This window comes from Narcine bancroftii, chromosome 1 (genome assembly GCF_036971445.1).
Source record: "Narcine bancroftii isolate sNarBan1 chromosome 1, sNarBan1.hap1, whole genome shotgun sequence".
Taxonomy (NCBI): Eukaryota; Metazoa; Chordata; class Chondrichthyes; order Torpediniformes; family Narcinidae; genus Narcine; species Narcine bancroftii.
Window position 1 is genome coordinate 119,892,386 of NC_091469.1, and position 72,089 is coordinate 119,964,474.

The 72,089-nt window shown below is 40.7% G+C and overlaps 1 long non-coding RNA gene across 1 annotated transcript; it reads left to right on the forward strand.

Annotated features, from left to right (window-relative positions):
- Positions 1–22,627: 22,627 nt before the first annotated feature.
- On the forward strand, positions 22,628–37,811 carry LOC138743507 (uncharacterized). The gene is made up of 3 exons (XR_011344946.1): positions 22,628–22,686; positions 30,796–30,886; positions 37,629–37,811. It is a non-coding gene; the product is annotated as an uncharacterized lncRNA (long non-coding RNA).
- Positions 37,812–72,089: the final 34,278 nt, after the last annotated feature.

Sequence of the window (72,089 nt, forward strand, 5' to 3'; positions counted from 1 at the left end):
CATCATCAGCAAACAAATTAATTTTATATGCTTGTTCACCTATTTTAATGCCTTTAATATCTAAATTCTGCCATAGTTTGAGCAAGAGGTTCTATTACTAAAGCAAACAATGCAGGTGAAAGAAGACAACCTTGTCTAGTTGATCGAGATAATGTAAAAGCCAATGAAATCTGTCCATTTGTCATTATTCGTGCTGAAGGATTAATATATAAAGCTATAATCCAAGAAGTAAAATGTGGTCCAAACTGAAAAGTTTCTCAAACCTTAAATAAAAATTTCCATTCAACTCTATCAAAAGTCTTATCTGCATCTAATGCCACTATCATTGGTTGATTAAATTGTTGTCTCGCAGCATTAATTATAGAAATCAATTTAGTAACATTATCAACAGCATATCGACCTTTTATAAATCCAGCTTGATCAACATGTACTAATTTTGACAAATAATTAGCCAATCTATTAGCCAATACTTTTGCCACAATCTTATCATCTACATTTAGCAACGATATTGGTCGATAAGAGGACACTTTTAAAGGATCTCTGTCCTTCTTTGGAATAACAGTAATTAATGCCCTCAAAGATTATTCTGGAAATGAACCTAACTTGGTTGCCTGTTTCAAAACATCCATATAGACCGGAAACAACAAATCATTAAATTCTTTATAAAACCCTGCTGTAAACCCATCTTCTCCCGGAGACTTTCCTCCTGGCATCGATTGCAATGCTTCCTTTAATTTCAATTCCATAAAGGGACTACCTAAATCATTAATATCTTTCCCACTCAATAATGGTAAATTTAAATTGGCCAAAAACAAATCAATTTGCTCAGTACTTTGCCTACTTTCTGATGTATAAAGTTCCTTATAAAATCTAAAAAAACTCCTCATTAATTTCTTGTGGTTTGTAAGTAATCTCTGAATTTTTCCTAATTGCATTGATTGTTCTTGATGCTTGTTCCATTTTCAATTGCCAAGCTAAAACCTTATGTGCTCTCTCACCTAACTCATAATAAAGCTGTTTTGATCTCTGAATCAGTTTTTTCATATTTATATGATTGCAAAATATTATATCGCAACTTTAATATAGATAATTGTACCTTATTATCTTCAGTAGAATTCTTCTGAAATTCTTTTTCTAACCTTTTGAGTTATTTTTCCAAATTCTAACTCTCAATCAAATATTGTTTTTTAATTCTTGCTATATAACTAATAATCTTACCTCTCTAATATGCCTTTAAAGCATTCCATAAAACAAATTTACTCTGAACTTAATCTTGATTCATTTGTACATAAAAAGTAATTTATTCTCTAATATATTTAATAAACTCAGATTTTTTAAATAACATCTCATTAAATCTCCAGTGATAAGTATTTCCTACCTTATCAGTACCCAAACAAGAAGCCAACAATGACGAGTGATCAGACAATGTTCTACTTTTAGACTCTGCTTGAATAAATCTACCTTGCAATGGAGCTGAAACTAAAAATAAATGAATTCTAGAAAATGAATTATGTCGTGCAGAATAAAAAGAATAGTCTTTTTCCATAAGATTCAATTTTCTCCATATTTCCACTAAATTTGAATCTTTCATTACCTCAATTATTCTCTTTGCCATTTTAGTTCTCTTTACAATCTTTGGAGATTTATCCAATAAAGGATCCAAACAACAATTAAAGTCCCCTCCCACCAAAATATTTCCATTCGATTGGTTCAAATTTAAAAAGGCATCTGAAATAATTACTTCATCATCCTCATTTGGTGCATAAACATTCATCAAAGTCCAAACTTCCGAAAAAAATTTACAATTCACCACTAAAATTCTACCAGCATTAGCAGAAAGGGAATCCAAAGTAAATGGTACTTTCTTATTTACCAAAATAGCTACTCCACTAGCTTTGGAGTTAAAAGATGAAGCAATCACATGTCCAACCCAATCTCTTTTCAATATCTTATGTTCCTTCTCTGTTAAATGAGTTTCTTGCAAAAATGCAATATCCACCTTCAGTTTTTTAATATAAGACAATATACGTTTCTGTTTTATCGGATGATTTAACCCCTTAATATTAAACATCACAACATTCAAATTGTTCATTATCACCTATCTTTGGCTTGGCTTCGCGGACGAAGATTTATGGAGGGGGTAAAAAGTCCACGTCAGCTGCAGGCTCGTTTGTGGCTGACCAGTCCGATGCGGGACAGGCAGACACGATTGCAGCGGTTGCAAGGGAAAATTGGTTGGTTGGGGTTGGGTGTTGGGTTTTTCCTCCTTTGCCTTTTGTCAGTGAGGTGGGCTCTGCGGTCTTCTTCAAAGGAGGCTGCTGCCCGCCAAACTGTGAGGCGCCAAGATGCACGGTTTGAGGCGTTATCAGCCCACTGGCGGTGGTCAATGTGGCAGGCACCAAGAGATTTCTTTAGGCAGTCCTTGTACCTTTTCTTTGGTGCACCTCTGTCACGGTGGCCAGTGGAGAGCTCGCCATATAATACGATCTTGGGAAGGCGATGGTCCTCCATTCTGGAGACGTGACCCATCCAGCGCAGCTGGATCTTCAGCAGCGTGGACTCGATGCTGTCGACCTCTGCCATCTCGAGTACCTCGACGTTAGGGGTGTGAGCGCTCCAATGGATGTTGAGGATGGAGCGGAGACAACGCTGGTGGAAGCGTTCTAGGAGCCGTAGGAGCTATAGAGTGGCACTTAACACAATTTACTCTTACAATAAAAACTAGCTCCTCCTCTAAACCTGATTTTTTTAAAAAACCCACAAAAAAGAAGAAAAAAACTGCCTTTCTTACTAAACTAAAGTGAAAATTAGTATACCCCTAAAAAAACCCCAACAACAACCAAAAACACAAACACAAAAATCCCCTTCCTTCCCCTCAACTGCAAAGCAGTACCCCCCTTGTTGACTAAGTGTGGTCAATACCACTAGTGGTAGATGACTTCAAATTCAGCAGGGCCATTGACCTCTCCCTGGCCAGACTTCCAAAAGAAAACTCTTTTATTAAAAAAATCCCAAATTCCAGACTACTTTATTATATCTTCTGCCAGATCAATCAGCTGCAACATCTCCATCTTCTTCAATTCACCGCCATTTCCATTCTTGACTTTAGGAATGTCAATCGGAAAGATCAAATCTCAACTTTATATCTGGTAAAAATTAGCAAAGGTTAAAGCATCTTGAGCTTTCTCAAAGAATATATACTGAGATGGCCCATAAAACACTTTCAACACTGCTGAATATCTAAATGTCGACCTGTAACCCTTCTTCCACAACACCGTCTTAGCTTGATTAAACTCCTTACGCCGCTCTATAACTTCCTGACTTAAATCCGCATAAAAGGAAACTCTACTGCCTTGAACCATAATTGGATTTTGATTGATTCTAGCTTTCTGCACCGCAAGACGCAAAATTGTTTCCCGATCTTGATATCTTAAACATCTAAGTAAAACTGCTCTTGGGGGTTGTCCTGGAAAAGGTTTTCTTCTTAACGCTCGATGAGCCCTGTCCAGTTCCAATCCATCCAGAAATGCTTCCATCCCTAATATTTCTGGAATCCATTTACGAAACAAAATTGTAGGATCTTGACCTTCAAAGTCCTCTGGAAGTCCAATTATCTTTATATTTTTCCTTCGACTTTGATTTTCCAGAGTCAATTTTTAGCAAAAACATACTCTTCTGCACATCCCAACCAGATACTGATTCTTCCACTTGGTACATTCTATCTTCAATATTCTTACATCTTTCCTGTACTTCATCCACTGCAATCAAACATTTATTAAAATCTTCTTTCATAGCAGCAATTTCTCCACGCACATCTGATATTTTACATTTCACATCAACAAATTGTTCATCAACATTATGAAAACCAGTGGTTATATAAGTCATAATGTTTTCATTCTGTTTTGTTAACTCTTCAAACATTGTAACCACATCAGGTCCAGGTGATGGACTTGAAGTAGGTGAAACAACAGATTTAAAAGGAGAAGCCATTTTTGTAGTTCTGGGCCTACCTTCCATTGCTTCAGCTGCCATCAATAACAACTCTTGATCTTCATCCAAATATTCGATTTGTTCCTCCTCATCATCCTCAGCTATTAGAACATCCTCTTTTGCCGCCCTGCTGCGTGTCTAAACCCCAGTCCACGTCAGACCAACTTCTTCAGTCCAGCATGGAGCAGGTCCCCCCGCAGCATGGAATCAATCTAGGACCTCATGAAAACGCAACGTCGGGCGCATGTTCATTGGGCCCGTTGCATAGTAGTGGGTGCTTGCTGGCACATCAGCACTCATTGGAGCACTGCCTAGAGCGCTATCCCGCCTGCACCCCTGCACAGCCCTGCTCACCTCATCCCCTCCCGGCCACGCTGACGGTGCTGCGTTTTGTCCTGACCGACATCGGCACCATCTTTAGCCAGCTGAATCCCCGGAGACATCAACCTTCTTTCAAAGACATCCTCTGTGGCGTGGGTTCCATGCTTAATTGATCCTGGTGCTTCTTCTCTTCGGTAGGCCCAGATTTTTACTTTCCTACAACTTTAATAACTAACTTATTTTGCTTCTGACCTTTTCCTTTCTTAATTTCTTGCAGCCCCAACACTTAATAATACATCTAGTAAACTTTTTAACTTTTAAACAGTCTTTACAACTCAGGCATTAATTGGTCCTGCCAGGAAAAGATGGAATTCATGTCTTGGTTCTATACCATCTTTCCACGCCCCCCCCCCCCCCCACAGAATTGAACATTTATGAAGTTCACCAGGCTTTGGTGCTTGAAAGGTAAATTGTTACTGCTCAGGAAGTTTCTTGTCGGTTTTCAGAGAGAGATTTGCTGTTCGCTGGGCACTCACAACTGAGTCCTTGTAACCAGCCACTTCAGTGTCTTGCCAAAGAAACTTCCCCCATCAGTGTTTTCCAGACACTTTCTTTGAGGTCACCACAGAGTTCCATTTTGTTTCTCTTATTTCCAGTGAAATATTAGGCAGCCAGTCCTCACCTCTTGCATGAACACAAGGGTTTTGACCAGGCTGAACTAAGCACTCACAACCCGTCTTCTAATGGGGTTTTCCACAAACTTGCCAGCTTGTCCTGTTCCAGTCCCAGCTGCTGCTGCTGACTGCAAAACAAATTTTCTCTCTCTCTGTGTCAGAGAGAAAGCCTGTTTTACTCTCTCTGATTGCAAAACCACATGACCCTCTTAGAACAGCAAGTTCCACTCTAGACAGTCTGTGGCTCTAATGAGTTCTTTCATCTCTTGCCTTTTTGTAAACAACAATCCATTAGTGAAGTCTCTTGGGCATTCTCCAGAGCTTTTGCAAATAGCTCTTGGCACCAGCCTGTCTAGCACGAGCAGAGCTCCAGTACTTTAAATAAGATCTGTTTTAAAGAGTTTGTATGTGACCTAAACTAAAAACCTGGCCCAATTTATCTCCCAAATACATATCTATAATCTGTCAAACAGGCAATGGCCCAAAACAAGCAAGCAGCCTGTGGACACCTCATCTTGGTGTTATTGCCACAGGCGTTGGGGAGTAAATGCCCACAAGTGCATTCCACCCTGCCTATTTGCAAGAAACACCCAGGTGAACTGCCAGTAAGGGCTGTGGCAGTTGGCAAGAAACCTGCAAGCTTAACGTATGTATGGGGCCAGTTGTCCCAATGAAAATTTCTGGTGAACAGGGGTTCAGAATTAGTGTATTTCCACCCACCGATTTTGACACATGCCATCCTACCCCAGACCTGCAACTACAAACAGTTAACATTTCCAAAATTCTGATCTTTAGCATCAGGAAGATGAATATCAAGTTTGAGAATGATCTCTACACTTGGTCATTCATTATAGCAGCAGTATCCTGACCTTTGCTTGGTGCAGATTTTCTTCGAGCTCATTCACTCCTCATTGGCTTAAAAGGGTGTCAGCTAATAGATGGAACTACTTCTCAGACCATCCCTCTGGCAGATGCCTATACCCCTTCTCTTCGCGTCCAAACATTAGGTAAACCAGTAAATGAATTCTCCAAGTTGTTGGAAGATTTCCCTGAGATAACTACTCTTCAATTTTGTTTCTCCACTGCAAACCATAGTGTTACTCATCGCATTTGAACCAAGGGCTCTCCTATCCATGCTAAAGAGTGCCACTTTCCTCCAGAGAAGCTGCTCTTAACTAAGGAAGAGTTTGCCAAGATAGAGGAACTAGGCATAATTTGAGGGCCCAACAGTCGTTGGACATTTACATTACATATGGTCTTGAAACACAATGGAGGTTGGCGACTTTGTGGAGATTACCGATGGCTTAACGATGCCACCATCCCAGATAGTTATCCGATACCTCGTAGTCAGGATTTCTCGGCTAATTTACTTGGATCTTCTCCAAAATAGCCTTGGTGCGTGGCTATCACCAAGTACTAGTAGAGCCAGAAAACATTCCAAAAACAGCAATAATTATCTCATTTGGGTTGTTTGAATTTTTAAGAATGCTATTTAGATTAAAGAATGTCCCTCAATCATTTCAATGGGTGATGGATGCTTTAATACTTCATATGACCAATCTCTTTGTTTAGCTTGACAACATTTTAGTAGCCTGTGGGACCAAGAAAGAACATATGGAACATCTTCAAACACTTTTTATTCATCTTCAGAAGTTTGGACTGATCATCAATCCGGATAAATGTGATTTTGGACAAGAAATTATTTATTTCTTGGGACATAGGATTACTCAGGAAGGCGTGTCTCTACTGCCATCCAAAATTGAGGCCATTACCAAATACCCAAGACGTGGTACGGTTAAACACCTGCAGAAATTCTTGGTAAATTTTTACTATCGGTTTCTTCCAGGAGCAGCTCATATCATGAAGCCTCTTTTTGATTTACTGTCCATAAATGCCAGAACCATCCATTGGACTGAAGAGGGAAGCAATGCATTTTTGAAGTTAAAAAATTTCCTGACTCATCCCACTATGCTCAGCTACCCAGTTTTAAATGCAGCCACTGCCCTTTCTACAGACACTTCCAGTATGGCCGTAGAAGGTGCACTTCATCAATATGTCAACGGGCAATGGAAACAGTTAGCATTCTTCAGCTGCCATCTTCGTGAAGCAGAGAAGAAATACAGTGCTTTTGATAAGGAGCTTTTGGACATTTACTTGTCTATTGACACATGTTATTTTTTGGGAGGGCAGAGATTTTACTATGTACAAGCCCTTAACATTTGCATTTTCCAAGGTCGCAGAGCCCTGGTCAACTCGACTGCAATGGCAATTACCATTCATTTCAGAATTTTCTACAAATATTTTACATATTTCTGGAAAATACAATGTAGTAGCTGATACACTTTCCTGCTCTGCTTTCGTCTGTAGATCAAAGTATTGACTACACAGCTTTGGCCGTTGCCCAAGTACATGACCATGAATGAGATGAATTCTTATTTGACTGCAATCATGAACCTGCAATTGCAAGATGTCCAGTTTGGAGTTAATGGTAAACTACGCCTCAGTGATACATCAATGGGACACCACATCCAGTAGTTCCGGCATCATGGAAATGTCGAATATTTGACTCTGTGCATGATCTCTCACATCCATCGATTAGATTGACTGTCCATATGGTTTCCGACAGGTTTGTGTGGCGCGGTCTTAAAAAAGACGTTAAACAAATGACAAAGTCCTGCATTGGCTGCCAGAAAGCAAAAGTTCAGTGGCATACTAAGGTACCACTGCAGTTCTTTCCAACAATTACTCAGCATTTTGCTCATGTCCAAGTGGACGTCATTGGTCTACTTTCTGTTTCAAGAGGATAGCGTTACCTTTTTTTACAGTAATAGGTTTACTTGGTGGCCTGAGGCCATGCCTATGATAGATGCTACTACAAACATTTATGCTTGGGCTTTCGCCAGTTCCTGGGTGTCTTGTTTTGGTTTACCGGTGTATGTTACTTTGGATAGAGGGCCACAATGTACTTCCTCACTGTGGATGGCCTTGTCTTTCTTGCTCAGTACATCAATTAATCATACAAATGCCTATCATCCCCAGGCCAATGGAATGGTGGAAAGATTTCATTGACATCTCAAGTCAGCCTTGATGACTCTATTAGATTACCTGAACTGGGCTGATGAGCTGCCCTGGGTATTATTGGGCATTAGAACAACTCCAAAGTAGGACCTCCAAGCTTCATCTGTGGAGTTTGTGTACAGCGCACCGTTGGTGGCTCCAGGGGAGTTTGTCCCCTACCGTTCCAACTCCAGCAATGATCCTAAGGAACTGTTGAGCAGGCTGTGGGAGACTATAGGAAAATTGACCCCAATTCCACCATCGTCACATGGAGAACACTCTTTTGTGCCTGAAGATCTCAAAAACTGCGAATATGTTTTTGTCCGAAGAGGAACACTTGGTCAACCTTTACAGGCACCCTACAAAGGGCCTTATAAGATACTCAGACAAACTAGGTCGACCTGTATTTTGGACATTGCAGGGAAGCCACAGTCTTTCACTGTTGACAGGCTTAAACCAGCTCATGTGTACAAGTCTTCCCCACTGCAGCAGCCAACAGTCCATTGCAGAGGTCAACCACCTAAAACACAGACAAACCTTTCTGCCAGTTCTGGGGGTGGGGGGGGGGGGGTGGGCAGGGGAACCATGTAGTGGCACTATGGCAGCACTACAACTCCCAGGAGGCATCAAACCGGGCATGTGACATCACTGCGTGATTATGTCAAGACGTGTCGAGCACACGTTTCTGGCTTTTAAAAGGTTGTGTGGATGATGAAGAGTAAATCCATTTGATTCACTCTAGAAATGCCTTGTGTGGTTATTTCATCGTGTCCACTGCGATTCCTATGGCCACAGTACCCCTCAAGAATCAATGCAGTCAACTTTGTGTAAACACAGGAATAGGGCAAGGTCCTCAATGAGTACTTCCCCTCCATTTTTACTGTAGAGAAAGACATGAGGACTGAGGAACTTGGGGCAATCAATAGAAGTATCTTGAGAACAGTCAGTATTACAGTTAAGAAAGTGCTGAAGATCCTGATGCATATGAGGAGACAAATATCCATAGCCTGATCAGAGATATTTGAGGACCCTGTGGGAAGCTGGAGAGGAAATCGCAGGTGCCTTGGCTGAGATGTATGAGTCGTCGTTAAGAACAGACCTTCAGAAAACTGAAGGGTGGCAAATGTTGCCCAGTGCCCTAAATGTTTTCTATATGGTTTTCGCTAGACTTCTAGAACATTCTGCATGGCAGGCCACTCTAGAAGTTCCAGTCGTGTGGGGTCTAAGATGAAGTAGTGGAATGGATAGAAAATTGGCTTCATGGAAGAAAGTAGACATGTTGATGAAATATGCTTTTCAGAAGGAAGTCCTGTGACTAGTAGTATGCCTCAGGGTTTGGTGCTAGGCCTATTACTGTTTATCATCTCTATCAATTATTCGGATGAAAACATGTATGAAATGATTAGCAAGTTTATGGATAAGACTAATGTGTCTGTTTTTGTGGATAGTAAAGATGGCTGACAAAGATTGCAGCAGGATCCTGATCAGGTGGGCAGAGGAGAAGTTGATGGATTTTAATACAGAGAAATGAGAGGTGTATTTGGGAGGACTGACATGGATACGACCTACACAGTGAATGGTATGGATGTGGAGAGGGTTGAAGAGCAGAGGGATCCAGGAATACAGGAACATAGCACATTGAGATTGGCCTCGCAGTTGGTTAGGGTGGTCAAAAAGGCTTTCATCACATTGGCCTTCATCGGCATATTGAGTCTAGACGTTGGAAGGTCAGGTTGCAGTTGTTTCAGTTGTTGATGAGGTCCCATTTGGAGTATTCTGCTCAGTTTTGGTGCTGCTGGAAAGATGTTATCAAGCTGAAGGGGGTGCAGAGAAGATTCATGAGGATGTTGCCAGGATCTGGGGCCCTGAGCTTTTGGGAGAGGTTGAGCAGGTGAGGAGTTTATTTCTTGGAGTACAAGAGGATGAAGGGTGATCTTACAGAGGTAAACCAAATCAACACAGGAATCTGTGAATGCAGTTTCTTTTGCCCAGAGTAGGGGAACCAGAAGACATAGGTTTAAGGTGATGGGAGAGAGATTTAACAGGATAGAATTTTGTAAAATTAAGTGGGGCATCAATGAGATAGACAGTCAGAATCTTTTTCCGCATGGTAAAAGTGTCACAAACTAAATTTTCCCAACATAATGTTTGGTTCCAATGTTGCCATTAGAATCAAGAGCAGAGAATAATGAGTGGTAGATACCCATCCCTCAGTAGTGAACAAAGATGAACTTCTTCCCCTTTAGTTCTGTGTTCCTTGTGTGAACTTGAGAATAGGTTTTTGATTAATGAATTGACAGTTGCCATGAGACAGCAGGCTGTGTTCAAACAATTCATAATCTTGGCATTCAGCTCAGAAGCAGCCTTCACTGTTCTTGCCCTCTGGTCAAAAGCCGTTGCTGCAGGTATCCGATCTGAAATGGCAGGCTTCTAGTCACAGCAGGAGCTTCTCTTCATGCCAACATTTGTATTTTCATATTGTCCCAATTTTTTTTAAATTTCCTGAATTATTTTATTAAAATGTTAATATGATAACTTGAGCAAAATCTTGTTGAGGGTGGTGGAAGTATCAAACTGTTAAGATTAATTTATCCATTAAAGAAACCAAATAATATCTCTATTAAATAATCAAAATGTAACCATGCTGCTCTCCTTCCTCTGTGTATTTTCACTGGCTCGCGAGGTTTCCTTGATTTCAAGTGGCCCAACGCTGCATAATTCTTCCTTGTGTCTTGTTATCTATTTTTCACTTCTTGTGTGCTGTGTGTTTCATGTACCTGGGAAGCTGCAGCAAGTAATACTTCCATTACATCTGCATATAACAAGCATTAATTCATTTATTTTTTGGAGTACAAGCAGGTTAAAGGAGATCTCGCAGATGTACACAAAACCATAATAGGAATTGAGTGAATGCAATGTTTTTTGCTCAGAGTGGGGAAACCTGAGGATATAGGTTTAAGCTGCATGGGAGGGGGGTGGGGGTGTGGAAGAGATTTAATAGGATAGAATTTTGTAAAATTAAGTGGGGCATAATTGAGTTAGACAGTCAGAATCTTTTTCCACAGGGTAAAAGTGTCATAAACTAAATTTTCCCAACATAAAGTTCGATTCTAATGTCATTACAATCGAGAACAGAGTATAATGGGTGGTGGATACCCATCCCTCAGTAGTGAGTAAAGATGAATTTCTTCCCCTTTTGTTCTGGGTTCCTTGTGAGAACTTGGGATAGGATGCTTAACAAAGAATTTGACAAACCTTCATCCATTTACACCATCCGAGATATTTGCCCAACTTCAGTGCAGCAAACACATGCCATTGGGACAGATGAAGGCGTTTTAACATTGACTTTGTAACTATTAACTACTCCCCTGAGTTGACTACAGTGCCACTCTTTGTACTGGAAGTGTGGAGAAATAACGGCTATATGACGGGATTGCATAGAACATCTTAGCATCACCCAGGCTGTAAGATTTAATTGCCTTCCACTATATCCCTGCTGTATGAACATCTCAGTTAATTAATCTTCTCTATGAGACTTTTCAGATTGGCACTTTGCTAATACAGCAAGCAAAAATATTTTTAGGGTTTGGGCAGAAATTATGATTAATTGTTTTTATTTGGCACCAACAGTTTGTATTTTCATCATTTATGATGTAGAGAAGGCAATTCACATTACTAAGAGGATCTCGCTGATGAAAGATGGACAGTAGATAGATAAAGATTGTGGTAAACCACTGTTATGCTATGATTGGCTTCTGCCAGCTGGACACTCCACCCAAGACTGATTCTACCCATAGCCCCTTGCATGCTCCCATTCCACTCTGCCCTCAATCAGTCAATGAGGTTGCTGGTTAATCCAGTCTATAGTTAATAAAAGCCTGATAGTTTCACAACTCTAGCTTTTTGTGATTGTTGATGGCAAATCAATTTTATAAACTACATTTTTCAAAAGAAGCATGGAATAGTACCTGAAACCTGAGAAGTTCAATCTCAGCCCTCGATCGCCAGATGCCCTGAACACATTCAAACTCTGACTTCCTGGCGGCAGCCGTGGACATTATCACCATAGATGCTATCCGAATGAGAATACTCTTCACGTGAGTCGGACCCCAAATATTCCTGATGATCAGTGATGCCAGCTCATACCCAGTGTTTATGGAGATCCTGAGGGCCCAGTATCATAAGAAAGTAAATGAGGTCTTAGCCAGGCACCTCCTGGCCACCAGAAAGCAACTCCTGCAGGCCCTCTGGAGCCTACGAGCGACTGTAAGGCTGTGATGGCCACCAAGAATGCTGTGGACCTCATCCCGGATGCTAACATGACCACTCCAGGTACATAACGCAGAGACTCCTGGAACAAAAGGTACTTGATCTACAGAGGGCGGTTGAGCTGACAGAGACACTGGAGGTGGTCCTCCAAAATACAGATGATTACTCGACCACCACTTGGTTGCCACAGTCGCCACTATCCTGGGATGGGGGAATCATCCTGCCCCAAGAGCGATTGGTCACCCACACCATCCCACTCCTTTAGTGACCTGACCTCAGACGCTGTTGTGGGTGACCACCCCAATTACTACTTCTGTGGGCAGGGTAAACATCTGAGGAAATGCTGCCCTCCCAAGGATGTGCTAGGTGCAGGAAAAAAGGACATTATGCCGAAGCTTTCCAGTTCAAACCATCTGCGAAACCTAGCAGCACCACATGTAGACAGTTACCATTCCTGACAGCGCAATTGGCACCATCTCCTCTATAAACCAGCAACACCATGTATGAGTCATGGGGGCCACCATTTTGGGCCATCTTCCCAGCCATACAATACCATGAGGAGAAACTCAGGGCAGTCATCCTGGGGTGAAGGCGGCCATCTCGGGATCATTAGCACCCATCGGACAATGAGTCTATACTGGCTTCAATCACCCTGAACCAAGATGCACCACACAAACTCGCCAGGTCCATGATGGACGTCCAGATAAATGAGTGCATTACCAACAGCTTATTCAATAGCAGGAGAACAGAAAGTTTTATCCACCCCGATACAATTAAGTACCTATCCCATAAAATATGGCTCGCCAAACACAAGATAACACTCGCGTCCAAATCACACATGGCAGCCATCCATGGGTCCTGCGTAGTTACCCTGACCATTGGAGGCATAGTTTACAAACATTTCAGGCTACTCATCATGCCACAAATCTGTGCCCCCTTGCAACTGGGCTAGACTTCCAGTACCAACTTCAGAAAGTGACATTGAAATTTGATGGGCCTCACGGTTTGCAATGATCAATTCACTGATGGCCCTCTGTGTGCGATCTATGGCCTCTCGACCCTCAAGGTCAACCCCCCTCCCCCACTGTTCACCAACCTTAGCACTGATTGCAAGCTGGTGGCTACCAGGAGTAGATGGTCCTGTACAGCAGACAAGGCATTCATTAAGTTGGAGGTTCAGTGCTTGTTGGGCGAGTGTATAATCGAGGCCAGCAATAGCCCTTGGAGGTGATTGTGATAAAGAATGGGGTAAAGAATAGGATGGCCATAGGCTACAGCCAGACCATCAACCGGTAAACACACGTCCGAATATCCAATATGGTCAATCAGATTGCACTCTATCAGGTATTCTTCACGATTGACCTGAAGTCGGCATATCACCAGCTCCCCATCCACCCAGAGAACCACCAGTATACTGAATTCAAGGTGCATGGCTGTCTCAACCACTTCCTCCCCTTTGGCATCACAAATGTGCAAATAGAAAGGGAGAATGCCATGGTCTGGAAACCATCTTCTTAGCACTGAGGTCACAGGACTTTCCAGTCTCCCAATGGATAAAAGTCCTCCCAGACTTGCTGCACTCTGTCCAGTCATTCATATATATGGTCACCAACAACACACTTCATGAACAGATGCTTGCTTTCCTGAGGAAGTCTGCATCAGGGATTTTGCTGCCCATCTGGCTTACCACCCCAGGACCGGTCCTGCTTCAGAAGCGCACCAGGCAATCTAAGACTGACCCACTAGTCGAGAGGGTCCACCTCCTCCACGCTAACCCCCAGTATGCCTACGTTTTCTTTCCTGGTGGGCATGAGGACACAGCCTCAATCTGGAATCTGGCACCATCGGGCACCTCTCAAACCACCACTGACCACCAACAGACACTTCCCTCCACTTCTCCCTTAGGGGTCCCTGAGCCTGCAGCTGACCACTCTCCACTCCTGGCCACTGTTGATGCACCACACTCCCTTACCCCCTCACCTGTTCCCCCCCCCCCCCAACAATCTGTAACCGGTGATGACAGGCCAACCCCACAAGCTGCTCAGGATGCTACAGCAGGCCCCAACCATTACCTCATTGTTCACTGTGGCAGAGGAGACCCTCTTGACAGACTTAATCTGTAAAATGTATATATGTATATTTGTTTCATCTTCTTTTCTCACTCCGAAGGACTCTTCTTAAAAAGGAGGGGTGAATGTGGTAAACCACTGTAATGTTATGATTGGCTACTACTGGCTGGACACGCCTCCTGAATCCAATCCTACCCATAACCCTTTTGCATGCTTCCCATTCCACTCTGCCTCGATCAGTCAGTGAGGTTGATGGCTGTTGCAGCCTATAGATAATAAAAGCCTGATAGTTTTACAACTCCAGTCTTTTATGATTATTTATGGTGCAGCAAAGATATTTCTGAGAAAAACATAATGCTAGTGTAACTCAGCAGGTCAAACAGTGTACTTTATATAGCAAAGCTAAAGATACATAGCCAAAATTTCAGGCTTGAGCCTTTCATCAAGGTATGATAAAATATCAGCAGGCATCTGAACAAAGTGATGGAGGAGGGAAGTGGGGGAGGGGGGTGAGATGGGTGGTTGGGGGAGCACAGTTCCAGCTGAAATGTTGGTTTTGTATTTTTATCTTTGTTACATAAAGTTTTCTTTTGGACTTGCTGAGTTTCTCCAGTATTGTGCTTTTACTTCAATCACAGCATCTGCAGACTTGCTTGTTTTACTAAAGAAATGGCTGAGTTAACTAATTACAGGTGTAGCATGTTTTCGCACAGAACACCCATAAAGATACCTATTATTTATTCATATACCTGATGGGACAGTAACATGATTTTCTGAAGTTTAGAGGCAGTTCTCCTGAAAGATTGACCCAACTAAATGCAAACGGTGAGTCTATGAAGACCTCATGAGCCAAAAAGATCAGAATTAGCAGTTGTGTGATATTCTTCTGATGCTCGATTTAAAAAGGATAGCTTAAATTGAAAATTATAATGAGAAGCATTTTGGGTCAAGGTTTCAAGTTGCAGGAAATGTATGTGGGTGTCTCAATTTTAAGCATATAAATTACCTTACGCTCTGATGTTGAAATATCTCTTTTCTATGCCATTTGGCATAAACCCAATTGATTTTGACATCGCAAGGCAGGTTTATGCTCAGGGTGTTTTCTATTAAATGGTCCATGGCTAATCATTAAACTGATTATTATAAGACTCTATTTGATATTTAACAATCGTTTACCATGTTTTTCATCAGGAATTACTTTGATGTTATAATCAAGGGGATCATCCTTTAGCATCAACTAATTAATAAACAATAAGAGATTCGAGGCTTTAAATAAGTGATTTTCAAACTGCCCCCTAAACTCACATTCCTCCTTAAGCAATCCCTATTCAATAAGTGCTCTGTGATTAGTAAGGTGAGAAGGGAAGGCTGAGAATCACTGCTCTAGACCCAATTGTTATTGAGATATTTTGCTTGAGAAAAATTGTCATTGGCCTATTTCTTTTGGAGTTATGAAATGGTGCACATAACGAGTCAATTAGGGACGATTAAAACAGTGGTTTTCAAACATTTTCTTTCCACTCACATGCTTCCTTAAGCAATCCCTTATTAATCACGGAGCACTTATGGCCTAGGGATTGCTTAAGGTGGTGTGCGAGTGGTGTTGGGGGGGGGGGCGGGCAGTTTGAAAACCACTGCTTTAAATCATTTTTGAAAAAGTGTACCATAATGGTTCAAACAATTCTTGATCAATAAAGATCAACCTATTTAATAAAACACATCATCACATCAACCATATTTTTTTTGGCCCAAGTTTTTTTTCGTTGGGAAGCTCAATATTAATACAATACTCTTCAAAGTGAAGTGAAACATAGAGTCTGCAGATCCTGTGCTTGTTGTAAAAACACAGAAATGTTGGAGGAACTCAGCAGGTCTCGCAACGTAAACAGATATAAACAATGTTTTTTGGGCCTGAGCCTCCTGTTGAGTTCCTCCAGCACTTCTGTGTCTTTACTCTCTTCAAAGTAAACACCGCTTACATTTCAAAAGGATGAAAAGAAACTCAATTGGCATCTGTATGAAAGCTAAGAGTGTTGACAAATCCAGTCGCTTTCATATTGAAAATCATTTTTATTTCATTACTGGATGTGGGTTATTACCACCCCCCCCCCCCCACCCCACCCCACCACCACCACCTTTACTGTCTGAGAATCCTCACAACAGTTTGACAAACTTGGTAGGTCGTCCAATATAGGTCAGACCAAGGTAAAATAGTAGATTTCCTCCCCTGAACAGCATGAGTGAAACAGATGGGTTTTACAACAATTCAGCAGTTTTGTGGTCACAGTTATTAAGGCATGTTTTTTTATACCCAGTTTAATTTAATTAATAGAATTTAACTTCCCCATCTGGCCTTGTGGGATATGACATCAGATTCCTGGATCAATGGTCCACAACTCTGGCTCCTGGACAGGCAGCCTAACCATTACATGACTGTGCCCCCAATCAAATTGTTTCCTGTAAATAAAAAGGCTGTTTTCACACTGACCTTCTTCATTTATTACCTTTGTTAAACTTCAAGGAAAATATTAACTTCAGTCATTTGAATGTGTGTCATCTCCCTGTTTATTGAAGTTTGGCTTGAATCCAATTGATTCTGGCACCTTGTTATAGATTTGGGCATTGGTTCCTTTAGTTAGAAGTTAATAGTTAACCTCTATTGGAAACCATTATAATTCTAACAAATTGTTCTGATAATTGGAACATGTTATATTGTAGTGGCACACCGCCACAGAAATCGGGCCCCAGCAAGTGAACCGGCAGTCGGGAGGCTAAGGCAGCATAGGGGCACATGTGCACAGCCAACAGAGAGGAACAAACACGCGGAGAAGAAGTCATTGTCATTTAAGAATGTACCCATGCGCAGGAGTCCCACTATTGTTATGCAAGCAATGACGTTAGCAAACAAGGGCAAATGACGGGAACATGAATGATACAAATGTCAGGCTTTCAGCCCTAATAAAGCAGAGCTATACCTGACTACACTCATGGGTGTGTTTTGTGTGTGTCTTTACTTTGAGTTGCGCGCAACTACAATATGTTATTTCTAGGACTAAATAAATTCTAGGCCTTCAAATGTTCCATTGTAGACCTTCAAATGTTCCTTTAGTCCAGAGGGTTTGTGGCTTATGTAATCAACACCATGTAGTGGGCTGCATTGATCTGCAAGCAAACCAGATCATGGAGGTGCAGGTTCACACTGGTCACAATGATCCCGGTGGGAGGACCTGTAAAGAATCATGGGAGTGGTGCTGATAAGCTCTCAGAGAGTTTCATTTGGTTGGTTCAACTCACTCACAGCTTCCGTGTAGTTTTTCATTCATTTGCTGCATTCATTTACCGGAGGAAATATGAGAGTCGGCAGACACTGTGATTGAATTAAAACCACAGTGCAGGAGAAACTCAGCAGGTCAAGCAGTATACTTTATGTAGCAATGATACTTTGAGCCGTTCCATCTTTATCTTGGCTACATAAAGTACACTGTTTGACCTGATGAGTTTCTCCATTCATTTACCAATAGGTGACTATGAAGTAAATGTAGAAGGTCAAATGAGGCGATTCAGTAAATCACAAAATACTCAATCGCTCGTCCATCTACAGGTTCTGGTGCCAACATGGTCATTTATTTCATGAAGTTCACAATGTCCACTAATGTTTCCCATTGGTGAGTCCACTGTACTAATATATATATATATATATATATATATATATATTTAACAATGGCGTGAAGCAAGGCTGTGTCCTCGCACCAACCCACTTTTCAATCTTCTTCAGCATGATGCTGAACCAAGCCATGAAAGACCTCAACAATGAAGACGCTGTTTACATCCGGTACCGCACGGATGGCAGTCTCTTCAATCTGAGGCGCCTGCAAGCTCACACCAAGACACAAGAGAAACTTGTCCATGAACTACTCTTTGCAGACGATGCCGCTTTAGTTGCCCATTCAGAGCCAGCTCTTCAGCGCTTGACGTCCTGTTTTGCGGAAACTGCCAAAATGTTTGGCCTGGAAGTCAGCCTGAAGAAAACTGAGGTCCTCCATCAGCCAGCTCCCCACCATGACTACCAGCCCCCCCCACATCTCCATCGGGCACACAAAACTCAAAACGGTCAACCAGTTTACCTATCTTGGCTGCACCATTTCATCAGATGCAAGGATCGACAACGAGATAGACAACAGACTCACCAAGGCAAATAGCGCCTTTGGAAGACTACACAAAAGAGTCTGGAAAAACAACCAACTGAAAAACCTCACAAAGATAAGCGTATACAGAGCCGCTGTCATACCCACACTCCTGTTCGGCTCCGAATCATGGGTCCTCTACCGGCATCACCTACGGCTCCTAGAACGCTTCCACCAGCGTTGTCTCCGCTCCATCCTCAACATTCATTGGAGCGCTTTCATCCCTAACGTCGAAGTACTCGAGATGGCAGAGGTCGACAGCATTGAGTCCACGCTGCTGAAGATCCAGCTGCGCTGGGTGGGTCACGTCTCCAGAATGGAGGACCATCGCCTTCCCAAGATCGTGTTATATGGCGAGCTCTCCACTGGCCACTGTGACAGAGGTGCACCAAAGAAAAGGTACAAGGACTGCCTAAAGAAATCTCTTGGTGCCTGCCACATTGACCACCGCCAGTGGGCTGATATCGCTTCAAACCGTGCATCTTGGCGCCTCACAGTTTGGCGGGCAGCCAAACTGAAGACCGCAGAGCCCACCTCACTGACAAAAGGCAAAGGAGGAAAAACCCAACACCCAACCCCAACCAACCAATTTTCCCCTGCAACCGCTGCAACCGTGTCTGCCTGTCCCGCATCGGACTTGTCAGCCACAAACGAGCCTGCAGCTGACGTGGACATTTACCCCCTCCATAAATCTTCGTCCGCGTAGCCAAGCCAAAGAATATATATATATATATATATATATAGATATATTATATCTATATATATATGTGTGTGTGTGTGTGTGTGTGTGTGTGTGTGTGTGTGTGTGTGTGTGTGTGTGTGTGTAACTATGTAACGAACTTATCTCTCCTCATCCTTTGAAATATCTCCATTTTCACCATGTTTCAGAGCATCTCACCAATTAATTATTGCTCAATTTAACATCAACAAATTGACAAATTAAAGGGAGGAAATTCAACATATTCTGTCCTGTCCTGGTCCGGTCCAACCTCATCGGCTCGATGGCCAAGCAAGAGTATCATTCCCTGAGGAAGTTTGATAATGCCATCTGCATCCCTTAACAACTTATACATTGAAAAGTTACCCAGATGTTCTGCCCAAGGCCATTAACAAACATTTCACTCCTCCATTGACTCCATCTACATCCTCCCACAGCCTTCGAAAGGTAGCCAATATATTAAAAGACCCATCCCACCTCAGGCACCATCTAACGAGTGTTTGATCTCGCACCACCAGATTCAGAGATAGTTTCCTTCTCATCAGGCTCCTGAGAGAACCTCACACTAGTAGAATAAGAATGGAAAACATGAAAGTCTGCAGTCACCATGATTGAGGTAAAACACAGTGCTGGAGAAACTCATCAGGTAAAACACTGTGCTTTATATAGCAAAGATAGATGCAAAACTAATGTTTTGGGCTTGAGCCCTTCATGTAGGTATGAAAAATGTAAACAGACACCCAAACCAAAGTAGAATCACACCACATGTAATAGGCCCGTCAGCCAGCTCATTCTTGCTGACCAAGTTGTCATTCTGGGATATTCTCATTTACTTGCATTTGGCCCATATTCTTCTATGCCCTTCCTATCTATTATATCTGCCCAAATGCCCTTTGGACATTGTAATTGAACCCACTTCTATCACTTCCTCTGGCACCTTGTTCCAACCACTCATCACTCTCAGTGAAATAGACTCCCATCAGGCCCCTCTCAAATCTCTTTCCTCTCACATTAAACTCTCCTCTAGTTCTGGAATTGTCTCCTCTGGAATATAGTTTGTGCGTATTCACTTTATCTAGGCTGGGGGTGGCCAAACTTTCGATTTTTAATTTAGCCATTTCGGCCCAAGAGTACATACCGGTGGTGTAGGTTAATTGGGTGGCATGGACTTGTGGGCTAAAATGGCCTGTTACCATGTATGTCTAAATTAAAAATTACAAATTAAAAGGTTGGCCACCCCTGATCGAGGCCCTCATGATCTCATAAACAAGGTCACCATTCAGCCTCCTACATTCCAGAGTATAAAGACCCCATCTATCCAAATTCGCCCTCATAGAACTATAAAATTCTAATCGGATGAGATGAATGTTATTGCTGATGGCTGGGGTGTCCAAAACCTGAATTACAACCTCAGGGTGTGGGATACACTGAGACTGAGATGTTTCTTCACCTAAAGCGTAGTGGACCTATGGAATTCTCTTCCATGGAAGGCAGTGGAAGTTAAGCCATGAAATATAGACAGGGAGGAGGATTAATTTTTATTAATGGATACTGAATGATCAGACAGGATTTTATTGTATAGTGGAACAGGCTTGAAAGGCCTGCATTATCCAGTGAAGACCTGAGAACAACTTTTCAGATTGCAATGCCCAGAGAAAGTTTATTGCTGCAAGATAGACCTAGGATAATGTGGAAAAATAAAAACCTACCAGCTACATCAATCATAACTTTATAACATGTGCTTGGAAACTAAGTTGGAGAAATGTTTAACAACATCATAAAATGACAAAGCGCTTTCGTGAGAAATGGGAGTGTATATATATTATGAGCCATTATCACAGAAAGAGGACTTGCAGCTGAAATGGCCACTTCTGACACAAGCAGGCAATGCAAATGACCCTTGTAGAGCTTGGGCTTGAGGGACAATACTTCATCTTCCCTCTGGGCCCCTTGCAGACCTCCCAGACTCAATATTAGATTCTGCAGCCTAAGGTAACTTGTTTTCCCTCTCTGTATCAGAGCTGGCCAGTTCTGCTGTAAGAATACTAGCTGTGTGATTAGCTTAATGTTTGATCTCCCTGCTAGCGTAGCCTGACCCAGACATGTCCTACAGTTCTTCACATTTCACTTCTTACCACTCTCTTTGTCTCTACTCATCACTCTGACTGCTATCATTGCTTTTGTTCCTTTTTTCTAGTCTCTCCTCCCAACCCCCACACCAGCCTTCACCCAACATTTGGATGACCTCCATGACTTACACCCACAGCAACTGTCCTCTCACCCAATCGGAGATACTCCCATTTCCCCCCACTTCCTCTGTAACTTGAAACTCATTTTTTTCTGTCTTTCCCAGTCCTGATGAAAGGTTTTCAACCCATAATGTCAACTTGATGTTTCTTTTTCCAGATGTTGCCTGACCTGCTGGCTTTTTCCATAATTTTTAGTTTTAATGTCAGATTTCTAGCAGTTTTGTCTTGTTTTTCAATTATAAAGAAGGGTATTGTATTCCACTATACAGATTAACATCAAAGCTCCCAAAGAAACATACTTGGGCCTGGAAAGGTGGGCTGACCCTCTTTGGGGAAGAGAGGGGATGATGTGCGTATTGCGACGACGTGAATGAGATAAATAGAGATAGAAGCTGATATCCCTTGATCTAAAATATTTCAAAAGTCTTATGATGCCACATTGTACCTCTTTATTGTTTGTTAAACAATATTAGATCATGTCCAGATATGAAACATTCTTGTTGCAGCATCTGAGTTGTTTTTAATGTAAAAAAGTAGAAAGCTTATTATATGTTTTGTATTTCTTGAGGATTAGATTAATGGTTAGCTTATGGAATGTTTATAGAAAATATATCAGCTTCCCGGATTTTTACCAGATGAATATTAAACATAAACCCACAACTAGTTGCCAAAAACAATTGGATTCATGTCAAACTACAAAGAATAGAGATTCAATGTCATTTCCATTCATCAGAGCAATATATTGGAGTGGCAAAAGCTCCTCCATTAATACCGTCTAGCTGGTTAACTTTGAACTAAAGGGTTCAGCATTCAAATTCCTATTTCCTGAGACTTTAGGAACCATAATGAAGATTTTGGTGCTTTGAATGCAGAACCTTGATCAATTGGGTTACAACCAGGAAGTGGAGTTCAGAGGTAGCTTATACCTATCAGTTCTGAAGCTAATTTATAGAAGTTATGTGAAAAAAAAATGCAATCACTAAGGCAAAGCACAAACTCGTGTAACTAAGGTGGCAACTGTGACACATAAATATCCATTTGTGACGGCTCTGTTTTTTTTTCCCCCCTGACTGAACTGAACTTCCTCTCGATCTCCACATGAGACCTGGAGTGGGAGTGAGTTGAGGGATAGTTGGATTTCCAAATTCCCAATAGGTGGGGTTGCATTGCTCAGAATTTTAAAATGTACTAAAAATGGTTTCACTGTTTCAATTGATATATCTGTAAGACATTTTCTCCTTTTATGACATTTGAACTACAGATGTCTTTTGAATTCTCCCAATGGCTGCGATTTAGCTAACTAGTGCATGGATTTCAGGATAATGGCATGGGTTTTTTTTCCTTTTCAAATCAGAAACAGTTGCTATTTTTTAATCCTTTGATAGTTCCCTTTTCCAATGTACTGGAAAATCTCTGCCCAGCCCCCTCCTACTTCCTCTTTTTAATATAGTTGGACAGATTCCACTGGGACGTGCTATGCTATTAGTCTTCACAGTCCCCAGATTCCAAATAATGACTTCCTGGCTAATCTCTGTTTCAGTTAAATGCACTGCGGGTACCCTTGAGAACCTAATTCCAGGGCCTGGAACACGGCTTTGCTTTCTCTGTGGCTACTGATGAAAAGAAATGATCAGAAATGATAAGTGATGCTTTGCTTTGGTAACCACTGTATTTTAACTGATGCTAATTATCCTTTAATACTCCTGTTAACAATGAATGGAACAAAAGAATTTGCAGTTCCTTACAACTTATTTTTTGAATTTATTTTTCTTCCTTCTGATGGATTTTTAATAGCCCTTCCTGTTTACTTTTATTCTTGGTTCAATCCCATTTCTCCACTCGCTTAAATCTTTTCAAGTTTGCCTTTCAAAATCACTTTAAATTTTATATCTTCACATCTGGGTATGGTTTTGAAAATATTGTTCGGTTACTCCAACTAAGAATTTTTTTCTCAATGTTAGAAACACTAACAGAATCAAAGCCAAAATTAGTATATGGTATACGTTGCATCAAGTCACAGAATCTTATCCTGTTTTAAAACTGTTATATCCTTCTATTGTCACTGGTAGCATATGCTTTTTATAATGTTTTGGGGTGTTATAGAGCCATGCAGCATGGAAACAAGCCATTGTGTCTGTATCAGCTATCGAGTACCTATCTGTACAAATCTCCTGTACCAGGTCTTGGTTTGCATTATTCTAAGATTTAGCTCATCGAAATATTTCTTGCATGGTATGGGACTCATGGCCTTTACCACCTCTTCAGTTAGTGCAGTCCAGATTTCATTCATTCTCTGTGTAAAAGATTTCTTCCAGAATTCCCCTCAAAATTGCCTGCACTAAACCAAGGAATTCGTTTTAGACACCTCTGCTATGAGGGAAGCTTGCTCACCATCTACTTTATCTCAGCCCTCATAATTTTTTCAACTCAGTCAGGACCCCCTCAGCCTCTCTGCTCCATAGAAAACAGACCCAGCCTGTCTGATCTCTCTTCATAACTAAAAAGCTCTATTGCAGGAAACTTTCTCGTATTCTCCAGAGCCATCGCATCCTTCTTATAGTGTGGTGATCAGAACTCTGCTCAGTACTCAGAACCGTGGTATTACCAATGTTTCATCTCGTTGTACCACAACCTTCTTGCTCTCATATTCCATGCCCGAGCTCAGGGTTTCCCAAACTGGGTTCCGTGGAACCCTGGGGTTCTGCGGAAGAAATGACAGGGAGCAATAACGATCTACCTGTTTCTCTTTAAATCATTTATTACCTCTGTTGTTAATTTAATTTGTTTCTGGGTTGGCAGCAAACAGTGCATTCCACCCAAGAAAACAAAATGGCGTCATGAGGCCCGACATTAGGAGTGCAGATGTCAGGCCTGTGCATCATTTTCAACCAATGAGATTTCTTTTGGCATGAAGCTGGCCATATTTTAAAAGACCTTCCACATGTGCAACATTAAAAACCATGGATTGTTAGGTTAAAAATGAAACTGGGAACCAGGATAATTTATCTGAAGAAAGTACTGAGGTACCACTGTTTTTTTCATGAAAATTCTTTGATTACGCCTATATCAGAAAAATCAATGTGTTATGAAGAAACGAAGGGATGAACAAAATGGAGAAACTGACTTGATGCCGCTCCTGGAATAAGGATATAAGTATCTAATATTGTGCCCAACATTAAGAAGATCTGTGAGGACAAGAAACAATTTTATTCATCCCATTAAATGTAAATTAGAGGCAACAAATGATTTCAATATGAAAAATAGTGAGTTTATTTACTTTCTTACTTTGCTTGTGTATATCCCAGGTCTTTTAAACTTAATTGACAATGGGGTTCTGTGATTTCCAAGTGCTCCCCAAAAGGGTTCCATGAGCTAATAAGTTTGGGAAGCCCTGCTCTAGCTAATAAGAGGAAGAATCCCATTAGACTTAACCACTTGATTTTTATCGTAACCTTATTTATCCTCCCAAAATGTATCAGCTCACATTTTTTAGGGTTACATGCCATTTTTATTTCCATATTCCTCTGCCTACCTTATCAATTCCTCAATATTGTTCAGTAACCTAAGACTAATCTCACTATAAGGTGCAATTGCTACCTTATTAATTACATCCACTATATTCGCATCTTAAACATTAATGTATATAACAACAGCAAGGGTCCCAACACTGATCTCTATGCTATGACACAGGCTTCCAGTCATCAAACCAACACTTGACCTTCACATTCTCCTCCTACCACCAAGCCAGTTTCAGAATGAAATTGCCTTAGATTGCATGCAGTGTTTGCTTTTAGACTTTTCTTGTCAAAGACATCACTGAAGTTAATATTGACAACAACTCCATAATCCTTACTGACTCACTTAGTTACCTCCTCTAGAAATTTAATCCAATTAGACAGACAGTTATTTCCCCTTAACCAACTATTGCTGATTATCAGTGGCTTTATCCTTGCCTCTCCAAGCGCAGTTTTTTTCTTGTCCCTCAGAGATTTTTTTTCCAATAACATTTCTACAAGTGACATGAGACTCACTGGCCTGTAACAACTTGGATGTTCCTACTGCCTATAGAAAGGGAGAAAACTGCAGAGGGACTGTCCAATGAGTTGGTGTGGGTGGAAGTGAGAAATAGGAAGGGAGCTATCAGTGTGCTGGATGTATTGTAGTCTATAGGCTCTCAAATAGCCATCAGGGCACCGAGGAACAGATAAGCAGGCAGATTTTGAGTTGGTGCAGGAAATACAGGGTTGTAGTTATGGCTGATTTCAACTTCCCTAATATTGACTGGCACCTCCTGACTACAAGATGGGGCTGAATTTGGCAGATGTGTTCAAGAAGGAATCCTGACACCCTATGTAGACCAGCTGACGAGAGAAGAGGCCATACTGGATCTAATTCTGGGTAAGGAACCTGGTCAGGTGGCAGATCTCTCGATGAATAGCATTTTGGTAAGAGTGACCACAACTCCTTTAGCTTTAGCATAGTTTTGGTAAAGGATAAAAACAGACAAAATAGGAACGTGCTTAACTGGGGATGGGATAATTATGAAGAGATGAGGCAGGAACTAATGAGAGTAAATGTAAACAAATGTTTAAGGGTGAAAGAACAAAGCCAAGACTTCAAATTCTTGGGTGTTAACATCTTCAAGTATCTGTCCTGGAGCCTCCATGTTGATCCAATCACAAAGAAGGCTCACCAGCGGCTATACTTTTTGAAATGTCTGAGAAGATTCAGTATGTCACAGAAGACTCTTGTAAACTTCTACAGGTGTACCGTGGAGAGCATTCTGGTTGGTTGCATCACTGCCTGGTATGGAGGCGCCAACTCTCAGAACAAGAATAAACTCCAGAGGGTTATTAACTCAGCCTGCGACATCACAGACATCAGACTTCACTCCATCGAGGACATCTACATGAGGCGGTGTCTTAAAAAAGCAGCCACTATCCTCAAAGACCCCCACCACCCAGGCCACGCCCTCTTCACTCTGCTACCATCGGGGAAAAGGTTCAGGAGACTAAAGATGAGCACTCAATGGCACAAGGACAGCTTCTTCCCCGCTGCCATCAGATTCCTGAATAATCAATGAACCAAAGACACTGCCTTACTTTTCATGCACTACTGTTATATTTTTATATATAGTATTGTTTAAGATGGTTCGAATATGATTGTTCAGATTATATGATGCTGCCACAAATTTGACTTATTCGTGACAATAAATTCTGATTCTGATTCTATTACGAGCTCCTGTCTTAGTAAAATCAGATTATTATTGTAAGGGATAGTTTAGACAGGAGGGACTGAATGGTCAGTGTTAACATTTTACATTTCACACAAACACAACACAAGTCACAGCCCAGTGATAATTTGATGATTTGATGCATTGGAAGAGCTGAGGGAAGGTTTATCACAGCAGTATGTTGCAGAATTCAATATATTTGCAAAGACATTGTGATTTTGCAAAGGGAGAAGCATTCTGACAGCTGAAGAGAAAGCAGTGTTTTGAAGCAGCTCTTATGGTCAGCCATTTTTGTGGAATTCAAAGCAAAGCATGCTCTGTGAATGACTGGGCCTTTTCGGTGGATCAACCTGTGCCAGGAGGGTCTTTTTGGAAAGCGAAGTGTTTCATTTTGATTGTGACTTACAGTGGAGGTCACTTTGAGAGACTGCTTCATTCTGAGTGTGACCAGCAGTGACGTTACTTGGAGAGACTGGTGCCAGGGTCTTGGAAGCTTCGTGGAGGCTGCCTAGTTCAAGTCTTGCCTACAAAAGAACCAGGAGTGTTATGACCACAGCTCGTGTAGATGGGCATTTCTTCAAAGGTAACGCAAGAAGAATTCGTGAGTCTGTAACAGCCACATCAGTTCAACATTAATTCTGGGCATCAAATTTCAAAGGCCTACACTTCAACACTGAGTTTAAAAGACTGAACTTTGAACTTTCTAGATTTTTGACCTGAACTGTAATGGTTTGAGTATCTCTCTCTCTCTCTCTCTCTCTCTCTCTCTCTCTCTCTCTCACGCACATAGCTGTGGATAGATTTAATGTTAAGTATATTTTAAGAGTTAAGACTATAGCTTAAGAGTAAGAAATAAAATTAGTTTAAAATTAAATACTGTCTGCTTAATTGTCTATTGCTGCTCGTTACGCACGGTTCATAACAATTCTGATTCTGAAGTAATGTGGAGGAAGATTAGGGACCATTTGTGCAGGGTTCAGAATATGTTTGATCCACTGGGACAAAGAAAATATGGCAGGAAAAGGGAATCATGGCTGACAAAACAGGACAGGGAAACAGTCAAGAGGAAAAAGGAAGCATATTATATATGGGAAGGAAGCATGAGAAATATATGGTAGCCAGGAACGAGCTCAAGAAAGGACTTAGGAGAGCTCAAAGGGGACATGAGAAGGCCTTGGCATGTAGAATTAAGGAGAAACCCAAGGTGTTCTATCGGTATGTGAAGAACAGAAGGATGATGAGAATGAAGGTGGGACCACTAAAGGATAAAGGAGGCAATATGTGCCTGGAGGCAGAGGAGGTTGGGGGAGGTTCTAAATGAATACTTTGTACAATTTCAAAAGAGATTGATCATGATGAGGTCAAAATTGTGTGCAGGACAATTTTGAGATTAAGGAAGAGGAAGTGTTGGATTTTCTTAAAAACATTAAGATTGATAAGTCCCTGGGGCTGGACGCAATATACCCCAGGTTGCTGTGGGAATTGAGAGAAAAGATAGCTGGGGTAGTAGCTATAATCTTTGACTCTTCTTTGGCCACAGAGGAGGTGTACTGTACTTCTCCAAATGCTCATAGATGCTATTCTTATGTCAGTAATAAATCACAAAATTCTGTAGACACAGGTTGAAGTAAAAAATAACAAAATGCTGGAGGAGTTCAGCACATCAAATAGTGTCCTTTATGTGGCAACGGCAAAGATGCATAACTGACATTTTGGGCTGGAAATGTCAGTTTTGTAGCATTTCCTTTGCTACATAAAGGGCACTGTTTGATGTGCTGAACTCCTCTAGCATTTTGTCTTTTTAATTCTTATATCAGTGGGGTGCAAACTATTGGAGAGGATTCTTAAGGACAGAATCTATGAGCATTTGGAGAAGTACAGTCAACTCAAGGATAGTCAGCATGGATTTGTAAAAGGAAGGTCGTACCTCACAACCCTAACTAACTTTTTTTGAGGAGGTAACAACAGACATTGATGAGTGTAGGGCAATAGATGTGGTCTACATGGATTTTAGCAAGGCATTTGATAAGGTCCGTCCACGAGAGAAGCATTCAGAAAGTCAAGAGGCATGAGATCAGTGGAACCTTGGCTGTGAGGTTAAAAATTTGGCTTGCAGGAAGAAAGCAGAGAATAGTAGTGGAAGGAAAGTATTCTGCCTGGAGGTCGGTGACTAGAGGAGTGCCACGGGGATGTGTTCTGGGTCCCCTGCTCTTTATGATTTTATAAATGGCCTGGATAAAGAGGAGGAAGGATGGGTCAGTAAGTTTGCGGATGACACAAAGTTTGGAGGGGTTGAGGATGGAGCTGAAGGTTGTCAAAGGATTCAGGAGGATATAGATAGGATGCAGAGAGGGCAGAAAAGTGGCAGATAGAGTTCAATCCAGACAAGTGTGAGGAGATGCATTTTGGAAGGAAAAACCAGAAGGCTGAGTACAGGTCGGTTACTTAAGAGTGGGGTTCAAATCCATACATCCCTCAAGGTCACCACACATAGTTATGAAGGCCTATGGGATGCTGGGCTTCATTAATAGGGGGATTGAATTCAGGAGTTGAGAGGTCATGTTGCAACTCTACAAATCTTTGTTAAGACCACATTTAGAGTATTGTGTTCAGTTCTGGTCATCTCATTATAGGAAGAATGTGGAAGCTATGGAGATGGTGCAGAGGATATTTACCAGGATGTAACTTGGATTGAAAAATAAGTCTTATGAGGCAAGGTTAGCAGAACTGGGACTTTTCTCTTTGGAGTGTAGAAGGATGAGAGGAGACTTGATAAAGGTCTTCAAGATTGTGAGAGGCATAGATAGGGCAAACAGCCAGCACCCGTTCCCCAGGACAGGAACAGTAAACACCAGAGGACATTTGTACAAAGTTAAGGGAGGGATGTTTAGGGGAGACATCAGGGGTATATTTTTTACACAGAGAGTTGTGGGTGCCTGGAATGCCTTGCCAGGGATGGTGGTGGAGTCTGAAACATTGGGGACATTTAAAAAATTCTTAGAAAGAAAAATAAAGGGTTACAGGGCAGGGAGGGTTTAATATTTTTAAAGGAATAATTAGGTTGGCACAACATTGAGGGCCAAAGAATCTGTACCATGCTGTAGTGTTCTCTGTTCTATGGTGCACTATTCAACCAAGTTTTTAATATCCCTCCTGTATGCTGACTCATTGCCCCTTTTTATAAAAACCACTACCCTATCATCTGTGAATGTGTAGATGGTGTTGTCATACTGAGCCAGATAGTCATAGATGTAAAAGTGAGCAGAGCAAGGGGTTAAGAATGCAGTTTTAAGGTGCTCTGGTACTGATGGAGATTGTGGAGGAGATGTTCTTACCAATCCTCACTGATAGTGCTCTGGAGGTGAGGAAATCAAGGATCTAATTACACAGTAGGCTATTGAGGCCCAGGTCTTGGAGTTTGCTGATCTATTTTGAGGGAATGATGGTGCTAAATGTCAAACTATAGTCAATAAGGAGCATCCTGATGAATGCATCTTTGCTGTTCCAGGGATTTGTGTAGACCCAATGAGATGGCATCCGCTATATATCTGTTGCTACAATAGGCGATTTGGAACAGATCCATGAAACCGTTCAGACAGGACTGATATGCTTCAACACCAGCCTTTCAAAACACTTCATCCTTGTTGATGTGAGGGCCACGGATCGTTAGTCATTTAGAAAGGTTACCACACTTCTTGGGCACTGGTACAATTATGCCTGTTTTGAACAGGTGCGTACCATGCCCTGCCAGAGTGAGATGGTTAGTGCAAAGGGACTGGGTTTCCAATCCCGTGTTGTCTGAAAGGAGTTTGTTCATCCTCCCCATGTCTGTGTGGGTTTCTTCAGGGTGCTCTGGTTTGAAATGTACCGGTGTAGGACGATTGGGGGTAATTTGCCGGCATGGACTCATGGGCCATAATGACTTGTTACCATGCTGTATGTCTAAATTTGAATTTAAAATTTTTAAAAATGTATTCGTGAATATGTTGATAAGCACAGATTATTAATACTCACCTGGCTATTCTGTCCAGACCAGATGCTTTCCTCTGATTCATTCTCCTGAAGGCAGCCCACAGATCATCCTCAGATATAGACAGGAAAGGATCATCAGGGGACCAGGAGGTGCGTAGAACTGGTTCTTTCTTGTTCTTGTGGTTAAATCAGGTGTAGAAGACATTGAGTGAACCTTTGCCACCTTCTACTGCACTGGACTTTGTTTTTTTAGCAGGTTATATCTTTGAGCCCTATTTAAGTAACTGTCCTGGTAAATGTCATCAATGGAGTAAAGGACACTCCTGTGATCTTCTAAGCTATTTTGATAATCCTCTGTATTTATTTCTGGACTGATGCTTTACAGCTACCATATCACACAATGATTCAGCCAGACAGATCACTCTCAACAGTGCTATTGTAAAATGTTCTCAAGATGGGGGCTTTCCCTCCTCAGCTTCATTAGGAAGTGTAGGAAGAAATTACTTCATTAGCTGTATAGCTTTTTTGGACATCTTGAGATGGTGTAACCTCAACATAAATGCAAGCCTTACTCTTCCTTAAATCCTCTGCAGAATCCCCTGCCAAAATTACTGGACCCTGTACCTTACTGACTTGTTAGAACATAGAAGATTACTTCTGGAACAATGAATGTTCTCAACAGAATCATTCCATCAATCCCATTCCCTTTCCCCTCCATCCCCGTCATTTATTAGAACCATAGAACACTACAGCACAGAAACAGGCCCCTTCGCCCCTTCTAGTCTGTGCCAAACCATTCTTTTTGGCTTAGACCCACTGACCTGCACCTAGTTCATAGCCCTCCACACCTCTCCCATCCATGTACCAATCCAAATTCTTTTTAAATGCTAAAATTGAGCCCGCATTCACTAACTCAGCTGGCAGCTTTTTTCCACATTCCCACAACTCTCTGTATGAAGAAGTTCTCCCACATGTTTAAAACTTTTCCTCTTTCACTCTTAGCCCATGTCCTCTGGTTTGCATCTCACTTACCCTCAATGGAAAAAGCCTATCTCTCTCTATCCCACTCTTAATTTTAAATACCTCTATCAAATCTCCCTTCATTCTTCTATACTCCAGGGAATCTGTTTATCCTTTCCCTGTAACTCAGTTCCTGAGAAGTCCGGGCAACATCCTAGTAAATCTTCTCTGCATTCTTTCAATCTTATTGATATCTTTCCTGTAGTTAGGTGACTAAAACTGCACACAATACTCCAAATTTGGCCTCACCAATGTCTTTACTATAACATCCCAGCTCCTATGCTCAATGATTTATGAAGGCCAATATGCCAAAAGCTTGTTTTACAACCCTATTCACCTGTGGAGCCACTTTCATGGATTATGTCCCTCTGTTCTACCGCACTCCTTGAAGCCCTATCATTCACCGTGTATATCCTTTCTTGCTTTGTCCTTCCAAAATGCAACACCTCACACTTGACTGCATTAAATTCTATCTGCCATTTTCCAGCTGGTCCAGATCCCTCTGCAAGCTGATAAAAAAAACCTTCTTTGCTGTCCACAACACCTGCAATCTTAGTGACATCTGCAAACTTGCTGATCCAACTTACCACATTATCGTCCAGATCATTGATATAGATGACAAACAACAATGGTCTCAGCACTGATCCCTCAGGCACATCACTAATCACAGGCCTCCAGTCTGAGAAGCTATCATCCACCACTACTCACTGGCTTCTCAGCCATTGTCAAATCCAATTTACAACTTCACTTAGTGTCTGAATCTTCCTGACTAACCTCCCATGTGGGACGTTGTCAAAGGCCTTACTAAAGTCCATGTAGGCCTTACAAATGCCCATCAACTCATCAATTCTTCTTCTATTATTTATCTACAATAAGAGGTAACCTCTCATTCTGTAAGAATGGACAGTTAGTTTCAAAGCAGCATGCTATCTGCAAGCAGTTTGAATGAACTTTCTGATGGCACAATCGTGAAACCTACAAAATAGTTGCAAATCGTATCTACCTAAATCGTATCTTCCACTGACAACGCTTGCTTAGACAATTCAAAACTTCTTGGGGCCTATGTATTACTGGTAAGCCAACTATTATTGGGCATCCCCTGTTCATACAACAGACATGTGAGTTGGTAAGTAAATGGCCACTTTAAATTTCCCCTAGTAAGTTGCGGGAGGTAGGGGGTGTGGTTGACGGGGTGGTGATGTAAAGGTGGGAGATAATAAAAGTTGGGATTAGTGTAAAAGGTTAGTTGATGGTAGGCCTGGACTCAATGGGCATATTTCTACCCCTCTGCAGCTTTGTGACTCTATGACGTTGAGGAGTTTATCCCCAATATTGTTGACAGGTGAAGGCATTGTTTGATCTGAAGTGAGATTTGGGGTTTGTGATTCTTCTATGATGTATTTGGTAGCATCTGGCCTCATCAAACAGTTGTGGTGCAATGCCCAATCCAGAACGTGGACACTCCGATGGAGTTCTGTTTGTGATTTGTACCATAAGACGTGATATCTTTCAAAGAAAATAAATGAATTAAGAACGGCAATGTTAGCGTAGCAGTTAGCATGATGATACCACAGCACTAGCGACTCAGATTCAAATCCACCGCTGTGTGTAAGGTGTTTGAAGTTCTCCCTGTGACTATGTGCTTTCCTCTGGGTGCTCTGGTTTCAAAGGCAGGAAGGATTTGGCAGGTTAAGTGGTCACATGACTGTAATTGGACATCATGGGCTCATTGGTCAGAATGGTCTGTAAACGTATTGTATCTCTAAATGTTAAAAAAAATCACGATTCTCTCAAGTAATAGATTCCATGGCGTCATTTTAAAGAGCACAAGGATTTGTCCAAATGTTCTGTCCAATATTTTTCTCACATTCAACATGGCTAAAAAGAGGTTGCCTGTTCATTATCACATTGTTCTTTCTGGAAATGTTCCATGTGCAGAGTGTCTGCAGTGTTTCCTACATTACAACAGAAATTACACTTCAAAAGAACTTAATTGGCTATAAAAGTGCTGAAAGTTAACATATAAATACAAGCCTTTCATTTACTTTACTTCATATCTGCCACTCTTGTCCTGCTAAAGGGCAGCGAATGTAGATTTAGGAGGTGCTGTCCAATGAGTGCTGCAGTACAGTCCATTGATACACTAGGAGCAGGAAGAATGGGTGTTTACAATGCCTTGCCTGCTAATTACTTCCAGAACCTCCTGTTTTCATTTCAGATGTAAAAATTATTAGTTGGGGCTAGATAGATGGGAACCGGCATTGAAACCTGTTTCTAATTGCGTTTGACATTTCAATCCTGAAAGAAAATTAAACTAACTTAATTGTGAAATATTGAATCTTCCTTTTAATGTCAAAGAAACAGTGAATCAAGGACATTTCTGAATATTTTTGTTGATTTCCATGCTCACAATCTGCTCCTGCATTTTATTTTTTTTTATCTAAATAGACTCAAACTGCTACTCTAAATATTTGATTGCATAATATTTTCTTTGTAAATTTGACATTTAAATTAAAATTTTTAATTTAGACATGGTACACAGTAACAGGCCTTCCGGACAACAAGCATATTTCCCCCAATACACCATTCATGTACAACCCCCATACATTTTGAAAAGTGGAAGGGAAGAAACACAATATGGGGCGAACATACAAACTCCTTACAGACAGCGCCATTTTTGAACCCTGGATGCTGTTATAGCTTTGCACTAACTGCAACAGGATAGACAAGGTGAAGAGTTGCACATAAAAGTGGCAGATGGAATTCAATCTGGATAAATTTGAGTTGATGCATTTTGCAAGGTTAAAAGTGAAGGCAGAGTACAAGGTTAATGGTAGGATACTTAAAAGCATGGAAGAACAGAGGGATCTTGGGGTCCAAATTCAAGGTTGCCATGCAGTTGCTAGGATAGTAAAGAAGGCCCATGGTATGCTGGGCTTCATTAGTCAGGGGGTTGAGTTCAGGAGCCATGAGGTAATGTCTTGTAAGACCACACTTAGAATAATGTGTTCAGTTCGAGTCACCTCATTACAGGAAGGATATGGAAGCTATGGAGAGGGTGCACAGGAGATTTATCAAGATATTGCCTGGATTGGGAATATGTCCTATATTGCAGTATAGCACTATAGATCAACCATATTAGACAGAGAGTTGCGATTAATAAGCTTTAATCACCTTAAGACATCAACACATCTCACATGTTGCTGGCCCGGTTTCAAGGCAGGTACTGGTCTGCACAGGGCATGAAGGACAAGTCCAGGGACTCTGACTAAGCTAAACATCATCCAGTGCTTTACTACATTAAATGAATAAGGGAGGGATCTTGATATTGTTTGTAAATATTTTGTACAGATATTTTATTTCAGGGAAGAGAATAAGGAGTGAGAATAGATTTCTGCAAGAAGTATCTGATTACATACAGCTTAGAATCAATCACAGGTAAAACGGGATTTAGAAGTATAAATGAATATTCTTTTGCAAAGAGATTCATTTAGAGATGATAGAAATAATAATGTTGTCCATACTGAGCAAAATACTACAAATGTTGAAAATCTGACATAAAAAAAACAGGAAGTCTTGTTTATAACATCTTTAGTGGAACAGGGTTAAAAGCTGATGACTTAGATTGGAAGTAAAATATTTCTAAAATAATTTATGAAGTTGACTTAACTTTGTAAATTAATGTAGCAAGATCCTTTTGAGGTGATCATCCAAACATTATTTCAGTGGACTGTTTGTGTGATATTCAATTATGTCATCCAACCTGCTTTCTTAAAAGGCTCATTCCCTTGGATGCCTTATACAAGTTTGGCAGAGGTGATGTCGTGGTTAATATTATTAATTTTATTAGCTGTGTACATCTCAGTTGGTACACAGCCACAGAGTTCTTTCCAGAGCTAATTAATTCCAATTAAAACAAGCCTAAAATAAAAGTGATACTGCCAGGTTAGGAGGTAGGCCTCAGAAAGAACTTCAAACAACACAGCATTGTTTGCAGGAATTGACTTTCAGAGCATTGGAAGTCACTTACACTTATGGTAGAGAATGCTGGAGCATCAGGATATTCTTAAACTTTCAGAAGCCAAGATGCATACTTTGGAAAAAAAAATGAGAGCCACAGTATATTTTCATTGGTAGTCTGTGAGGGAGCAATATTGATCAAGGTATTGATCCAAGCTCTCGAAAAGTGCCAAGGGTAGTTTTATATCTGTCCAGTCCTGTCTCCACATCATTGCCAATACGTGATCTCACTGGAGGTGGAGGAGAGGAGATTCATCAGGATGTTATTCAGATGGAGCAGCTCAGCGAAGACGAGAGACTTTGTTTTCCTTGGCCTGGAGAAGCTTGATGGAGGAGGATCTGTTGAGGTAAAGGTAAAAGGTTAAAAAAAAAGCTAAAGGTTCCATTATTGACATGAAATACTACATTTAGAATGTAACATGCATGAAATTCTTTAACGTTGTCTACCGTAAGAAAGACAGAGAGTAGCCACTTTGTCCAGCATCCCTCACAGAAATGAGGCCCCAATGAGGAATGAGCTCCATACCTCTGGTTTACAATTTCAGTGCTCCAACCACTAGCCTATCAGTGTACAAGCTCATGATGGCATATATAAAGAGACACATTTTCCCATACCAGAGATGTTTATGTCTACAAGGCACAGGTTTAATCTAAGAACATAGAACTTTACAGTATAGGATCTACAGCCCACAATGTTATGCTGACCAAATTAAACCTAGTCAACAAACTAAATTTTTCCTACCTCACACCTATAATACTCCATTTTTCCTGCATTCCTGTGCCTGTCTAAGAGTCTTTTAAATGTCCCTATTGTACCAGCCTCCACCACCACCCCTGGCAATGCATTCCAATGCAGGGGTGTAAAAAACAGCCCTGACATCTCCCCTAAACTTTCCTCCCCTAAACTTGTGTAAATGTTTTCTTATGTTTGCTTGACTTTCCCAGGAAAAAGGTATTGGCTGTCCACCCTATTTATGTTTCTTATAATAATGTAGACCTCTAGGAATTCATCTCACATTCTTCTCCACTCGAAAGAGAAAAGCTCTAACACTGTTAATGCTGCCACATAAAACACATTTTCTAATGCAGGCAACATCCTGGTAAATCTCCTCTACATCCTCTTCATAGCTTCCATATCCTTCCTTTAATGAGGTGACCAGAAATGGACACAATATTCCAAGTGGGGTCTAGCCAAAGTTCTATGGAGCTGCAAATTACCTCATGACTCTTGCACTCACTCCCTCTACTAATTAAGACCAGCAAACCAAAAGCTTTCTTAACTATCCTACCAACCTACACAGCAACCTTAAGAGGTCTATGGTTTTGAACCCCAAGGTCCTTCTGCTCTTCCACGCTGTTAAAAATCTTGCTATTAACTATTACTCCGCCTTCAGGTTCGACCCTCCAAAATGCATCACTTCATACTTATCTAGATTGAACTTCATCTGTCCATCTCTGCATGCTGTCTAAATCTTATTGTAACCTACAACAATCTTCTACACAATCCACAATGCCTTAAACCTTTATGTCATCTGCAAACTTACTGACCCATCCTTCTACTTCTTCACCAGGTCATTTATAAGAATCACAAAGAGCAAGGGTCCCAGAACAGATTCCTGCAGAACTTCACTAGTCACTGACCTCCAGACAAATAAGTTCCATTGACTACTACCTTTGCTTTCTGGAGACAAGACCATTCTGAATCCACACAGCCAAAGTTCTATGAATTCCATGCCTCAGGGCTTTCTGAATGAGTTTACCATGGGAAGCCTTGTCAAACACCTTACTAAAATTGACATACATCACATCTACTGCCCTACCTTCATCAATTTCTTTTATTCCTTTGTTAAAGGTGTAGGAGATTTGAAGAATATCTGTGAATTATTTTTTTCAAATGGAGGATGGTTGAAACTGGAACACATTGCTTGCTGGAATGGTGGTGGCAGAGACTCTCACAATATTTCAGAAACATTCAGATGAATAATTAAATCACCATTGAAAGAAATGCCATGATATTGGCTGAGTGCTGGAAAATGGGATTAGTATGGGTAGGTATTTGATGGCTAGGATGGATTCAGAAGGTGAAAGGGCCTGTTTTGTTTGGACACTATGACTCCTGCTGAAACATTTTTGCTTTACCTTTCAGCCATATTATGAGATTGAATTTAGTCTGAAATCACAAAATTCCCCTCAGAAATAAATTAAAGCAACTGATCAATTACAACCATAAGTGTGGAAGTAAACAGAAGTTGCTTTACGTAGTTACATTTTTTTTATGCATTGAGGTGATCTGTACAATACTTCCTATTCAAGCAGGACTTTTATGTCACAATTTCAGTTTTAAATTATCTAATTTTTCCTTCATTTTTAAAAAAAAAATTATTTTTCACACTGTGAATCATGTCAACCAAAATATGTACAAATGTTTCTCATTAAATTTATACAGTGACCTTTTCTCCCTTTTTTCCCCCTTTCCCTCCCTCCCCTCTACCATTGGTATTCAACATATACAATACAATAAAACCATAAAACAATATCTTCACACAAAGGAAAATAAACAAGAAAAATGTGTCATCTATTTATAACATACTGAATCTATAGTCGTTTTGTCTTCTTATCATTTTCATTTTAGGGGATGAAGGTCCTAGGCATGCTCTCTCTGATATGTTCCATGTATGGTTCCCAAATTTGTTCAAACATTGTGACTTTATTTTGTTTAATTATATGTTATTTTTTCCAATGTATATAGGTTATTCATTTCCATGTACCATTGCTGTATACACATGCAAATTGACATACATATTTTTGCTACTGCTAAGGCTATCATAATGAATTTTTTTTGTGCTTTATCCAATTTGAGGCCTAATTCTTTAATTCTTATGTTATTTAAAAGAAATATCTCTGTTTTTTTTTTGGTATGCTATTTTTTGTAATTTTATTTAGTATCTGATTTAGAATAAATTTAGAGGCCTCTTCCTTTTAATTTGGTTATGTATTCCATTAATCTTTATAGTCATTATAGTTCAACATGGCCATCTTATATCTTGCTTAGATTTCTTTTCCACCTTTTCGCCACCTCCATCCCCCTTTTCTCCATTTTCATCTCTTAGTTTTCTCTTATTAAACTTAATGTACAACAACACATTTAAAACATAAAGTACCCCCACGGTTCCAACACTCACTAATACCTTAAGCCCAAAAGTTCCCTCCCTCTCTGAATTGCCCCTTATCCCTTGCTGGGTAATCACAACTCCCCTTTTCATTTGGATTGCGATCTTGCTCGCAGCGTCAACTGATTTTGCAGTGACGGTTCTTCCCTTCCCCCCTAGCCCACCCCAGAAAACACTTTTTTTTTAAACACATAACAAAGCTCTCTCTCTTTTTTTCCCACCCTTACTTCCTTCCTTCCCTTCTGTTTTCCCTCTTTAGTTCTTTACATATACATTGTTTTTACATCTTTATATATACTTTATCGCCGTTCTTCATTCTTATTACACCTCTTCATCTCTTCCTCTGTCCTGCAAACATTCTGTGAATTCTAGCGCTTCCTCTGGATTCAAAAACAGTCTGTTTTGCTCCCCGTGTATAAATATTTTAAGCACAACTGGATGCCTTAACATGAATTTGTAACCTTTTTTCCATAAAATCGTTTTCACTGTATTAAACTCCTTCCTCCTCTTTAAGAGTTCAAAACTTGTGTCTCGATAAAAAAATATTTTTTGACCCTTGTATTCCAATGGTTTATTGTCTTCTCTAACTTTATTCCTTGCCCATTTCAATATGTTTCCTCTTGTCGTATATCTCAAAAATTTTACTAAGATGGATCTTGGTTTTTGATGTGCTTGTGGTTTTGGAGCTAGTGCTCTGTGAGCCCTTTCTATTTCCATTTCTTCCTGTATTTCTGTCATTCCTAGGACCTTTGGGATCCATCCTTTTATAAATTCCTTCATGCCTGTGCTTTATTCACCCTCTTTCAGGCCCACTATTTTTATGTTGTTTCGCCTACTATAATTTTCAAACATATCAAGTTTCTGAGATAACAACTCTTGCATCTCTAATTTTTTTGTCACTTTCTTCCAATTTTTCTCTTAAGTCATTTACTTCCATTTCTACATCTGTTTCCCACTCTTCCACATTCTCTACTCTTTTTCCTATTTCTGTCATGACCAGTTCTAAACTTTGCATTTTATCTTCTGTTCTTTTCATTTTCCTTTTAATTGCATTAAACTCTAATGCTAACCATTCTTTTAATGACCTAATTTGTTCTTCAAAAAAAATCTTTATCTATATTCTGTCCATCAGTTTTACTTTCTATTTCTCTTTGTCCATCAGTTTTACCTTCTATTTCTCTGTGAAGATCTTGGTCTTCTTCTTCCTCTTCTTCTGTGTCTGTACTTGTGCTTGTGTCTTCTTCTTCTCTTCTTTGTGTCTGTGTCTCTTTTGTTTTTCCTGTGGATCTGCTTGCATCTCTTTGTCAGTCCTCTTCTTGCTGGGCCTCTTGTTGCTGGTCCTACCCTCTTGGGCTACTCCTCTGTTGTGCCTCCTGACGTTGATCTTCTTGCCGGTCGTTTTTCCGTCTCTCTCCCACATCGATTCCTTCTCTGCTGCCTTTCTCATCTTCCAAATGAGCGCCCTGGTGTCGGGCATCCCTCAGCTGTTCACGCTGCGGCTGCTTGGCTCCCCTCCCACCAGTGTCCTCTTTTTCCCTTGTTTCCGTTGGTTGTGCACTGCACAATGCGCACTTTTGTTTGGCTCCGAGAGCCATTTTTGAAGTCCACTGCGACTCCGCAGGGGAGGCACTGACCTCTGTGGTTGAGCGCTCCTCGCCACCACAGCATCCTGTTCCTTTGTGCAGGTAAGGCCTTCTTCTTTTTTCTTCAGCAATTTTTCTACTTTTATTTTCTCCTTCTTGGATGCCATCCTCTTTCTCTTCTCTGTAACTTTATCTTCTATTTCTTCTATTTTATTTTTGTTGTGCTTTGTCTTTTTCTAACTTTTTTCCTGTTTTCCTGGAGAGGGCCGGTTTTCCCAATCGGCCACTACTCCATTACGTGACTCCTCCTAATTTTTCCTTCATGACAAGCTAATTCACTCTTATCTGACATAGAAACATACAGAAGAAGTCTAACTTTACTGTCAAACTCAATGAATCCATGAGCAATCTAAAAGATTGCATTACCACTTTCAAAGGGTGCAAGTTCATTTAACACTTGGTCTTTCCTTTCCTAAGGGAATGGTTCATTACAGGATGCAAATTTTTCTGCATAACTGAAGCCCATAATTATCCCAGTTTTATTACCATTGCTCCACAGTCTTGCTTAGGCTACTTAATCACAGAGGTAATTGCAGTGGAAACCATGTAATATCCCCTAAACTGATTAAAAAGTGATCAAAATTAAAAGCTCTATTTTCTCAGAAGATTGAGGAAGTTCATCATGTCTCCCTTGTTCCTCAACAATTTCCACAGGTGCACCACTGAAGACATATTTGCCAGATGCATCACAGTGTGATGTGGAAACTGCTCTGCTCACGATGAGAAGCTAGAGAATGTAATTCACATTATACAAACCTTCCTCCCTTCCCTGGACTCCAACTATATCTCATGCTGCTTAGGAAGGGCAGCCAACATACTGAAGGACTCATCACACCCCAGACATACTCTCTTCTCCCTCTTGCCATTGGGGAAAAAGGCTCAAGAGTGTGAAATTGTGCACCAACAGGCTTAAAGACAACTTCATCCCAGCAGCCAACTGCCTGGTACAGAGGCGCCAACTCTCAGGACAAGAATAAACTCTAGAGGGTTGTTAACTCAGCCTGTGATGTCACAGTTGCCAGACTTCACTCCATCAAGGATATCTACATGAGGTGGTGTCTTAATAAAGCAGCCTCTAACCTCAAAGACCCCCACCACCCAGGCCACGCCCTCTTCACTCTGTTACCATAGGAAGAAAGGTATAGGAGCCTAAAGATGAGCACTCAAAAGCACAAGGACAGATTCTTCCCCACTGCCATCAGATTCCTGAACAATCAATGAACCAAAGACTCTGCCTTACTTTTCATGCACTGTTTTTTTTTATTTATAGTAATGTTGTAAGATAGTTATAATATGAACGTTTCCACTGTGACGCTGCCGCAAAACACAGCATTTCATGACTTATTCATGACAATAATTTCTGACTCTGATTCTAAACTCTTACATTTCTTCTTTATATGGCTGTAGGTATGTTGGAGTTGAAGACCCTTCTCACTGTGACTGGTATAATGGGACAAATAAACTTAAAATTTTAAACATACCTTCCCTAAACCTGGGAATGTGGAGTATTCTAAGCTCCTGTTTTTTTTTGTGACTGTTATTTCAGGAGTTAGTGCAGGGTGCAAAACATTCACAGATTTCACAGCCCACTGACAGAAAGGCGCAGTTAAATATTGACTTTAAACAGAGTAATGCTCTGGAAGAAGACAAGAGAACAATGGTGTTTATTCAAGAAAAACAAATGATGAAAGAGAAGTCATATGAGTATGATTCATGTGTGTGAGACCCTTAAAGAAACAAGATTTTCCATATTGATCAGCAAGTGATTTGAAAACACAGAAGTGAATGATTCTGTGAATTGGACAATTCTGCTAATTCTCCTTTAATGGGGAACTACCATGACCGTTGTAATGGTCATTTTGATTAACCCATCTCTGGGTAAAGGAAGCATTTGGGATCATGAACATTCTAATGGTAATTTATGGAAGCATCATGAAAGTCACATATTTTGTTTTCCCTATGCAAGGAAAAGGGGAGTTGTGGCAAATATTCATATGAAAGGGCATTTTCTGGAAGCATCTCAACAAGGATTTGTAAGCTTTCAGCTGTCTGATCACATAATCCATCTCTAACCTTCCTTCATGATTACTTCTATGCAACAGTTTAAAACAGTGATTCTCAATCTTTTTCTTTCCATTCACATAACCCTTAAAGTATTCCCTATGCTATAGGTGCTCTGTGAGTAATAAGGGATTACTTAAAGTCGTATGAGAGTGGAAAGAAAAAGATTGAGAACCACTGAATTAAAAGTTTAAGTATCAACACAGGATTTCTAAGATTGAACTTTGAAATGACTTTCCAGAATTGTGTCTAAGTTATAATGATTGGGGAGTGGGAGAGAGAGAGAGACACTCACAGGATTAATGTAAGATATTATATTATTTGTAATTATTAATAAACATATTGTATTAAAGAAAATAACATTGTCAATGAATTTCAATGGCTGCTGATCTGTGATGTGAGGCTTGTTGCATGAGTAAGGACCATGTGAATCAGTACCACAGAACACAGTACATAATCTCACTGAGCTGAAAGACCACATGACCCTTGGAAATTTAGCACAAAAATCTGAGCTAGCATTCTACCACAGTTCTGTGGAGCCGTGCATTTTGAGGGTGCAATTTTCATGAAAAATTCAGATCAATCTGAATCTCATGCATGTAAAAGATCTAATAGGATAATTTCATAGAAGAGTAGTAGATTTATCTCCAGTGTCCTCCGTGATATTTATCTCGCAAAGAACAATTCTTTAAGTTACCACTATCAAATTATTGTGGTGCAAACTTCCTGTGCTCAATATCTCCTTCTCTGCACCATCAAAGACTAATGTAAGGACCACAAGAAGTTGGTTGCTATGCACATCTGTTAAACATTCACTAAGATCAGGTCTGCACTTTTACATCGGTTTCATTTTTCCATCTTCTGCTAATTTTCTTATTGACTTGATGAAGGGTTCCAGCCTGAAACGTTGATCGTTCTTTTACTCCCACTCATGCTGTTCAACCCGTTGAGTTTCTCCAGCAGCTTGTATTTAGTTTATATCCCGATATTCAGTAATTGCTTAGAGACCTATTGATCTCAGTCTTTGATATACTTAACTGAGCTTCTGCAGCCTGTGGGGAAAAGAATTACAAAGATTCACAACACTTTGAATAAAGCAATTACTCCGTCGTTCAGTTCCAAATCGCTGACTTCATAACCTGACTCAAACTTCCAGCTTTAGGTTCTCCAGCCAAAGGAAATGGCTTACCCTGTCAAGGGTTCTAAGAAATGAAGACTTTTCAAAATATTCACCTTTCATTGTTCTAACCCCCCCCCCCACCCCCCATAGAATAATAATTTCATTCTACTCAATTCTTCCAGTCATGCAGCCTTCATATTTCAGCTATCAATCATTAATTTCCTCTAAATCAGGTAAGGAAAGAGTTCATAACCATATGCAGTACCCCAGGTGTATAATATCAAAGTCTGTATAATATCACAGACCAGCAGCAAAGTCTTGTATAATTGCAGCAAGACTTCCTTGCTCTCACAAAGGAAGCAGCATTGCCTGCTAGTTTATCATGAAGCTGCCTAAGGCTTCTCAAGCACATCACAACAGCACCTGAAAATCCATTTAGGTTTACAGCACAGCAGCAGTCCCTTCCAGCCCATGAAGCCCATGCCACCCAATGAACCTACATTTCCCCGTACATTTTGGAGGGAGGGAGGAAACCAGAACATCCAGAGGAAATCCACGCAGACAAATTCCTTACAGACAGAGCTGGATTCGAACCTAAGTCAATGCGGCTGTAAAAGCATTGCACTAACCGCTGCACTAATTGTACTGCCCTAAAATAGGGATCTACAGAATTTCTAGCAAAATTATGACAACATAGCCACAGACATTCAACGATCAACTCAATTTTTTCATTTCATTTACTATTCTCGATCATGTTTATGACCTTCCTGATAATGAAGCAATCTAATAATCCTAATTATTGGCACTTTAACTCTGTAGACAAACATTTTTTTTGGAGTGGTGTTTAACTTAGGTGCAACTTCTGTTAACTCTTACCGAACATCAAAAGCTCCGAATTTGCTAAACATAAAAAAATAGAAGCGCTTGTTTTGGTTCTTCCTGTCGGCTGAGCCATTCAATAAAATAATGACAGTTTATCAAGACTCAGTGGCATGTTCTGCATATCTATTGATTCTCTACACAACCAAAAGAAATCTGTCAATTCCTTTCTTGAATGTATTCCATAACTGACCATCCACTGCTGTCTTGGATGGAGAATTCCATAGGGCCGTTACCCTGAAGGTGAAAATATTTATTTTCATTATTGTTCTGAATTGAGACTGTGATTTGCAGGAAGTTTGCACATTTCAAATGAGAAACTCATGAGACTACAAGCTCAGTCTGCTTAACCACCAACTGAGGAATCAAAACTACTGGATGAAATAAATTTGGTAACATATGCCTGGGAATTGGAGGCATTCGGTGGAAGAAAGTTCAGGTTTTCCTATTATTGAACTGTGCGCAATGAAATCCACTATCTTATTTCACCAAATCCTTGTGATAACATAAAGGTACAAAAAATATTTTAAAACTTTGAGTGGACTGGCAGTTACCTCTATGTAAATGCAATGGCACCGAAACGGGTCGTGACCCAAACTGTTGATTCTCTATTTCTCTTTATCGATGCTGCCTGACCTGCTGAGAACCTCCAGCTGCTTTTTGTTTATTTCCATGTAAATGGTTTGGAAGCTATGTGGAAGCCTGCTGACTTCTGGCATTGTAAAGATCAAGTTAAAGCCACTAATTGAATCTTTTGTTCTTTTTCACCAAAACAAATTATGGAGATATTATTCTCTGCCTTCATTAAAATTAATCATGGCTACTTCAAGGTGCACTTATGCAAATATAATCCTCTGTTATTGAACTAATGGGATGCTAAATTCCCCTGCAGCCATCCTTAATTTAAATAGAAATGTTTGAGTGGAGATGACTTGCAAATTTGTGCTAAAAGTGAGTGCAGTCTTGAATGCACTCTCCAGTCTTAAAAATACCCCTAGCCATAGATTTGACAATTATTATTTTCAACATGATAAGAGCCAGAATGTTCAACTGATTGTTTTATATAGCACTATAGAAACCAATTCCAGCCCCTGAAACCCATGTCACCCAGTTACACTCAATTAACCCCAAATTCCATACAATTTTGGAGAGTGGGAGGAAACCAGAGCATTGTGTTCAGGATTGCTTTTTCCAGCAACATGTTGAGATGCCAACTAGAGGGGGAGCAGTGTTAGATCTGTTGTTTGGGAATGCAATGGGCAGGTGATGGAGGTAAGCGTTGGGGAGAACATCCTGCCCTTTTACTGACTGCGTTTCCCAATCTATGTTTGGTAAATTGAAATCCCCAACCAACATCACCCTATTTCTTTTGCACATCTCACCTATTTCTTTGCACATTTGCTCTTCTAGTTCCCTTTCCCCAGTTGGAGGCCTATAATATACCCCCATAATAGTAACCTCACCCTTCTTATTTTTCAGCTCTACCTACATTGCCTCCCTCGACGAGACCTCCAGTCTACCTTGCCTCAGCACTGCTGCAATATCCTCCCTGACAAGTAATGCCACACCTCCTCCTCTTAATCCATCAACAATCAACTGCCAGTCACAACCTTCCTTCAACAATGTCTCGCTAATGGCCACAAATTCATAATGCCACATGTCAATCCACACCTTTAGCTTATCCAGCTTCCTTACTACGCTCCTCGCATTAAAATAAATACATCTCAGGGATCTCCTACATCCTACCTTCTGCATATCCTCCTCTCTTCCATTCTCACAATTTTCACTACAACATCTTTTTACTACTTCCTGCTTCTCCTCCCTCAAATTATTCAAACTTGTTTCTTTCCTTAGCCTACTAACCCTCACCCTGCTGTCCTGCCTAACTTGAAACCCTGTCCCCAACCATACTAATTTAAACCCCCCCCCTCCCCCCGACAGCCCTAGCAAATGCCCCCGCCAGGAGACTGGTCCCTCTGGGATTAAGATATAACCCATCATTACGGTACACGTCCCATCTTCCCCAAAAAAGGTCCCAGTGGTCCAAGAACTTGAAACCCTCTCTCTTACTCCACCCCTTTAGCCACACATTTAACCTCCACCTAACTCTATTTCTGCCCTCACTGTCACGTAACACAGGAAGCAATACACAGCTCCCTATACTCATTCTGCAGAACCACTTCCTCCTTCCTTCCAACATCATTGGTACCAACATGAACCACAACCTCAGGGTCCTCACCCTCCGCTTTCACGAGCATAGTCACATCCCGGACCCTGGCACCAGGGAGGCAAACCACCATTCGGTTTTCCTTATCACGTCCACAAAAACCTCTGTCTGTCCTCCTAACCATTGAATCCCCAATAACTATTGCCCTTTTCCTTCTATCCCTACCTTTCTGGGTCACAGAGGTTGACACCACACCTCTGCCCACCATAGTCTGACTATCCCCCTCCTCAGAACTCAAGGTGGAGTACCGATTTCTGAAGATTACAGACTCGGGTGCTTGCACATGAATCTGACCCCTCCCTTTCCTCCTCCTAATGGTAACCCACTGCCCCTCCTCCCGTGGTCCCTGTGGGACCACCTTCCTGTAGCTCTTGTCTACAATAACCTCGTTCTCCCTAACCGGAGCAAAGTCATCGAGCTTCAGCTCAAGTTCCTTGACCCAGTCCTTTAGGCCACACTTCTTATCCATGATGGCCTCACTAACCAGAGAGAGGTCAACGAGCTGCAGCTCAAGTTCCCTGACTCGGTCCCTTAGATGCTGCAGCTCAGCCCACTTTGTGCACACGTGGATGTCCGGGAGATGTGAAGACTCCATGACTTCCCACGTGTGACACTGCCCTCACACTCATCCTTCCTCCTTCTCCTCACACCTTACAAAGTAAAAAATAAACAGATATATATTAAATTAACTGTGAATGTCTTGCCTTTCGTCTAGCATGCTCGTCCTCAGCCTTTACTTGCCAAAGCCTCACGAGCCAAAGCCTCAAAGACCCACTCCTTCACTGTGCCACTCACTCACTGCCAGTCACTCCTTGCTGGCCGCTCCCTTATACTTACCCTCATTTTATCCTTACTCTCCTTGTTGTGCATTGTTTGTCTGTATGTGTACCATCTGGTTGTGTGTCTCCATGTTTTACACTGAGGACCGGAGGACGCTGTTTCGTCAGGTTGTAGTTTTGCAATCAGATGACAATAAACTTGACTTGAATTCCATTCATTATCGGTGCTAATATTAGTTATTTGCTGTACCTGCAAATTTGCCCTTGATAAATCTTAGACAAGGACACTTGCATCTCTCAGCATTTCAGATCACTATCTCAACATATTAGATAATTTTTTTTTAACTTTTTCAAGAGGAACAATTTAACATTTATCCACATAATACTCCATTTGCCTGATCTTTGCTCACTAACATAATACATTCATAAACAAAATCAGAAAATGTTGGAAATACTCAGCAGATGAGAAGGGAAACATTTAAAATTTCAGTCGAAGCCCATTCATCATAACTGGAAGTGGGACATAGGAAACTTGTTACTTTGGTTTCTGTCTGTATTGGTTCTCTGTCTGTTACATTGACTCAACTTGTTTATTGAATATTTTCTCCCACGGTTTTCTCTCTGGGAATGACAAACCCATCCAGGCATGTCTTCCTGCTTGCCATTACACAACAGTGAGAAACTAGAGAGACTGTAGATGCTGGAAAACTGAAGCAGCGCACAAAATGCTAAAGGAACTCACCGGGTCAGGCGCATCGATGGAAGGCAAAAGGCCAATGCACCCCTCCCCCAGCCCCACCCTTTTATTTGAACGTATTACTTGCAATTCCTGATGAAGGATTTCAGCCCAAAACCTTGATCATTTTTTGCCTCTGTAGATGCTGCCTGCCCAGCTGCATACCTCCAGCAATTTATGTGTTGCTGTATATCACAAGCCCCCGGTCTTTTGTCCATGTTCTCACTCTCTAACTGCTCCCATTCACTCACTGGCCAGATAAATGTTGTTTTACCCTATTAGATACATCCCTTTCCCCACTCTCTGTGCAGTTTAATGAACTTTTTTTCTCTCTTTCTTAGCTCTGACAAAGGATCTTCAGCCTGAACTGTTAACTCTCTTGCTATTCCCACTGAGACATCCTGACCTGTGAAGTATTTGCAGCATCTTCTGTTTTTAATTCTGATTCCCAGCGTGCTCCACAGGATTTCTCCTACAATTTCACTGACCCCCGTTCATATCCTTTATGGCCTCCATATGTCCTTTTCACAACTTACTTTCCTACCTCTCTTTGAATCAACAAATTCACCATTTACAGCAAATGGATTTATTTTCTCTGTGATAGAATATGGATATGTTTTTGGGAGATAAATTGGGGCAAGGTTTGTTAGTGTGGGTCACATGCAAACACTTTAAAATAGATCTTGTTTGAAGTATTGGAGCTCTGCTAATGCTAGACATATCAGCCCCACAGCCTTTGCAGGAGCTTTGGAGAGTGCCCAGGAGACTTCACTAATTGTTGTTTACAAAAAGGCAATAGATGAAAGAATTTGTTGGAGCCACCTTCTGTCTGGATTGGAACTTGGTTCTAGGAGGGTAATAAGGTTTTTCAAGCAGAGAGAGTCAAACAGGCTTTCTCTCAGAGAGAGACACACACAGAGATCAGTTCTACAGTGACTCAGTCAGCAACAGCAGGTAGGACTGAGGACAAGCTGGCAAGCTTGTGGAAAACCCCATTTGGAAGATGGGTTGTGAGTTCTTATTTCTTAGCCCTTGTGGTTCATGCAATAGGAGAGGACTGGCTGTCTAATAAATAAGAGAAGCAAAAAGGAACTCTGAGATGACCTGAAAGAAAGAGGTTATCATCTAGAGAACCCTGAGGGAACAAGTTTCTTCATCAAGACACTGAAGTGGCTGGGTGTCCATCGTACAACAAATCTCTCTCTGTAAGTCAACGAGAGCAGTAACCATTTACCTTTCAAGCACCAAAGCCTGTTAGATTCTGTGCACAGTGTAAGAATTGCCTGCAACCAGTAAACTTGGAGGAATGAGAAGTGAGATTTGGATTGTGAATCAAAGAACTTTTCTGAACTTACATACATATTACATACATGTGCGCTTAGAATTAGAAGGGAGTTAAATTAGGTTAAGTAAGTTAATAGTGATAAGTTAATGTGTGATTCTGTTTTCATGTTTAAAGATTATTAAAAGCAACTTTTGTTTAAGTAACCATTTGTCTTGGTCAATATCTATTGCTGCTGGGTTTTGGGATCCTCTGGGCTCATAACACCTCTAACATGAAGTCTAATGTAAAATATCTTTTTTTAAATTAATTTTCTTCTTCCTTGGTTTTCAATATCAATTCCCCAAATTCATTTCTCACAGCACCACCATTTACTTGATTTATGTTTTTGTTAATATTAATCAAAACACTGATCATCTGTTGGGATATTTCTGGCTGGATTTACTTTGTTCTCCATTGTTTCCCTTATTCTGGTTATTATTTGCTTTATTTATGTTCTTTCCAATCTTGGTTCAATAATATGTCTTTTTGTTTATTTATGTCTCTAACATTTAGTTAGTTACAGATGGAGGTCTTTCTTTGGATTTCTTTTCTCTGAAAGATCCCCTTAAATATCTGCCACTGCATCTCAATTAACTGAACTCTTAATCTAACTTGTCAGCTCACTCCACTTTCATGCCCTCCTTCTTGTCCTTATTCATATTTAAAATGCGAACTTTGAAGTCATTCTTTTATCCCTTATAAATCGCTCCTGTCATTGGAGTTGAGGTCATTTACTCTTATGTGCCCAGTTCCTTATCTGATTCTCACCACCTGGAGGCTTTGTATTGCTACAGAGGGGAAGGTCAGGTGGTACTGCAGCAAGATTTTCACTGTGGAAGCAGGAGCCCTCCACTGGGGCATCTAAAGATTCAGAAAGGCCCTCCAGACAATAATTGCTGCTTTCTCACCTGGGACCAAGGCAAGACTAATTTGCTTCTTTGGGAACTTTCTGGATTTGATGAGGAGTCTCTAACATGTGCCCAGCAAGAGCCTGCAGAAGTTTCAGGGGAAAGTTCCTGGACACCGTTTGCAGCATTTCAAAGCTTTATTAGTTGATTTTTGGAACCATCACAACTGCTGTTTAGGGATCTCAAGACCTTCACAAGGTGGCATGAGAGACCATTAGGAAGGAGGGCAGTTGGTAGGATATTCTGTTGTGAATAGGCATGCTGGTACTTCTAAGCAGCAGACAGGAAATGAGCAGCTAATGGATCTCCTTGAGATAATAGGGAGAATAGTCTGCATGGGGATATGGCGAAATGCTTGTCTGCTCCACTATTTCCATTTTTCCACTATTTTGTCTCAGCTGCTACTATGAATCACAACAATCCAGCTAAACCACTACTTAGCAATAGTTGCGGAAGTGTTAATTTTCAACAGCTGAAAATGTAAAAGTATAAGTAATAGTGCTTTTGGCAATATAGTTAGCTTTTAGCCACAACTGAACTCCCTCAGAAAGCAATGCTGCACATTATAAAACTCTCAGTTAATACTGAGGTGCATAGGCTGTTACCTTTCACTTGTTTTCACTAGAGGGTGAGAGAGAAAATAAGATGCAGTAATGGATTGCTGGAATTGGAAACCAAAGGTCACTCATTTATCCTCATCTCTCATTTGTTTTTATGCAAATTATACTGATTTACCTAATAGGTTTAAGGATAAAGTGTTCAGTCAGCATGTGTGTAAAAATGGAAGCAGGTTGCATCACAATATTTGTAAAATCCACTTCGCTTGCATTTCAAATAAAATGGCTTACAGACTGAATTCCTCATTTTAAATGAGCAGATGGAATTAGGCTGGATTAATTGAGGGGCAGTACAGTTGGCGTAGTGATTAGTGCAATGCCTTTATAGCACCAGAGATCAGGACCAGGGTTCGAATCCTGTGTTGTCTTTAAGGTGTTTGTACGTTCTCTTTGTGTCTGCCTGGGTTTCCCTAGGGACTCCAGTTTCCTCCCACTGTTCAAAATGTACCGGGGTGTAGGTTAATCGGGTGTAACTTTAGGAGGATGGAATCATGGGCCAAAATGGACAATGAGATAGACAACAGACTCGCCAAGGCAAATAGCGCCTTTGGAAGACTACACAAAAGAGTCTGGAAAAACAACCAACTGAAAAACCTCACAAAGATAAGCGTATACAGAGCCGTTGTCATACCCACACTCCTGTTCGGCTCCGAATCATGGGTCCTCTACCGGCACCACCTACAGCTCCTAGAACGCTTCCACCAGCGTTGTCTCCGCTCCATCCTCAACATCCATTGGAGCGCTTACACCCCTAACGTCGAAGTACTCGAGATGGCAGAGGTCGACAGCATCGAGTCCACGCTGCTGAAGATCCAGCTGCGCTGGATGGGTCACGTCTCCAGAATGGAGGACCATCGCCTTCCCAAGATCGTGTTATATGGCGAGCTCTCCACTGGCCACCGTGACAGAGGTGCACCAAAGAAAAGGTACAAGGACTGCCTAAAGAAATCTCTTGGTGCCTGCCACATTGACCACCGCCAGTGGGCTGATAACGCCTCAAACCGTGCATCTTGGCGCCTCACAGTTTGGCGGGCAGCAACCTCCTTTGAAGAAGACCGCAGAGCCCACCTCACTGACAAAAGGCAAAGGAGGAAAAACCCAACACCCAACCCCAACCAACCAATTTTCCCTTGCAACCGCTGCAATCGTGTCTGCCTGTCCCGCATCGGACTTGTCAGCCACAAACGAGCCTGCAGCTGACGTGGACTTTTTACCCCCTCCATAAATCTTCGTCCGCGAAGCCAAGCCAAAGAATATCTATATTTAACATTTAAATAGATTTGATCATATCTACAACAATTTTCACAGGCACCCTTTTTTTTTTTATATAGGATTGGTATGATTCCACACAATGGCAACCAGGGATTAAGAAAATAGGTGGAACACAGGCTGACTCTGAGCATATTCACCCAGAATTACTGACAATTTTATTACATGTTCCTTCATAAAAAATAAATCTACAGCCCTTTTCACACATGCAAGTGGTCCCAGGAATTAATGGCCAATTGGCCTAAAAAGTGTGAAATGAAAATCTTCTCAATACCGGTGTGAGATAACGTCATCTCATGCCAGGGATTGACTGCCTCGACCTCTAGTACAATCTGCAGATGCCAGCATTGCAATCAGGCAAGTGTAGAATGGGCAATTGAATTCTGAGATAGAAATGACCTAATTTTTTGCACGAGTGCAGGAACGTGAAGGAAGAAAATATTAAAATTAAGGTATAAATGTTGCCATGGGAATGGCAATGGAGAGAGCAGGAAGAGAGAGAGAGGGGGGGGAGAGAAAATAAATAGCAATAAATATCAATAGTGGACAATTTTTAAACAGCTTAGGAAAGTTGGGAGCATTACAGCGCACAATTTATAAAGACCATGGGAAAAGCAAAGGCAGACCTAACTTCCCAAAATACCTTGTAGCAGAGAATCCCATCCATGAGTGCTCCAAGCATCCAGCCATGCATACAGCCCTTTCTCTGCCAGATGGCATTCTGGGAGGGCAGGTCTACCATCGCTTTCTCCCGATGGTATTTACAAATTGTGCACAATAGAGTTTCCAACTATTCTACGCTGTATAAACTGCGCGATAGTGCTACGAACTTTCCCATGCAGTTTAAAAATTGTCCCCTGTTGCTATTTATTGCTTATCATGATCCTTTTTAATGGTTTATATCAGTCAGAACAACAACAACAGGGGCTGAAGGGCACATAAAGCTTAATTATGTTATAATTAGGCATGATTAATTTTGTTCAAATATAAGATCATAAATAACACATTGATCAGGATTTAGGGCAGGTCCACCATCACTCGATGGTCATGATGTCACTGGTAGAAGGTAGAATAGACCTAACCCCCCCCCTCCCCCGGAGATGACACCTTGCAAGTGTTAACACATGCAGTGTCCCAGTTGAGAGTGGTCAAGTGTGAACAGCAGAAATGCCATTCCTAACCCAGGACACTGAATGGCCAATTTAGTGGGATACCATTGTAAAAGGGGTTTATATTTCCTTCCTCTGACCATTCCACCAGGGTCACAAGCTGGTTTCCTTCAAAATATCAGATCATTTTTTGTTTCCTAATTCAATGTGTTTTCAGTATTAAAAAAGAGCTGAAATTAATTTGCCTTTCCAATTGCCAGATCAAGGTCTGATAGCAAGGGCAATGTGTGCATCTGCTGCAGATGCAGGATATGGCCACACTGCCTGATCAACCCCATCTTCTTTTGTCCTGCCACCTCCACAGCCAGCAGCAAAGCAGAATGACGTAACTTCACTTTCATAAGTTACATCCTTGGATTTTCATGAACCATCCCTAACCCCCATATTTGCTGCATTGTGACAGATTATCATCCATACAATTGAAACTAAGTGATATATAATTGTCATTCACCTAAATGCTGGTGTTGTGGGCACAAGTCTGTGCCTGGCACCCCCTAAGGAACAGATGCCAGTGATTCCCATAACCAATGTTTCACAGTATGGAATGAGTAAAGAGTACTCAGCCCCAAGAAAAAATGGAGATTTGAAATATAATGTAATTTTAAAATTATATTTTAAATCAGAGATCCAGTATGGTAACAGACCGTCTGGCCCATTTACACCTATGTGACCAATTAACCTACTAACCTCACACATATTTGGAACATGGAAGGAAACTGGAGGAAACACACGTGGACGTGGAAGAATGTATAAACTCCTTACAAACAGCAACACATTCCAATCCAGGCTGCTATGGCTGTGATAGCATTGTGTTAACCCTCTCCTCCAAAGCGGAATTGAAATTGGAAAATGCTGGAGACACTCAGCTGGCCAGGTAGCACCTGTGCAGGGATAACAGGGTTAATGTTTGAGGTTGGTGCTGAGTATTTCCAGCTTTTCCTGAATTTATTTGTGCCCATGGCGCTGTTTGTTTCCGAATGATAACCTGGGCTTTGCCTCCCCACATTATCTCACCCTCCAACAGAAGTAGAACCTGAACTTGCATCCCAGGAAAATTGGGAATGGCTGCTCAGGTAAAACATTCACACCTTGTCTCACAGGAAACCCAAGCACTCTAACCCAAGTTAGAGTGGCCAAAATTAGGCATGCATGTGAGGCCAATTTTGGAGGAGCACAGAATCTCAAGAGAAAGGAAAACAACTCACATCAGGACAGTGTACAAAAAGAGGGCCGAGGCTGCACGAGACAAGGAATGTGTACACATTTCACTCTGTATCAAGTTACAAAATTGCCTGTTAGGGAGCAGAGAATGCTCAGAGATTACATTGTTACACAAGGCCATAGAGTGGCTTTTGTTCAGAAACAACCCTGAATCAACAGAGAGAATTTAGAGGTTTCACAGAAAATGACCAGCATTAGACAGTGATATCAGTCATAACTGCAGCCTGATTCAGTCATTTGTCACTCCAGAGGAAAATGAAAACATCAGTCACTCCTGGAGAATAATCTCCATTACCCAGCTGATTATTAATTTCAGGAAAATTAAGCTCTGCGGGGACCATTTTCACACTATTTCAAAACAAAACAATCAAGGTTTCAGCCTTCCAGGAAGGATTTTTTTTTCACCATTCCTGATAAAGAAGTATTCTTGGCTTGCTTTTCATTTGGTTATTATCTTTTATTGTAGACTGCATTAAAATGTTGCACATTTCATTTCCCTAAGGGACCATCATTATATTCACCAGACAACAAAGGTTATTCTGAGTAGTGTTGGGGGAAGGGTAAATGTAGTCAATCTCCTGTGTGTTTGCTATCAATTTTTTTTAATCCATTCTTTCTCCTTTGTTGTTTTCACCTCTTTTTCCCTTTCTTTCTCTGCATGTCTCTCATGGACCTCTGCTGACATCCTCAATGCATTCATTTTCTCTTAGCCACATTCTTTATCTGCCCATTTCTCTACTTCACTGACTCCATATGTTTCACTTTTTTCTCAGTGCATCTTAGATCTTCTGTACTCTTTACTTTGTTTCTGTTTTGGTGCTTTTACCTTTTCAATGCTTCCATGACTGTTCGCGTTTATTTGTCATTTTCTTCACTTTGTTTCCACCTGCATCTCATATTCCAGTTTATGGTCTGCCACAAATGCAACAATGCTAGAAATTCTAGAACCGGGGCCTGAATTTGTTCTGCCTTTTATCTCAAGATAGGATACTGTAATCAGTGATTACAATAGTTAACTGTCGGTACCATTGTGAATTTGCATCTATCACTTTTGCAATATGCCTCTCTAATCTGTCTGAAGGTGCAATAAAATAACAATTGGAAAACTGGTGAAATATAAATCGTTAAACTCTTTTACTTCACAATAAGCAATCATACAGAGAAGTGGTCATGATTAAAATTACTTATGAATTTAATCAATGCAATTAATCTTGTGTTTCTTTACAAAATACTAGTCAGAATTAATGTCTTCCTGGAAGCTTTCAACTATCTCTCTTGACTTCATCAGAACTTGTGTCCAGGTGTTAAACAAGTACAAGAAAACCTTCTGCCAAATATCATCTGATAAACAAGCAGGTCTTCCTGTTGAAATGACCCAATTACAGTTCTGTGTGAAACAAGGACACGAGTACTAGGAGTAATTTGGAGGTATCAATGCTAACTAAGTTGGTGAAGGCTAGTTGACTGTATGTACATCAAAAGTTGAAGAAAACCACAATGAGGAATATCTAGCCAAACAGATTCTCAGTAAATTACGTTACAGTCTGTTAAACATATCCTTAGGGCACTTAACTATCACAGACTGAAGAGAAATAAGGAGGCCCTCTCCACTTACATTTTTGTACCAACTCTATATATTCGAAAGGGAATTCCACTGTATAGCGAGAATAAAAGCTCTCACGACTGGAGGGAGAACAAATGGTCTTATTAACTTATAACTATGGGTAGGGTCTCACAGTAGTGTTCAGAAATGTTCTGGGTTTAGGTAGGAAACCAGGGATATATGTGGGGGAGGAGCCGGGAGGTGGGACCAGCCATCTTCACAACACCCTACCAGTGAATCCCAGTTCACTGCATTTACCCCTTCCTGTAGAATTTAGGGTCTGTGAATGAAGACAGAGAACATGGGCTCAGAAAAAAGGATGAAAAATATAGTTATTTACAAATTTACAAATTTTAGCACTCCGGGAGTCTGGAGATCCTAGTGGAGTGGCTTAGCACGGGGGGGGGGGGGGGGGGGGGCTTTGGACTCCTTGGGTTTCCTGGTCCCCTGATGGGAGAGGAGAGGAAGGCTGCGTCTCCAGTTCAACAGTGGAGGGGGATGCACTTTCCTCCTGAACCAGATCCCTTGAGGCCCTGATTGGGGGGTGGTGAGAATTAGCTCCATGGCTCGCAGGGCACTTGAGGCAGGTACTAGGTCCCTGATGGAACGGTGTCCTCTCTGCCATCCGGTTACTCCACATAGGCGAACATGGGATTGGCTCACGTGCTTCCTGAGAAGGACTGGACTAGGAGTGGTAAGCCAGGTTGGGAGTGTGGTTCCAGATGCCGACCTTCTTTCAAAATTGAATAGGAGCTTATGAGGAGTAGCATTGGTCGCAATGTATAGTAGCGACCAGATGGAATGGAGTGCCACAGGAAGGACTTCCTGCCAGCATGAGTTTGTAAGGCCTTTTTGACTTCAGGGCCAGTTTGACAGCCTTGAAGACTGTGGCATTCTCCTTTTCAACCTGCCTGTTCACCCAGGGGTTGTACCTAGTAGTCCTGCTGGATGCGATGCCGCTCGCCAGCAGTCACTGACGTAGCTCGTCACTCATAAAGGATGAGCCCTGGTAGCTATGAATATAGCTGGGATACCTGAACAGGACGAAAATGAAGTCTAGAGCCTTTATGACTGATGAAGTGGACGTGTCTGGACATAGAATGGTGAACGTGAATGTCAATGACAAAGAGGAAGAAGGTGTTCCCATTCGTCAAGGGGAGAGGTCCCTTAAAATCAACACTGAGCCATTTGAAGGTGATGGATGACTTGATCAGGTGCGCCTTTGCAGGGCGATAGAAATACAATTTTCTCGAGCTTGGCCTATTCCTACGATTTGGCCAGTTCAATGTGACTAGACACGACTTAAGTAGTTGCTGCCTCATGTACCTTGAGTGGACTCCTGCAACTAGAGTGTCCCAGATGTGTCCCAGATGTACCCATAGCCACTTCGTACCTGCACTTCTTGGCAAATGTCCACAGATCCAGCAGGTAGTCATCGATAGTCTCACCTGGCCTTTGGTGACATCGAGTGAGTCAGTGCCTTGCTAGGACCTCGTTTTGCGACTTCAGGTACCGAATCTTCAATGCCTCGATGGCAGAATCACATGTAGAGCAGCACTGATGACTGTATACCCTTTCATTCCTACCCTTGAAACAAGTGCAGACCTCCTGAGTTCATCAATGTGGAAGACGTCTCTGGTCACGATCAAGTAGGCCTAGAAGCAGTCTAGTCAGTAAGTGAACTCCTCAGCTGTGTTGGGGACGGAGGGTCTATCAGTAGCATACCAGGCTTGAGTAGCACTTCCATCATTTAGGAAATAAGCTAATAAAATTGTAGCGCGAATAAAAGCTCTCACAGCAGGTGGGAGAACAAATGCTTTTATTAGCTTATAACTATGGGTAGGCTCTCACAGTAGCGTTCAGAAGGGTTCTGGGGTTTAGGTGGGAGACCAGGGTTATATGTGAGCAGATGGGGCAGAGCTGGGGGGAGGGGGGGGATGGTCAACCATCAGCACAACACCCTACTAGTGAATCGCAGTTCACTCTACACTGCACATTTGAAAACTTTTCAAGGCAATTCCTGCCTGATATACCAGCTCAACCACAAGCCCATTCTCCTCTATATAAGAAGTCAGTACCCTTGTGCCAAGGGAGCAGAGACGCAGTGCTAATTTTTTAGTTGCAGGAGCTCTCCAAAAATGGTGACAATGAGGTGCCGGAGCTGCCCCTGAGGTGCCAAAGTGAACTCCTGCAGCACTGCACCCCCTGCAAGTGAGTATCCATTGGCCATAGTTGATGTGGTCAAACTGTGGCAGCAGAATTGTATGCCACCACACCTTGCAATCTTGGCAGTACTCAAAGTCAGCAAAATGCTTAAGAGTACAAAAAAAAGAGGGTAGTATTGTCGATGCTCCTTAATTTACTCCATAAACACCTATTTTAATGGCAAAGGAAAAATAATAGAAAATGGTTAATGTCCGACAAAGATCTTCCCCCTGAAACTTTCACCAAAGCTAAGTAGTTCCAACTTTTTTCTGCCTTTATTTAAGATTTCTGGCATCTGCTGTTTTTTTTTAGAGATAGCTGTTTATGGTGAAAAACAATTAAAAAGGTTGGAAAACTCTCTCAAAGTGCATAGAAACTCCTTCTCTTCCTCTTAATTCCAAAGCCATATGATTCCATAAAGATCATTTAAATTTTTTCCCCTCATTTTGAAATTTCTCTGTTGCTACCCATTCTTCTTTGGCTTGGCTTTGTGGACGAAGATTTATGGAGGGGTAATGTCCACGTCAGCTGCAGGCTCATTTGTGGCTGACAAGTCCGATGCGGGACAGGCAGACATGGTTGCAGCGGTTGCAAGGGAAAATTGGTGGGTTGGGGTTGGGTGTTGGGTTTTTCCTCCTTTGTCTTTTGTCAGTGAGGTGGGCTCTGCGGTCTTCTTCAGAGGAGGTTGCTGCCCGCCGAACTGTGAGGCGCCAAGTTGCACGGTTTGAGGCGATATCAGCCCAATGGCGGTGGTCAATGTGGCAGGCACCAAGAGCTTTCTTTAGGCGGTCCTTGTACCTCTTCTTTGGTGCACCTCTGTCTCGGTGGCCAGTGGAGAGCTCGCCATAGAACACGATCTTGGGAAGGCGATGGTCCTCCATTCTGGAGACGACTAGCGATTGTGTGTACCTAAAACCATATTTATTTTCCCTTCATTGCAGTAGGATTATGAAGAAGGATGTCATTACTGCCAATGGCACTGAACTCCCTTTGCTGGATTTGTCAGTGACAAGCAGGAAATGTCATTGTTGGAAATTTTTTTTTAAATCCACCCCTATTGTGTTAACATTTAAGAACCGGCCTAAAGGAACCAAGATGTTAATATTGATATAAATTCTTGTTGGATGACAGCTGCACCTATCGGTTTTTATGAACCCTTGACCATCTGTTTCTTATTGTCCCAAGAGATTCTCTTTGAATCTCAAAGCATTTTTGAATCTCCACGCTTAATATTTTATTCAAATTAGAATTGCAAAGAGTGAGTTACAGGGTAATTTATCAAAAATTTGGCCCAATTATACCATCATTAACGCGGATTGACCCAATACTTTTGTTCCTGTTAAACAAATTTTGCTTGTCATTTTATGCCAAACACAAAGAAATACTTAGCTGAGAAAGGGCGCAATCATCGTTATATGGAAATTACAATTCACACAATGTAAAATCAACTGTAAGCATTAACACTGATGAGACTCATATTTCATTAACCATCTGTATGAAAATAATGGTTTCTACAGGGAATTAAAGTTCTGCGACCAGTAATCTCTGTTGAGCAATATAATTAGATGGATAAAGCTCCTTTTTGCAAGGCAGCCTACAATAATATAGACAATACATGCTATTTTTTTTCTCTATATACTATTACAAAGAATTCATAATGAGTGGTTTACTGCAATGCATTTGAATTAAACTGCAAATGCCAAGACCTCTATTATTCCATACCTGTCTGATTAAAATGAGCAAATTATTTAGGATTAGATTTTGAAGGATTGATTTTCATTTCTTATGTTCTTGAGTCACTTTTCAGGGGCACGTCTAAGTTGCCACACTTTTTTTAAAAATCAGTCACCTCTTTACCAGTGTGGGGAGAAAGGGGATAATGTTCATATTTCAGCCAGCAACAACTTGAGGGGGTATTTGCATTTGCTTATCCAAACCAATAGAAATGCCACAAAAATTAATGAGTAACAGCTTAGATCCCAAACAGGCTGGACACCTGTCTAATTAGTCTAATCACATACCTATTTTGCCCTCATTTGACAAGAGATGCTTATCACCTTTCAAAGTCCCTGAATGAAATAGAAGCTCCACTTGGATCGACTTCAGGCCGAGACTTCTGCTGTGTTCACTCCACAGCAGTTTGGCCACAAAGGGGTGAGTCACATCAACCAGGGCACACGTCAGGCATAACAGCTGCATAATGATGCAGCCAAAGTTCAAAGGCAACATCAATAAGTGGGCATCCATCAGAAGTCACGTGGCAGTGCGTCAGCTGCCTATTTGCATCTTGCTTCACAAGTAATGACACCCCAATCTTACTTTGCATTGGCTCCAGCCTCAATCATTCTGAAATTGTAACATCTGTGCTTGCCAAGCATATTTAGTACAGAATGAATCTGGTGTCTGGACTTTGGACCTCTCCGCAAGGCTAGGCACTTTATTCTGATCTTGGATTGGCTCCAAATAACATGGATGCAATGTGGTTACAATGGCTGCAAGGAAAGAAACTTCCTCTTGGTGTCCCTGGATGGAGAAATTTTTAATATTAAAGAATCAGAGATTGTTAGATTTTAAATTTTAAGCAAATTAAGAGCTATGGGCTGAATGTCAAAAAGCTTAATCAATGATGAAGTATAAGGGGCTAAATCTGGTGAAGAAAAAGCAGACAGAAAAGCTTCACTCCCAGAGGAACTCAATACCGTCTATGCCCAATTTGACCAATATAACAGTGAAAAACCACCCCTCCACACCACCAGTCCCCAGATGATCCCATCCTGTCCAAATCTGAGGATGACATACGTGCTGCCTTCGGAAGAGTGAATCTGAGTAAAGTATTCAGCCCAGATGGAATACTTGGTCGGGTATTAAAAATCTGTGCTGACCAATTTACCAATATGTTCATGGATATTTTTTAGCACGGTTGGCACAACAGTGGCCACAATGTCTTTATGGCGTCAGCTGTCTGTAAGGAGTTTGTACATTCTCCCCATGTCTATGTGGGTTTTCTCCGGGGGTGCCAGTTTCCTCCCACCATTTGAAATTTACCAGGGTTGAGGTTAATTGGGTGTTAAATGGCCCATTACCATGCTGTATGTCTAAATTTAAATTTAATTTTAAAAAACTCACTCCAGCAAGGTGTGGTACCCATCTGTTTCAAACAGGCATCAATCATACCAGTGTCCAAGAAGAGTGTAGCAACCTGCCAAAATGACTCTTATATCAACAGTGATGAAGTGTTTTGAAAGGCTGGTGTTGAAGAATATCAATTCCTGTCTTAGCAGCGACAAGGATATGTTCCAGTTCGCCTATCGTACCAACAGGTCTACAGCAGATGCCATCACACTGACTACACAAAGCCCTAGAAGACCTGAACAGCAAAGATGCATCAGAATGCTTGTTATCGGGGGGCGTGGCAAGATGGCGTAAGGAACAGACGTGCCTTCCAGACCTCTCCTGACTGTGTTATTGTTTTGTCTATAAGTGCCCGTTGAAACTTTTTAAAAAGTTTATAAGTAGTTAGAGGTGTTAAACTAGCTTCTAATGGTACAATTGCTGAAAAAAAGTAAAAGAAAACAGCAACAAATAGCTAAGAAATTACATTTCCCAAAGTTATCTGAGCCTACCTGTTTACAAGAAGCCAGGACTCAGCGTGAAATGGATCCAAGAGGAGAAGTGCAGGATTCGACAAAGGAGCTCCGCTCTGTACCGGTAGGACTCTTTAAAGATGGCGCCTGGCAGCCTTTGGAACAAAGGGCTAGCCAGGCACGTGTATTTCAATCAACGCCTGCTATGAGCGCTGTCACTGAACTTTTGACAGCTAAAACAGCTGGGATGCTGCCAGCTGAAGACCCGACATTAAAGAGAAGTCCACCGATCGATGTAGCGGTCGCTCTGCGAAATGCACCACCAGTTATGAAGACTTCAATAGATCTCGATGTAATGAAGGCTCTTGATGTAATATGGGTTAAGGATAACCCTGAATACCAGTCTTCTGATATTGCTGAGGAGGTTGTGGCAGGGGTTTCTACACGGAGTCAGACTGCAAGGAAAGCAGTTAAACTAAGGGAAGGATTAGAAGACCCTCTGGTTATTCAGAAACAGCAGGATCCTATTTTGCCTGAATCTATTCCTGTTGATATGTTTATTAAGAATCTTGAATTTAAGTTATCTTCTTCAATCAAAGAGTTAGGTAAATCTTTGGTTCAAGTTAACACCAAGCTTAATACCTTGGTGGACATTAATACTCAACAGATGGTTGATTATGGAGCTTTTAAGCTTGAAACGAATGAAAGACTTGATGTTTGTGACCAAGGTATAGTTGAGGTACAAGACCAAATACAAGACGTAAATAAAACAATTGAAACTTTAAAAATTCAGAATAAAAATTTAGTGAAAAAGGTTGATTATTTGGAGAATCAGTCTAGACAGAATAACGTAAAAATTATTGGTTTGCCAGAAGATATAGAAGGACCAGATCCAAGAAAATTCTTTATTGATTGGATCCCTCAAGTTTTAGGACAAGATAAGTTCCCGGATGGTTTTCCGTTAAGAGGAGGAAAGATTAAAACAAGAGGACGAGTTAAGAATTAAGGGGCAGAGGTTTAGAGGTAACATGAGGGGGAACTTCTTTACTCAGAGAGTGGTAGCCGTGTGGAATGATCTTCCGGGAGAAATAGTGGCGGCGGAGTCAATTGTATTATTTAAGAAAAGGTTGGACAGGTATATGGATGAGAAGAAGATGGAGGGTTATGGGCATTGTGCAGGGAGGTGGAACTAGAAAGGGATGTTTGGTTCGGTGCAGACTAGAAGGGCCTAATGGCCTGTTTCCGTGCTGTAATTGTTATGTTAAAATACTGGAACGTGCTCATCGAGCTTTGAGAAGAAAACCTTTTTCAGGACAGAATCCAAGACCTGTTCTGGTCCGTTGTCTAAACTATTATGATAGAGAGACAATTTTGCGTGTGGCTATTAGAAATGCTCAACAAAGCAGATCTCCTTTGATGGTCCAGAACAATCGTGTTTTTTTTAATCCAGATTTGAGTCAGGAAATTATGTCTCAACGATGTGAATTTAATCCTGTGAAAGAAGTGTTATGGAAAAAAAGATATAAAGCCACATTTAGATACCCTGCAGTATTGAAGATTTTTCAGGATGGATATCAACCAAAATTTTTTGATAATCCTGAAGAAGCTATGGACTTTGCTCAACTGTTACCAATTATGCAATTCCAGGAACGACGTAGTCCTCCACGGTCTCCGAAGAGAGTGGAGACGCAAGACGGGAACCGAATTTCAAGAAGAAATGGAAGCAATGGTGGTTGAAGTGACAAAGCTGATTAAATTTTAAAAAAAATTTTTTCAAGAAGATTTAGATAATGATGATAGTTTCATGTGAAGTGGGAGTTAGGAGAGGGAACTGGGTGGGCATTATTTTCCAGAAGTCGTCAGCTACGTGTGAGTTATCTCACACCCAATATTTTGTGGGAGTTACCGCATTGTGCGGTTTAGACAGGAGGAGGTAGTCGTAACCTCTTACCTGTTTTTTTTTTTATTTTTGGATTAAGGAGTGGTTTCTTTTTATTATTATTATTTTTTTAATAATTTTTCTTTATTTCTTTTTTTTGTTGTAGTTTTAAGAGGGGATAAGGGGAGGTTTTTTTTTCCTTTCTTTTATGTTTTTTTTTTCTTTTTTTTCTTGTTCTGTTGTTGTAAGAAATGTCTAAATTAAAGTTTGCTTCTCTTAATGTTCAGGGTTTAAATAATCCTATTAAGTGTAAGAAAGTACTTGCTTACTTAAAAAAATTAAAAGTTGATGTGGCTTTTTTGCAGGAAACTCATTTAACGGATAAGGAACATTTGAAACTTAAACGTGAATGGGTTGGAAAAGTTTTTTATTCTTCATTTAATTCAAAGGCAAAAGGAGTGGCAATTTTGGTGCACAAGAATCTACCATTTCAGTTACAGAATGAAGAGAAAAATGGTGGAAGATTATTAAAATTGAATTGTACAATCTTTAACGAGGCTTGGACTTTGCTTGATGTTTATGCTCCAAATGTTGAGGATACAGCTTTTGTTGTGGATATGTCTTTATTACTTGGACAAGCAAATTCTAATGTGATGATTGGGGGAGATTTAAATGTGGCATTGGAGCCTTTATTGGACAAGTATCCAAGAGCAATTAAGAAATCTAAAATGGCAGTGCAAGTGACTAACATGATGACAGATTTGAATTTAGTTGATATTTGGCGAAGATTTAATCCTACAGAGAAAGATTTTTCTTTGTAAAGAGGGACAGGACCAAAACATGTGTAAGGGAAGCTATTTCCAATTGACATTTATCACATATAGGATCGATATGAAAATAAAAGCGATGGAGTTTATCTTTAGACATATGAGCTCTATGAACAACTTTAAACTGTATCAGTGAATGTTTTGCACATAGAGAAGAGGAGTTTACCAGTCACAGAATTTTATTCCAATTTTCATTGGAAATATGAAGGTTTCCCGATCATTTTTAAACTTTCCAAAAGTCCCAGAATTTATTTTTGTAATTATATTATATAATTTAGATATCACACCTTTTGGAGGGAATTTTGAATATAGTATATCCTCTAAAACAGTCGTAGTCTCCCGATTGGGAAAAGAAGGTAAAGTCGAAACTAAGAAACTCCTAATCTGCAAATATCGAAAGAAATGAGATCTAGGTAAATCATATTTCATGGATAATTGTGCAAATGACATGAAAGAGTTATCTAAGAATAAATCTGAAAAGCATGTTATACCTTTAACTTTCCAGAGTAAATAAGCTTGATCAATTAGAGAGGGATGAAAAAAGAAATTTAGTACAATAGGGGTTTCCAAGATAAAATGACTTAGGCCAAAAAATCTCCGGAATTGAAACCATATACGTAGTGTATGTTTAGCCATTGGATTATCAATTAGTTTATATAGTTTAGTAAGAGTAAAAGGGAGAGCAGCTCCCAAAATAGAACTAATTGAGAAATTTTGTACCAGTTTAATTTCTAAATTTACCCAATGGGGATTTAGAGATAATTCTGAATAATTCAACCAATACCTTAAGTAACTAATATTAATTGTCCCTCTTTACAGAATTATTGGAAGGAAATTTTTTCCATTATATCTACCGTTTTGAATATTGATTTACAACCACATCCCATTACTGCAATTTTTGGATTACCTATGATAGATTTGACTTATTTATCTCTTCCTGCGGATCGTATGATTGCTTTTCTTACACTAATGGCTAGAAGATCTATACTATTGAATTGGAAAGAGGTTAATCCTCCAACTGTTTTCCAATGGTTTACCCAAACTATACTATGTTTAAATTTAGAGAAAATTAGAAACTCTGTCTATGAATCCCCTTCTAAGTTTGAGTTAACCTGGCGACCATTTATTCAATATTTTCATTTGTGGTGAGTTGATCTGGCTCTGTTTTCTTTTTATGATTATGTATGATAATTGGGCTGTTAGATGAGATCAGAGTGATCGGTGTGGTTTAGCTATATCGGTAGGTTTTTTTAAAGTTTTTAATTCAGATTTGTTTTTTCTTCCTTTTTGGGGTTTTTTTTCTCTCTTTTTTTATATATTTTTATTAATTATATCATTTTTTTTAGAGATAGTTCATACTCTAAACTGATCTAAAAAATTTTTTTATTATATATTTTTATTCTGCAATATTATTGTTTAATATCTCTGTATTAATTCATTATTTACTATGTATTTTTCATATCTCTTTGAACTGTATGTGTTTATAAATTATAATAATAATAAAAAGATTGGAAAAGAAAAGAAAGATTTTTCTTTTTACTCTTCACGCCATAATTCTTTTTCAAGAATTGATTATTTTTTAATTTCAACGCATTTGCAAGATAGAGTTATATCTGTGGATTATAAGGCAAGGTTGGTTTCAGATCATTCATTACTATTATTAGAATATCAGAGTTCGCAAGATGTTCAGAGAACCCCAAGATGGACATTTAATACTATGCTATTACTTGGTGCCTGCCACATTGACCACCGCCAGTGGGCTGATAACGCCTCAAACCGTGCATCTTGGCGCCTCACAGTTTGGCGGGCAGCAGCCTCCTTTGAAGAAGACCGCAGAGCCCACCTCACTGACAAAAGGCAAAGGAGGAAAAACCCAACACCCAACCCCAACCAACCAATTTTCCCTTGCAACCGCTGCAATCGTGTCTGCCTGTCCCGCATCGGACTGGTCAGCCACAAACGAGCCTGCAGCTGACGTGGACTTTTTACCCCCTCCATAAATCTTCGTCCGCGAAGCCAAGCCAAAGATTACAAAAACCAGAATTTATTAGTTATTTAAAAAAAACAAATTGAGGTTTTTATTAGTAATAATATTAATTCTGTTTCTAGTCATTTTGTTTTATGGGATGCAATGAAAGCTTTTTTATGAGGTCAAATTATTAGTTATGCTTCTAAAGTAAAGAAAGAGAGAATTAGAGAGATTGAAGATTTTGAGAAAAAGATAACTGTTACTGAAAAAGAATTTCAAAAAAATCCTACTGAAATGCAAAAGAATCAGTTAACTAATTTAAAATTTAAATATAATGAATTACAAAAATATCGGTTTTAATGTTTAATGAATCGAACTAAACACAAGTTTTATGCATGGGGTGAGAAAGCTCATAAAGTCCTTTCATGGCAGTTGAAAAAAGAACAATTATCTAGGATTATACCAGCAATTAGAAAGAAATTGGGCATTACTTTTAGACAAAAAAAAATTAATGAGGAATTTTGTAATTTTTATTAAAAAAATTATATACTTCAGAATGTAAAGATGTAACTGAGGATGCAATAGATTCTTTTTTGAAAAATATTAAATTGCCACAACTGAATCAAGAAGATAGACAAGAGTTGAATAAATCTTTTACAGAAAATGAAATTGAAATGGCAATAAGAGATATGTCAAATGGAAAGGCACCTGGTGAAGATGGGTTTTCTATAGAGTTTTATAAAACTTTATGTTGATATATCTTCTATTTATAAGGATGTAATACAGCAAATTTATAAAACTTTTCAATTACCTGAATCTTGTTCTAATGCTATAATTACAGTTATACCAAAAAAAGATAAAGTTCCTTTACAGGTTTCTTCTTATCGACCAATATCGTTGTTAAATGTGGAATATAAAATTGTAGCTAAAGTCATGGCTAATAGATTAGCTCAATATTTACCTAAAATAATACATAAAGAACAAACAGTATTTATAAAAAATAGATATGCGTCTGATAATATTTTGCGTTTAATAACTTTGATAAACAAATCTAAATCTCAAATGAATTATCCAATAGTGGTTTCGTTGGATGCAGAAAAGGCTTTTGATAGAGTGGAATGGAAGTTTTTATTTAAAGTACTTCAGAAATTTTGTTTTGGTTCCTCGTTTATTGGATTGATAAAGGCTTTATATAATAGTCCGAAGGCTAGAGTTGCTACCAATGGGCAGATTTCAGAATCCTTTGATTTAACAAGGTCTACTAGGCAAGGATGTCAATTGTCACCTGCTTTATTTGCCATAGTTATTGAACCTTTGGCACAATTAATACATCAAAATGAAAATGTTACGGGTATGAGAGTTTTGAATGAGGAATATAAGATTAATTTATTTGCTGATGATGTTTTATTATATTTGGGGGATCCTGATATTTCTTTACCAGCAATTCAAGAATCTTTAGAAAATTATGGTCAATTATCTGGTTATAAGGTAAATTGGGCTAAAAGTGAAATTTTGTCAATTTGTAAAGATGATTATTCAATATATAAAAATATTATAAATTTGAAGTGGACTAAACAAATTAAATATTTAGGAATTAATGTTAATACAGAATATCAAGATTTATATTCAATTAATTATCTTCCTTTAATAAAAAAGATTAAGTTTGATTTGATTAGGTGGAAGGATTTACCTTTAGGTTTATTGGGGAGGATTAACACTATAAAAATGAATATTTTCCATCGGATACAGTATTTGTTTCAATCAATTCTTTTTTTTTTAAGTTTTTTTAAGGATTTATATAAAGCAGTTAGAGATTTTTTATGGAAGGGAAAATTTCTGAGGGTAGCAATGAGAAAGTTGATGTGGGATTTTCAATTTGGAGGTTTGAGATTACTGAATTTTCAATATTATTATGAGGCAGCTCAATTTAAATTTCTTAGTGCATTAATGAATACGGAGGACCCACCTAGTTGGGCAAAGATAGAAATGGCAGTTATTTTAGAAAAATTTCCAAATGAGTTTTTGTTTCGATGGAATAAAAATTCATTACGAACTTATGATGTACCAATATTGAAACATTTACTGAATTTATGGACAAGTAAACTTAATAAATTGGGGCTTAAAAATAAATGGTCTGGGCGATTGCCTTTGTATAAGAATCAACTTGTTCCTTTTACAGCCTCCAATATTACTTTGAAACAATGGGAAAGGAATAAAAGATTTATCAGATTGTTTTTTTTAAACGATGTTTTTGTTCTTTTGAGGAATTACAAAGGAAATTTGGTATTAGTGGAAATTCTGGATTTGTATATTATCAGTTAAGATCATTTGTAAAACAGGTATGTGGCCGATATATGATTTCATTGCCTGAAACTAGGTTTGAGAAATATGTACTTTCCATACCAAAAAAGGGGTATATATCTAATTTGTATTGTATTTTACACTCTACTGGTCTGGAAAGCCTTCGGATGAATGACGCCTATCTGGTGTCGGCTTCATAGTCAAGAACTTCATTGCCTCCAAACTCGAAAACCTTCCGACAGGCCACTCGGACCGAATCATGTCCATGCGACTCCCCCTTCAAAACAAGCGTTGCATCACCCTCATCAGTGTCTATGCTCCAACCTTCCAGGCGGAACCAGCAGAAAAGGACAAGTTCTACACTGACCTGCGCAACCTCATCCAACGCACCCCTACAGCCGACAAGGTTGAAATCCTTGGCGACTTCAACGCTCGCGTCGGTAAAGACTCAGAAACCTGGCCAGGAATCCTGGGCAAGCATGGCGTCGGCAAGTGCAACGACAATGGGCGCCTCCTGTTGGAGCTCTGCGCAGAACAGAGGCTTGTCATTACAAACACCCTTTTTCAGCAGAGAGACAGCCTTAAGACTACCTGGATGCATCCCCGATCCAAACACTGGCACCTCCTGGACTACATCCTGGTGCGAGAAAGTGAAAAACGAGATGTGCTCCACACCAGGGTCATGCCCAGCGTGGAATGCCACACTGACCACCGGCTGGTTCGCTGCAAGCTCAACCTTCAATTCAAGCCAAAGCCCAGGAACAGTAAAGCCCCCAGAAAGAGGTTCAATGTTGGAAACCTGCAGTCAGATGAAGCGAGAGGAAACTTCCAGGCAAACCTCAAAGCAAAGCTCGACGATGCAACCCGCCTCACGGACCCGTCCCCTGAAACCCTCTGGGATCAGTTGAAGACTACCATACTGCAATCCACTGAAGAGGTACTGGGCTTCTCCTCCAGGAAAAACAAGGACTGGTTCGACGAAAACAGCCAGGAAATTCAGGAGCTGCTGGCAAAGAAGCGAGCTGTCCACCAGGCTCACCTTACAAAGCCGTCCTGTCCAGAGAAGAAACAAGCCTTCCGTCGCGCATGCAGCCATCTTCAGTGCATACTCCAGGAGATCCAAAATGAGTGGTGGACTAGCCTCGCCAAAGGAACCCAGCTCAGCGCGGACATTGGCGACTTCAGGGGTTTCTATGAGGCTCTAAAGGCTGTCTACGGCCCCTCACCCCAAGTCCAAAGCCCGCTGCGCAGCTCAGACGGCAAAGTCCTCCTCAGCGACAAGATCTCCATCCTCAACTGATGGTCAGAACACTTCCAATCTCTTTTCAGTACCAACCGCTCATTCCAAGATTCCGCCCTGCTCCAGCTCCCTCAACAGCCCCTAAGGCTAGAGCTGGATGAGGTCCTCACCCAGGATGAGACATATAAGGCAATCAAACAACTGAAAAGTGGCAAAGCAGCAGGTATGGATGGAATCCCCCCCAGAGGTCTGGAAGGCTGGCGGCAAAACCCTGCATGCCAAACTGCATGAGTTTTTCAAGCTTTGTTGGGACCAAGGAAAACTGCCTCAGGACCTTCGTGATGCCACCATCATCACCCTGTACAAAAACAAAGGCGAGAAATCAGACTGCTCAAACTACAGGGGAATCACACTGCACTCCATTGCAGGCAAAATCTTCGCTAGGATTCTACTAAATAGAATAATACCTAGCGTCGCCGAGAATATTCTCCCAGATTCACAGTGCGGCTTTCGCGCAAACAGAGGAACTACTGACATGGTCTTTGCCCTCAGACAGCTCCAAGAAAAGTGCAGAGAACAAAACAAAGGACTCTACATCACCTTTGTTGACCTCACCAAAGCCTTCGACACTGTGAGCAGGAAAGGGCTTTGGCAAATACTAGAGCGCATCGGATGTCCCCCAAAGTTCCTCAACATGATTATCCAACTGCACGAAAACCAACAAGGTCAGGTCACATACAGCAATGAGCTCTCTGAACCCTTCTCCATTAACAATGGCGTGAAGCAAGGCTGTGTTCTCGCACCAACCCTCTTTTCAATCTTCTTCAGCATGATGCTGAACCAAGCCATGAAAGACCTCAACAGTGAAGACGCTGTTTACATCCGGTACCGCACGGATGGCAGTCTCTTCAATCTGAGGCGCCTGCAAGCTCACACCAAGACACAAGAGAAGCTTGTCCGTGAACTACTCTTTGCAGACAATGCCGCTTTAGTTGCCCATTCAGAGCCAGCTCTTCAGCGCTTGACGTCCTGCTTTGCGGAAACTGCCAAAATGTTTGGCCTGGAAGTCAGCCTGAAGAAAACTGAGGTCCTCCATCAGCCAGCTCCCCACCATGACTACCAGCCCCCCCACATCTCCATCGGGCACACACAACTCAAAACTGTCAACCAGTTTACCTATCTCGGCTGCACCATTTCATCAGATGCAAGGATCGACAATGAGATAGACAACAGACTCGCCAAGGCAAATAGCGCCTTTGGAAGACTACACAAAAGAGTCTGGAAAAACAACCAACTGAAAAACCTCACAAAGATTAGCATATACAGAGCCATTGTCATACCCACACTCTTGTTCGGCTCCGAATCATGGGTCCTCTACCGGCATCACCTACGGCTCCTAGAACACTTCCACCAGTGTCGTCTCCGCTCCATCCTCAACATCCATTGGAGCGCTTTCATCCCTAACGTCGAAGTACTCGAGATGGCAGAGGTCGACAGCATCGAGTCCACGCTGCTGAAGATCCAGCTGCGCTGGGTGGGTCACGTCTCCAGAATGGAGGACCATCGCCTTCCCAAGATCGTG